Genomic DNA, 72,089 nt, shown 5'->3' with positions numbered 1-72,089 from the left:
AATAGGCAAGATTTTGGAATACACGACACCTAGATTAAACAAGTTTTACTGTACATGTATGTACCTCCTGGTTAGCAGTATAACAAACACCCTGCTACTGCACCACCAACACCACAACCCTCCCCCTCTCCCCCACAACCTCAGGTGTCAACTTTAATTTGGAAGACATTATGAATTACAGCAGAATTTTTCATATCTTTATTTTTTTTTTTTAATATATATATATAAAAAGGAAAATTTACAGACTGGAATTTTTTATCATTTATCTGAGTCTGGAAGAACCCCCCAGATAGCAAGATCTTAAATAAGCGTGACACTGATGAAAGGAGAGGGGAAAATCTGAAAGGAAAAGGGAGGTAAAAATCTTATCTGTATCTCGCTGAATTTCACTGCAGTGCATTTTATCTAAAAATACACACCAAGAACTGATTTATCGTACCAAAAAATTTTAAACTCCTGTTAAAATTGAGAAGAAAAACTTTTCTTGAATAATAAATGCATTTTTTTTTCCACCTTGTCTCCAGATGAACAAATGTTCGTAGCAAAAACTTTAACGATTGAAAAAAAATGAAGATTAAATGGTGCACACAGCTGAACATGCAGGCAAATTTTATCGCTTTTTTCTCCATCCATTACCTATAATTACTTCAATTAATTACACTTAAAAATAAAAAAAAACAACATTAGGTTGACTACATATTTTCTATTTCACCCATTTGTTGTCATCACCCCGAATTGAACAGAAAGCAACCTCTGGAGCATTTGTTGCTATTCTGAGAGTACAAGAAGACAAGACAACCAGATAAATACACTGAATATCTAATTAAAACAAAGGTTGACCTGCAATTAATGACATGCATTAATTAATTACAGATTGCATCTTAATTGCCCTTAAAACTGGCAAACACACCCCAAAACAAGTAGGCCTATATATTTACTACAGTTTACAAATGTGCTTTGTCTCCAGCATTTGTAGTTTAATTTTATTTAAGTCTACAATGCCGTGCCTGCAGGGTTACAAATTTAATCTACATCCATTTTTTACTACCATAGTATAAAGCCAGGAATATCTAGTGCACATTGAACTGCATGAGTGCAGAAATTCATTACAATGCACACCGACACAATAATATACTTTTCACTGGGTTTTTTTTAATTTTTATTTGTTATTGTGTTTTTTAAAGACATCTGTCACAATTTCCGTATGTAATAAGATAATATTCAATTTATCAGTGTTAAATATCACATATATTATCTATCAATATGTGTCAGCGTACAATACAATTAGCAATTATAATCATCAAATGTAAAATTAATCATTACTCTACAATTTACCGCATGCAGACAACATTATTTTCATGTTCAAGATTTTCACAGCTGCATTTGCAGCCTATCTTGAAAAATATATAAGTTCCTTTTCGGCAAAATATTTTCTTCTTCAATATGCAACTTTAAATCATGCAAAATATTCGTTTCTTTTAATTATCACAAAACCAAACCAAGAGAAAACACTTTAGAGATAGTAACGTAACTCAAATCGTTTCCCCTTACCTGCACTTCAAATGTCAACAGCCTTCCAAATGTAACCCGGTGCTCGATTTAAAAACAAAACAAATTCAAAAGCCTGTCTTTTAAACTTCGCAAACAGTCAATGTTTTAATTCCTCAAGCACAAAATCTGTTTTGCAAACACTATACTGTCGTCTTTCAGAAGTGCTGGAAAAAAATCTGTGTCCACTCTCACCAGAAACTTTTTTTAATAAAAAAAAAATTTCCTTTTAATTGTCTCTCTAGTGAAGATTTGAAAATTACGAGGCGTCTCTGACCCAGATTTACCTGTGTGTGTGTAGGTTTCACTGAGTCGCCTGTATACTATCTCACCTAGACAAGAGAGAGAGGGGGGCCATGCAATTAGGGACCTTCTCAAAAGTTTTCCATACACAATACAATGTCATAGAATAATTTCATTTATAGAATCACAAATGAATAGTTAGCATGACATTATACTATTTACTGCTATCACTTAGTACAGTCAAGTGATGCATACTGCCCTCAACTGGGGAATATCTCAGAAACCAAAAAAAGTTAGGGTCTTTCTTTTATCATGGACATACCTGGGTGATCTGAATAATGGACAGAACTTCCTTTATCTGTAGATTTTATTTAATCATTCTTATATACTTTTTATTTAAAGTCTTATCTGTAAGTTTTCTCATTTGTTTTTGAAAACAAAAATTCAAAACTTTCAATAATATTGGAAACCAAATAAGAAGAGAAAAATTTCAATGTAAACTTCCCCTGTCCTGAAATGCTTTATCAATTTTTCCCTTTATGAAAATGGGGAAATATGCACATGATCTTGCCTTTGAAATTATCATGTGGTACATGTATATATTGAAGATATACAATTGGCACCATTAAATATCTCTCTCTCTCTCTCTCTCTCTCTCTCTCTCTCTCTCTCAAATTCATGGCTGCAAATGAAAGCAAAATCATTCTCCAAAAAAAGTTGTTTAAAAAAGCTTTCATACTTTCCTTTGCAAATTTCTGGTAATTCAACTCTCTGTGTAGAAATGGGCAATTTTCAAGAAGACTGACAATTTATGTTTTAACAATTTTTAAAAATTAAAATTCTGATTTCATACAGAAAACATGAAAACCTCAAGCATGCGGAGCTAGCAACTATTTTAGGGCTTTATACAGTGTGAAATTTCAGAGTTCCCAAATGACCTTACACTTTGAATGTAATGCACTTAAAAACATGTCCATGCACACATTCCAAAGCTAAATGCTGCATGGATAAAGCCAATACACAGGGTACAATTTACTTGTTGCCTTAAATTCCAATGACAGAGAGGTAAACACCTTTCTAAACATTTTTTTAACTGATCTAGTTGTAGGGTGCTTGCTTCATGATCAAAAGGCCCAGGTTCAATTCTCTTTCGCCGAACCACGTCAAACCTGATATAGGTAAAGTGACTGTTTCTTCGCCACGCACCTGGAACTAGAAGTGAAAGTCACTGGTCTTTTGAATGAGACCTTAAAAACAGAGGTCCCATATGACACAGTGGGCATTGGTACAATAAAGTACCCTCACTGCTAAATGGCCCTGAGTGCTGAGTACAGGTCTAAATTTGAAGCCCTTCACCGGTATATGGTGACATCGTCTCTATATGAGTGAAAAATTCTTGAATGGGACCTAAAACAACATACAATCAATCAATCAACCTTCTAAACTTTTTATAAAATTAACACTGTCATAGAGCTATCACAAAATTGGCATTGTCTAAGCAACACTATCGCAATGATACATATCAAACCACTTCATCTCAAACATGAAGCGACCAAGAAAAACTTCCAGATATCCAAAGTTTCTAGTTATCAAGGTTCAAATTCATTAAGAAGAAGTGACCAAGACTTCCAAATTACTTCTACATACAGTTACTGTACCTGTGCTTTAAAGCTATATATGGCGTATCTAAACTTAAAAAAAATAAATAAAAATACGAGATTGAGTGTTGATAAACATAATATTTATGTTCAAATTGAAATTTTCACCGATTTTCAATTTGAATAACCTCATGTTACCATAGTTAAATTGATTTTAAACTGTGTCTGTTATTTAAATGCGGAGTCAGTAAATAAATTGGTTATTGTTTTAAATTTCTAATATCTTTGAAACGGGATTGATTTAAATTGTGTAATTTACAGGAAAGTCCTATCTTTATATAAAGTAATAAAACAAATAGAAAGATCTTTTTTAATTTTAGTTAGTCTGAACTAATAAAAAATATGCCATATATGACTTAAAAAACCAGGCTTCATATTTTAGCGGGTTTGGCACAGACAATGATTTGTTTATTTTTGAATACCATTAAGAAGTCATTAATGAATACAAAAGTCGAGTGGATGTGTGTTGCGCTAATTCATGATTACATCAACAACTCCATAAACAGTAATTGCACTAAATTTTGAGTATATGTCAATTTATGTACACATACATGAGTATCAATGTTATTGGAGATATTGGTGTTCGAGATACCAAAGTTCAACTGTATATCATATTACAATATTATACGGACCACAATAAAAAATGCTTTTACTTCCAATAAATATATAATTAATTCACAGAGATCTGCCATAATAAATTGCATGTGATTATACAGAGAAACCATCAGACTGACCCTTCTGCAGTAAAACTCCATCATAATCGATCACCTAGATGCACATCTTTTCTATCATCAAGTGACTAAATGACAAATATAACCCACAGAAAGGATCTACTCTGGTCAACAACTGCTCATTTTATGTGCAGACAAAGACCATTAAGCATCGATCAATCTGGATCAATCAAAGCTTTTGGTCATTTCGTGTCTGCATAGTCACAATAACATTGACTGAACAAAATTTTAGAGAAAACTTAACCATGTTAACAGCTAAAGCTAAAATAATTGGAACTATAAATATCAGGCCATCCTTTGAAAAATTGCTTGGAATTGCCCCCTAGGAGGTTTCAGACCCAAGATGGAGGGAGGGAACTTACTTTTTTTTTCTTTTTCAAAACTGAATTTAAATTGAAACTGTTGATAATAATCTGAATACTTTTTGTAAAAAGTATCTCCCATCAACCAAGAACCCAGTTTTTGCATAGATCTGATGTTAATTGTTTTGAGTGGCATGATAACAGACCAAGGACTGATTAAATTAAAAAAAAAATCTTATTTTTGGTCAATAAAATTTTTTCCAGGAGGGGTCATTTCAATGAGGCAGGAAGTAATTCCAAACAAACAATGACTTTATTTTGGTCTCAGCAATTAAATATATAAGCAGCTAAGTGTTAAAATTAAAAGGAAATAAAAGGAAATATTTCCTAAATGCTAGTGAAAAATCAAAACTAAGAGGTTGAGCTAAAAATTTTGTAGCAAAATTTGGCAAGTGAAAAGAAACAATCTTTTTCTCATTTTGCAGGTTTCTTGACTTCGGTTCTAAATTGTCTTGCGCACTTAAAAGCTTTATGGAATGACCTATAGAGTACATCAGAGTAGTTAAATCTGAATTTAAAACAAGGTGTAGTCTGTGAAGTACATACCACTTTTAATAAATGAATTAATGCTTGTAATTTTCATGTTTCAGATTATGATAATAAATGCAGAAAATAAATGTAGTAAATCAGTCCATGCACATCTCTTATAGCTCTGGCTTTAGTTTCGTGTGTACAGTGTACTTGCCAATCTTTAAAATTGTGTAGAATATAAGGACGTTGAAATCTTCTTTTTCTTCTACTTTAAAAAATAAACTAAGAATTTGCAATCAATTGTACATAAAAAAATTACTGTATAAGGCAATAATTAGATCTGATTTTTCATATATAGGTAATGTTCAATCCAAAAGTTTTACTATAAGTATCAATATTTATACTGCTCTTTATTCATGTTATTTACAGATAGACCAGCTCTTTACTAATCTTTATTTTTTGATAGTCTTATAGACATAAAAGGATTGAATTAAATCTGTAATTTTTTTTATCGCTGTGACAGAAATGATCAAGTAGCGGATCTTCTCCAATTTGTTACACTGCAACTGTATGAGAATTGTATTGTTAAACTGCGGTAAGGGCTTGTCAGTTAGATTACTCTACCTTCCACCGGCAATCGTTGGCATCCAAAGAGGAGTAAAATATTCTCAACAAGGGCATTATGTAAAACAATCAACTAACTTGAAGATTTTTCACATATGGAATTTGTTGCCAATTTTCAGTCATAATTAAAACAACAAGAACACAGAGAATTAAAATAAAAACCATGTCAAAACATAAAAATCAAAACATCAGTTCATAGGACAAAGAACAAACTAAAGCTTCATTCAGCTGGAATGGACATTTTGACAAGCTTGCAGTGTCGCAAGCGTATTAATGCAAGGGAAATAACTCCGATTAGCTGCAATAATGTAGCCCTCTCCGATTTTTTTTAATCTGATATTTTCAGGAGAGGGCTACAATTCCACTGCATCTCCGTAATGGTGCAAATATATTTTTTAGATACGGGCGACTGCAGGCAAAATAAATTGTTTTTGCATTCAACTTACTTCCAATAAGACGGAATTTTTATTCACTATCAACATCATAGCCCTTTATACGCGAAAATCAAGTAAAATAATTCTGCGTGTTTACCAGTCGTTCTCTTCAGCAGCCATGACAGTTCTCGCGTGATGTACTGAGACTTACGCTTGAAATTTAGAATCACTTGATAAAGTAAATGTAGGTGTTGATAAATGTTTGTGTTGTATAATATCACTAAACATCGACAAATAAAAGCATTCCATGGGATATTTTTTCATAAACAGTGATACTTATGCTTAAAATAAGGGAAATCCTGAACGATCCGCTCCCCTAGATCCCGAATTCTCATTGGTTGTCCCAAAATAAAATCGATCAAGGTCAGTAAACATGGCGGATAAATTTAAGTTGGGATGTTGACATACACGAAAAATAACCGATATACGGATTGTTCTGTATATTTTTGGATCTATTCATGTCTTGCATAACTACATTTTATGAGTTCAGGTAAGATATGTCAATAAAATACCCATTTACTGATAATTTGAGCCGAAATCATTGCGGTAGTGAATCACTCCCGCACTTGCACCATTACGGAGATCCTAAGGAGTTGTAGCCCTCTCCCAAGAAAAAAAAAAAATCGGAGAGGGCTACATTATTGCAGCTAAACTCCGATGTATGGAAAAAAGACAATATTTTTTTTTTGAATGCTTTGAAATTCAAACAATTCACACAATTCTTGAAATGATTTCTTGTTATAAAATTATATATCTTTCCCATCGCCAAAATGACAACTTGTTCTCAAATCAGCATAAGTTTGAAAGTTGTATATTGTTATGTTTTTGTACAGACAATACTTGTTTATTCTGTTTGTTCGGTGATCTGTAAACTGAGAATGGTTAAATCATGAACATAAAAAAGTAATTCCTTGTATAGAACTTACCTGGATTGTCTAACAGAAATCCTGTCAATAGATGAGGAGAAACCTTCTCTAAACAAGAGCAGAAGTCGTGAAATGCTCCCAAGCCCCTCTTTCCCAAAATGTCAAGCAGAACTTCTGTACGCTCTCGAGGGTCACTGACTTCGAGCACCTGTCGCTCCTCGGTTGTGGATATAACTTCTTTAGCCACTAAGTGAGGTAAAATCTTATTCGTGTCTAAATCTCGGACGAGAGAAGCTCTATGACGGGTTAGGAGTCTCGATACCCCTTGTTTCCCCGCCATCTTGAAAGTTTTGATTGAAAATCTATTTTTAAGATTGTAAATCTGAAAAATTCCAAAAAACGAAAATCAAAGCAAACTTTTTTTTTTTTGTCTTGTTATACCGCATATAATATCTTGAAATTTTAACCCAACATATCTTTTAATATAAATAAATTAAGATTAATTTTTAAACGTAAGTTTAAAAAATAATAAACGAATTATTGAATTATTTTTTGTTACCCCACAAGCGCCTCTTGAGAAGCTGTGGACGCTCAAAAAAGCGACACATGACAGCGAAAACGATGTTTCTTATGATGACATAGATTTTTGCAATATAATTCTTTAATTGAACCAGAGACATAAACAGTGTTATTCAGGTCCTGAAAATGATGCAAAGATAAAAATCCAAATTCTTAAAGAAATTATCATCTGCTGTCCACCCATCACTCTACAGGACATTATTGAGCTAATTCACCCATTGTCACCTGGCTAAACGTATTCATTTTACTTATATAAACATAATTTATTTTTTCATGCATACTGATTTCTGATTTTTAAAAAAACAAACAAACAAAAATACATTGCAGCACGTAACCTTAGAACTTGTGTTTACTAGATACACCTCCCTTTTTCACCGCAGGGGGGGGGGGGGGGAGAGAGAAAATGATTGAAAAGCAAAAAGTACATTGCGGCATGAAAAAAATTGAAGCAAGAGAGAGAGAGAGAGAAATGTCCAGACCCAAATCTTAGGGGAAAAGGGAAAATAGGGGCCAGTCCCCCTCCCATTCTTGGTCCTCCTGATACCACCTACCCGGTTTAATTAAATGTCTCCTATTTTTATTTTACAAATACAATAATTACGATACACTAAATCAAATACAATGGACACCCCCCCCCCTCCGGTGAAAAAGGGAGGTGAATGTAGATGACGTTGTGGTCACTTGAGAAAAATGATGCCATATCAATAAAGTGATCATGTTATCTTAATTTAATTCATACTGCATTAAAACCTCTTGCATCTGAACACCTTCCTCAAAAATATATTTACAGCAGTGAATTCGAAGGAGAAATTTTAACAGACGAGTACTGTACGACATTTTGGAAAAGTGGTGTTAATCAAAGGTGGATACTAAGATACTACATAGAACTTTCAGAAAATTTGAAATCGCAGATTTTTCCAAAAATTAATCACGTATGGCTTTTCAAAACTATTTACAACCAATCCGCATAATAAATTAAAGACCAGACATTTGAAATTATGACAACTTCATACTAAATTAAAATAGAAACCGGATCATAAGGATTACGAGGATAGAGTCTGATCATATTTACCGGGTGGGAGTAAATACAAAATTTAAGAACATGGCAATTAGTTGTCAGGTTCTAAATTTTGTATTTACTCCCACCCGGTAAATTCAAAATTTAGAACATGACACTATTCATATTCACTCCTATACGTTGATTCGATACATCCAATGACTGAACTCGAAATAAAAGACACAACAGAGTTTGACACATCGATTTACATCATATTTGATGTTTTACCAGAGAACAACATCATGATGAAGGTGATAGTTTTAACTTGTCTGTCGTCAACTTCCCTTACTGATGTAGCAATATAGTGAATATATTAGCATTATCACCTGCATATGGTGTTCAACCTCTCATTTGCAACAGTATGAACTATAAGAAGAAAAAAAATATTTCCACACTGAAGCAGGCTAATGCCAAATAAGTTGATAATACAAAGGTAACAACAGTCTTGTCTAAAGTCAACATTTCGCAAATTCTATGGTCGATACAATCACCTTGTTTGCAAATACAATTCGTCGTTAGGTCAAATGTTTTCTGACGTGTTTCATACAAATTGTTAGGCCATTATTTTCATACAGAATTCTCTACAGATTTTCTCCCTTTACCTGATCATGACAAGGAGTTCATGGCGGGTGTGACCGATCGACAGGGGATGCTTACTCCTCTATGGCTCTTGTTCCCACCTTTGATGTTTTTCAGTGGCCAGTGTTTGCTTTGCTCTCAAGTTTGTAATGTATAGTTTGACTTTTGAGCCTGATCACTTTTAGTTATCCCACGCAACAATTCTTAAATAGCGTCTTCATTCAAAGAACGAGCATCCTTTCTTTTGAAAGATTACTGCTGGTATCTAAATCATATTAGATACAACCGAAAGTGAAGTGTTAAATTTTAAATTTTAGCTTTTTACACAAAACAATTATTGTCTTAAGTTCTGTAGAATTGCTGTCCAGTTCACAATTATAGCGTTAAAAGTTGCTTATAATTGCACCCGAATGAATCATATTCTGTTAAAATAGTTTGACAAAACCATTTATACGAGGCCTGTTCGAAAATTATTGAGACAATGTGTATATTCTTTTTTCTAATGAACGTCTTTCGGTGAAAATTTGCATATACGTTTAACAAATAACAAAAATTAATAAAAGCAAAAAATATTTTACAAATATTTTATTTCTACTTCTCAGTGGTATATTTATGTGTCAATGGTAGGGGTACATGGCGCAGTCACGGAATTAGATGTTGATAATATGCTACACCAATGTTCAAACTCCCGGTGGACTCATAGTAAAAGCGAAAATAATTCAATTTATGTATATAATTTTTCAATCTAATTTTGACTTCATTTTGTGCAAGTTTGTTTGAATTTCGATCAGAAATACGGAGATCATAAATAAATTTAAGCGCGGCATAGAAATCTGAGAACAACGACAAAATGGAATTTGACGTCAAGGCGGCGCAGCGAGCATACATTTAATTTTGTGTAGCGCTATGGAGAACTCTTTTACAGACTAAACGACCTGCTAAAACAATAACAATGCAAAAAAAAATGTGTCTAAGGGTTTTATTTTTTCATTGGTATATATCTTATTCTTACAAAATATTCAACAAGAGTAAAAACAAGAGCTCCAGACGACCATCAATTAATTGACCCGCTGTGCAAAAATCGGTACTGCGTGATGCTAATTCAACCTAGTTGTATATGACACTTCGTGTATTTTTTTACACTGAGGTAGCAACAGCACACATTTTTTTTTTTAATTTTATTTTTTTAAAGAATTGTTTAAGAAAAGAAACAGTTTGATTTTGGGAATGTTATATGTGATAACAGAGAAAGAAGAGTAAACGCTTCCCGATCGTTTCACTTGCAAAAAACATCTCTGGCTGACGTGACGTTAAAATGACGTAGGGATGCTGCTCCAGGTCGATAGACATATGCATGTTTATAATTTCACCGGAACTTGTCTAATTTTCCTATAAATTAGAAATTTTGCACATTTCCTTTATTCGTTATTTTGTAAAATGTTGACGAAGTTTCATGAATGTTTCTCTGGCCTTTATGGAGTAAAAGCACAGGCACTTGTTTCGGTAATAAATTTTTAACCCATAGTATAATAATAACATACAATGGGTTAAAAATTTATTACCGAAACAAGTGCCTGTGACAAACGAGCATTATTTCAAAGAAGATGGGCGAACAAACCGAGAAAATGCCTATGGAACAACAAATTAATAAGAAAGTGAAAATTTAAAACTAAATAATAACACAATTTCAGTTAATACTAATATACATACTTTCTGTAAATTCGCTACAATTTGCAACAATCTTACAAGCGTTAAGTCATATATGGCGTATTTTTTATAAGTTCAGACTAACTAAAGAAAAAAAATCTTTTTATTTGTTTTACTACTTTATAAAAAGATAGGACTTTCCTGTAAATTACACAATTCAAATCAATCACGTTTCAAAGATATTAGAAGTTTAAAACAATAACCGATCTATTTACCGACACACAGTTTAAAGTCAATTTAACTATGGAAACATGAGGTTATTCAAGTTCAGAATCTGTGAAAAGTTTAATTTGAACGTAAATAATATATATAATGTTTATTTACACTCAATCTCGTATTTTTATTTTTTAGCTCAGATACGCCATGTATAGCTTTAAAATTATTCGTCTCAAAGAGGACATAGGGGATAAATTCTTCTTACTAGTATAATTTTTCTATATAAGTGGGTCTTCTGAGCTACCTTGCAATTATATCACACACTTTTTTCACTATGTATTCAATAACAATTGAAGTTCATAGAAGACCTAAAATACTGTATATCTTGGAAAATGTATCTAGAAACATTTTTTTCCCCCAAAATGCCTGGATACCTATAGTTTTATTATCCTAAAATATACTTGTTGATCAATTCTTCTATTCAAAAATGCATAAGACCTGGTGTCCAAAAACCACATAGATATTAGTCAATCAGAAACTCAAGCATCTTTTTAATATCAACTTCAGAATACGTGTATTTACAATCAGACTGTCTTTTTAACAAAACAAGCTTATCTTTTAAAAAAGATAGGTGAGCTAGCGCTGTAGCTATCATAAACCATAGAATTAGATATCTGAATTACTGGATTAATTTGCTGAATCGATTAAGGGGGCGACCATTTGATTCTCGGGGGGGGGGGGGTCTGGCAAAAATTTTCGAGTCAGATTATTTATTTTCATGCCAGTCAAGGACAGATTATTTATTTTCTTCTTCACTGAAAAAAGTTTGACAAAAAAAAAGTTCAAACGGGGACGGAAGGGGGGGGGGGGATAGTAATAGTCAAGAACAGATTATTTATTTCCTTGCCGGTCGTGGAAAGACAATTATTTATTTTCAACTTTTTTGAGCACAGATTATATATTTCCAAAATCTGCCAGCCCCCCCCCCCCCTTCAGAATCAAATGGTCGTCCCTAATTATTAATAGGAAGACACAGTGGTACACTGGAGGTGGTGTTGGGGGATGTGTCTTAATTCAGAATGGTGAATCTAGAGTGGGTTTTCACATTGGCAATGGCATGCATCATTAACTGTGCTTTAAGCATTCTGTAGTTTACTGTAATTTCAATTTTGAAGTGAAAAATAAGAGATAAGTAGAACCAATGAACACCTAGTTTAAAAATATTCCAGTGTGGTACTGTTTTTACTGTTTTGTAGCAATCACATCCTTTCGGACCTTTCCGGCAAGCTCAGAAAACATATCCGAGGTTGTTTTTCCGAGCTTACCGGAAAGATCCAGGATGATAGTTAAAAATAGCTAGTTTTTTAATTTTAATTTTAGAAATTATAACAGATCTGTACAGTTTTGGCATTTACTATTACCTTTTGTACTTTTATTTAAGATTAGACAACAAAACACGAAACTTTAGATCATATGTATTTTCAGATTAAAAAACGAAATTGACATTGTACAGTTTATCTATAGTAGTATTCCCAACCCTACCGTGAAGTCAAGCATACGTATTCCAGTAAAAAAGACTAACGTAATCGGATCATTACTCGGGCTTTTCCGTCAAAAAAGGAAAAATTAAAGAATTATAATTATATCAGTGCTACTGCATTGTATCAATCGCTCCTCGTGTCTTTCCGACATACTCTGAAAGATTTCCTGGGTTTGTTTCTGAGCTTGCCGGAGGTACATGTAGTATACATGGTTAGCTGTATAGAAAGCTAGGTTTTACCAGTTGATCTCTTCAATCTTGGCATTATATGACCCAAATTTTTCTTGTACTTTTAATCGTAGGTTAGACAATTAATTAAGAAATGCAGAATTCGGATCATATCTATTTTTTATGATAAAACGAAATTATCATCGTACAGTCTATCTTCAGTAGTTTTCCCAGAATGCCCGACCGTGAAGTCGAGCATGCGTATTCCAGAAATTTAGACTAACGTAGTTGCTAGCGCTCGAGAGCGCTAGCAATAATTTTGTAAATGACCAATGACAAGGTAAATAAATTTAAAAGTTCCATTTTAATTGAAAAGGCAGTTGTCAAAAAGCCTGGACTTAAATTTCTCGTGTGGAATTGTTGTATATAGAATTGAAAAGTCGTACGTTTTTATGTTAATGATTTTGGTAAGATTTTGTGAATTTAATTTTGCCAAAAGTGCCTTGGAATTTTTAAGTATCAACATCTGATTTACACCACTTTTTGAATATATTGTTGCACAATACTCCTGGGGTTTCTCCTTCACTGCTGTTAATATTTAGGAGGAGTAAAGAAAGAGGCTTAGGAGGACTTTTACTGGAACCCGCTAATCGTTAAATATCTTTAAATAAAATCACATGAAGAAAATGGTATAAAACTTGAAAATTTAAATCTAAAAGTTAGAATTAAAATAAGAAATAAAAATAATATTATTGAAACAAATTTGGAAAAAACAAGAAATTAGAGGGAAAAAAAACATATAAAAAGTTGTAGCACGGTTATCTTTCCATAATTTCTCATTATCAAAATTCAACAAACTTGTAGAATTTACTCTTGTAAACTTGTGAATTGTGCGGCTTTATATATAGATATTGGAAAACATGTAGAGATCTGATTGATAAGTTGCAACACAATGAACACATTCAAGTTAATTTGCAACACATTCAAGTTAAATATCTTGTTTTATACAAGAAGAAGAAATATACAAGTATGATATCAAGCGGGTCACAATAAGAGTAAATTTTGAAGTACCCACACCAGAAAAGCAAAATTTACAACATAAAAAAAAGTCAGCTCAGTTGTGCTCTTGTGGTGTCCTACCATAAACCAGTATGTCATCAACGATGGCAGCAACTCCTGGCATTCCTTCGAAGCATTCGTCTATCTTCTGCTGGAAGATGTCTTGCCAGTTCTTCAAGCCAAATGGTTAACGCAGGTAGCGGTATCTAGATCTCCCAAATGGAGTATTGAATGTATAGTGAGCAGAGATGATTCACGTGGAAATCTAACAGTCCAGTAACCAGAGCTGGCATCTAGCTTAGAAAAGTATTTGGCTCCTGAGATTTGAGGAAGGATATCGTTTAAGGTCCTCATACAATCATTTGTACAATAATTACTATTGTTTGGGGGGGGGGGGCACGATTATATTTTATTTTATTTAAATCTAGATTCTAAATTCATATTTTCCTAATTCTTGGAATATTTTTCCTTGTTTAAATTCCATAAATAAAAAAAAAATCTTAATCCTACAAAATAATAAATAATTTCATGAAATAATGAAAAATGTGTATTCCTACAGTAAAAATTCAAATTATGGAAAACTTAACCTGTTAATCTAATTTTTCGTGGTTGACATTTTATTAAGTTCCTAGCAGAAATACGTGTAACAATAATATCGATCTTTTCCCTAAGATAGATGATAGAGGCAAGTTTGTTTATATTGGATACGGCAAGAGTTACTGTTCTTGCGCATTGAATAACGCCTATCACAGAGTTATACCCCCGTTTGAGGATTCGACCAGACTGGTTAATCTGTAAAGCTGTTTCATCCCCATTAAAGGAAAGCCTAACAAGGCTATTATGATGTTCTATAACTATTAGAGCAAGAATACATGTACTTTCATTCTTTGATTTGTTTAATCACATTTAATAAAATAAGTTTTCACAGTTGTATTTATTTAAAAAAAATCAAGATCATTTTCTTAGCTTGTGTAAGAAAGAGAAATATATAAACAAAACAATATAGCTTCCATAATTGTAATCCTCTTTGATTTTACTCTGAGAAAATAATGTGCAACAAATAAAAATATAGTCTTTCTTTTTTCCTTAGAAGTGTTAGATAGTTTCACGAATTGGAACCTATCCAAATAAATGTGCTTGAAAAAAAAAATGGAAGATTGATAAGAAAATTCGATCTAGTAAATACATTTATTTTTGATTTTCTAGGAATAAAGTCTCAAACTTCTTCTCATAAAAATATAGGGGAGATTGCATTTGTGAAAAAATAACACAGAACTAAATCAACATGCCTCTGACCTTCGATATCAGGAGCTCAAAATCTTTACCAATGTCTTTTGTCGTTTGTTAGTGTCAACAAAGTCTTTAACAAAATGAGGCTTTTTACATAAAAAATATTGATTGCTTAAAAAAGGGGTGTTTGGTATACCAAGAATTGACACAATTTTATACACAATAGTATCGACTTTCCCCTTTCTAGTAACGTGCAAAAAATTTTACCAATAGAAAAAAAAAAAAAAAACAGAATGTTACATTATGAAGAAAAAAAAAAAACTCAGTCTAATTTACATCATTTTTTCCTGAGTATGATTGGCAATATTAGCACATTTGAAGTTGCGTGTGCAAAAAATATGGAACTGTACAAAAAAGTATTATAACACATTGTGTTAGAATCAAGTACCATGCGAGATTCGTATAAGCGTATCTATAGTGGCGAATTTCGAGGGGAGGGGGTTACGGGGTTGTAACCCACTCTTTAAATTTACTAAAACCCTGTAGGAAAATATTCCCTTCTAGACATGTACGTCTTTCCTATAAACCAATTAAGCGTTCTTAATTGCTGTCTGATACGAGTTTTAAAAATATAAAAGGGTTTTTAGAATAAAGTGAAAAGAAATCATCTTTTCCTTTCACCGAAAACCCTCTTATAAGGATTTTATTTACATAATGCATATGTGCATTGTAATGCAGGTTGTTTTAAATTCATTACGATTTACAAATTTTATCTCTATAATGTTACATGGCTTGAGAAGGGCGGTATGCGCGACAGAGGCAAGCTTGTAACAATTTTTTAGCACACATTTTGCATGGCTCTCTTTTTTATTGAATGGCTCGACTGCTTAATTGAATGATTGTAATTTTCCCTGAAGCATGGCTTAGGCCTGTTATAAGGTGAACAATTACTCAAATTACACTGATGGCCCAACGGTAAATAATTTAACACTATCCATTCAAAAGCGTTAATTGTAAATCTATGGTTAGTAAAGCAGAACCATGCAACAAGTAAAGGTTATATGTAGGTTTTATTAACAATATGCATTTGAATAAAGCACCAAACGAAAAATCATATGCAATGAGAAAATATGACATACCGGGTAAAGTGTAGCACAACGAGGGAGTCATGATGCAAATGCATTTTGGTTAACATTCAACGCAACGACACGATATCTGAACGGGACAAAAAATTATAAAAATATAAAATTGAAGTAAACTAAATGCATACAAGGGAAAGGGATAGTGAATGTCAAACCCTTATTACATACTTGGTCAAATAAAGAATATTTTATAGACCTCCTCCCAGCATGTGGATAATTTAGTACTTTTCATAACGGTACAACAAATAATATCCAACTGGGATTTCAAGCTGACATATCATCTTCCTTGCATGTTGATAAACATATAAGTATTGTTCTTCAAACATATAAAATTCTTCTTCATTAAATACGCAAATAAACAACGCAATGATCTAATTGAACTGGGAAGTAGTATTTTCTGTTGTGTGGAGTTATCGTCCGTATAATTTTAAATTGCATTCATTTTTTGCGAAAATAAACATTTCTGCTATATCCATTTTAAAGTAAAAAGATCAAGAATAAACATTTCATTATTTATTTTACAATAACGATAAAGAATATGTATTTATTGTAGATTAAGTATTTTACCCATTATTTTTATTGTAAAAAACTATGAAACATCTAAGTATTAGGCATATATATAATTTATTTTACGAGGTCAAAGTGTAATTGAGTCAGACGAACAAAAAATAAATAAAGAGAGGTTGTGAGAGTGGGGAAGGAGGCAGAGAGAGAGAGAGAGAGAGTGGGGAGAGAGGGGGAGAGGGGGGAGAGAGAGGGGGAGTGAGAGAGAAAGTGGGGGAGAGAGAGGGGGGGAGTAAGGGGGGGTGAGAGAGAAGGGGAGTGAGAGAGGGGGCGTGAGAGAGGGGGCGTGAGAGTGTGGAGAGGGGGAGTGAGAGAGAGTGGGGGGAGAGGGTAAGGGAGAGAGGGGGGGGGTGGGGGAGGGGGAGTGAGAGTAGAGAGGGGGGAGTGGGGAGAGAGAGAGGGTGGAGTGAGAGAGATTGGGCAGGGAGAGTGGGGAGAGAGTGAAAGAATGTGAAAGAATGGAGAGAGAGAGTGGGGGAGAGAGTGCTGAAAACTGTTTGATATTTTTTCATACAGAATTGTATGAGGCATATATCATACTTAAAACAATGCCCTTTAAATTCCACTTTTTGAATTAGATATTTTAACAAAGATAATAGTGTTAATGACCATTGAAGCAATTCCTTCAAGACTGCATGCTTGAATAAGAATGCATGCTTAAATAAAAACTACTCAGTATTTTCTTAATCAGCAACGGAGATGTGGTATTTGAAGTAATATAATTGTTTGGAATGGAGAGAAGTACGAAAGCCCAGAAGGCTCATTCGAGATTCGAGTTTCGAAATACGAGATTCGAAATTCGACTTTCGAGATTCAAGATCCAAACTAACCAATCAAAAGGCGGTTTAAGATTCAATTACTCCCCTTTGCTGAGTTTTGACCTTCAAGAAATCGTTGAATATATTCAAACCGAAGAGGTCATTTGATTATATTACAATGCAAGAAAGAGTTTTATATATCTCAGAATGAAATTAGAAAAAAATATTGGGTTTTTGGTCTGCAAAATATGCTTAAATTTATATTATAATTCTTAAATATTATAATAGATTTATATCAAGAATATCTATTTCGTATTATCTACTTTGTTTACAGGTTTGATGTCATAATAATAAATATTGTTAATCGGATTCAAAGAGCAAAGGGGGGGGGGGGGGAGGGGGGGGGATTGAAGTCGATGAGAATTATTAGTGTGCAATTAAACAATTGACTAGCGATTAATAATAAATAGTAATACGGGTTTCAAAGTGAATATAGTTTGTGACAAGGTATTAGAAAGTGACCAGTGACCAATATGGGTTTCAAAGTGTATATAGTTTGTGACAAGGTATTAGAAAGTGGCTAGTGACCAAGTTTGTGAAGCCAAGAGACAGCCCCTTAAGTATGAATGGCTGAAATATACATGCTTAATAAAGATAATGGTTTCTCTTTATTCAGGCCCGTAGGAAATAATTTTAAAAAAAAACACTGTAAAGCCCCCCCCCCCCAAAAAAAAAAGGGTTATCACGGTTATTAGACGTTATTTTTGAAAGGACACAAGCATTAACTTGCTATGTTTTCTATTGTATATTATATCGGTAAAAAATATAAGGGGAATGTGTGTGTATGTGGGGGGGGGGGGGGCACGTACTTTATTACAACGGTAGACAAATGTTCGGTTATCAACATTCACTGTCAATCTTGCGATGCATGGGCAAAATAATTATATATTCGATAATTATTTATAAGGAAACAGCTTGGATCTCGCAAGATGCATTACCAATCAATACACAAGTTTCAATACATGATGTAATGGCCATAGAGAAAAAAGATATAAAAGTATTTAAAAATGATAAAAAAATTAATTATTTTAACAAAACAATGGACCCTCTATACACCATTAGGACTTTGAAAAAATCGTATAGCCTAAAGGAGTACGTATTAAAATTACTTAAAGTTCATGTATGCCTTTTTAGTGTACACAGGAAATCTTAAAAGACATCGTAGTAGTGATAAAAACAAATCGCGTTCGCTTTCCCAATGGTGTATATTCCATATAGGCAAAAATGCTGTAGCCTACACATCATTATCTTTATGTAAAAAAAATAATATTTATAGATGTATTTGGTTGTAAAATGGGGGGAAGTTGATCATAAATCTTATTTATTTACCAGTTACTAGAAATATTTTTTTCATCAAATGCAATAAAAGTATTTTTAGCAATCCACACTTTTATGCCTATCCAATTTTTACAGTATACAAAACTTTTGATTTTTATAGCTGGTTAAATCTAAAATTGAAATGTTACCTTGAAGTCGATATCAGACTATTAAAAAATGACAGCAACAGGAGTCTACGATTAGGACAGGGAATAGAAGTAAGGAAGTATGTTTGGGTTAGAGGAAGTCAAACATAAAACATTTTAAAAATTATATTTAGATTATTCAGTAAAGAAGTTTCCATAATTTCCAAGCACTTTGTAAGGATTTTAAAATTTCTCAATTTTATTAAGAGTGGTCATGAAGATTTAAATTTCTGTATCATAAAGATATGTTTAAATGATTTATAATTATATTCACTGGAAAAAAAAATGATAGATGTCTCCAAGATCGCAGAAAGTGGTCCTCCGACCCCCCCCCCCTCCCCCCTCTATTGAGAGGGGGCGACTCCCTCCTTGCCTATCCGCAATTCGGCAATGATGCGCTTTAGGTGAAATTTGTGACTTCACATTAGCCTACACATTAGCAGAAGGGAATATACACCACTGTTTCCCAATAGGAGAAATACATAAAAATTCCGTTTTTAATTACTTATCTTGGTCTAAGGCTTTGAATACTTGAATTAATTATATGTTATATATATACAATGCAGACTGGAATTTATTTTATTCCATATCAAATAGTAGATCAGACTCACTGCACAAATGCACCCTTAAATGTAATGAAATGTATCCTTAAATATTTACATTTGCTGTGTTTTTCTACTAAGCTGACTGTGAAATTGATTTGAAAGTGTACTCACGCGTAGAAATATACACGGTGAAACTCGCGCTAAAGTGACTTCACAATGAGGCTACAGAGACGTTAATAAAAATGTAACAATATAGGGCAGCAAGAAATTCAAATATTGAGTATTTTATTGGTGCTTTTAAACTTGTAAAATGTAAATATAAGGAATGTTTTTAAGTTTAGTTTTCATGAAATATTCCTACGTGACAAGTCTGTGTGATTTACACACCAATAACACACCAATAACACACCAATATCTCACACAAAACTTAAAAACATTCCTTAATTAAATAACTGTGTAGTGTAAAGACGATCCTTAGTATTTCATATCAATAATAATTTTCACCCTCATCAATGTTCTTATTAAATAATTATCGACCTACTTATTTCGCAATTCAACGATAAGACCATATAATATTCTATATATGTATATATGTATCCATTGTTTTGTTTAATGAGGAAAATAAGATTTTATAACTATTTTTTCAAAACGTTACCCAAAATTCACTTTTATTTTGTTTTGATACATATAACATTTTTTCTTGCATTATAATTTAAGTAAATGACCCATTTGTTATAAATATATTCAATGATTTCTTGAAAGTAAAAACTTAATAAAGGGGAGTAATCAAATATTGAATCCGCCTTTTGATTGGTTAGTTTGGATCTTGAATCTCGAAACTCGAATTTCGAATCTCGTATTTCGAAACTCGAATGAGCCTTCTGGGCTTTCGTAGAGAAGGGCTGAAATATCCTTACTTACATGTGACTAGAGCTTAAAGCAATGCATTGGATTATGATGCAGCCAGACAATCTAGCTAGTGAATGATATTTTTGGGAATGGAAAGGAAAATGCAGATTGGAACTTTGATTTCAATTGAACAATCACAGAAAATAAAGCAGATGCTGAAAATATACTAATTTCTAACTTCATAAAGTAGTGCATGTGATATGGATAATTTTGTAATGTAATCATGTCGAAGTACAACGCTTGACAGATTTACCAGTCAACTCTAGAGCTTTATCATGCTTCAATGGTTTCAACCCAGAATAAGAGAATTTCTAAAAAAAAAAATTAAAACACTAAATGAAAACAATGCTTAAGTTTGATAACCGAACAAGTTTAGCCAAGAAAAATAAATAGTGTGTTTCCTACTCCAACCCGAGAAAAAATAGGGTAGGTAGGTAAGGAAAACATTTTATTTTATTTTAACATTTTATTAGTTAAAATTCAACTTTGCCAATAAACAAAATGAGAAAAACAAAGAGATCATTTCTTTTTCCCCAAAGGGCAGCTTACTAATGGCATTTCTGTTTAATGTGAATAGGATATGCATTTTCTCAAACGCGGAAGTGATCGAGATTAGGAGATTAGGAGGGTCGGCTCACATATTTTAGGGTCGGTCGGGGAACCGGAAACACACAATTTATTTATCTAGGCCTTATTCAAACAGAGAACCCAGCAATGCATTGATAATACTGACCAATCGCATCGAATGATTGTTTACGGCATTTGTAATAAGCAGCAACACGTGGTCAGTCAAAGCCCATTACTGGCTTCTCTGTTTATATGCAAAGTAGTATTCATCTAATTTCATTGAAATCAAACATCCAATCGATGAGAAATATGGTGATCAACATTTGAAACTTTACCACACTCCATTAAACAAAGTGACACTCTGTTATAGGAATGACAGTATTTCTTGTGACAAGACCTGCCCTTGGGTACCAACAATTTTGACCCTTTGACCTTGACCTTGGAGTTTGACCTATTTTTGAAAAACTTTAAAATTGTCCATAACTTTTGAACAGTTGGTGCTAGGGCTTTCATGTTTCACATGTGTATTTCTTGTGATAAGTCCTTTCCTTGGGTACCAACAATTTTGACTTTTGACCTTGGACTTTTACCTACTTTTGAAAAACTTTAACCTTGGCCATAACTTCTGAACGGTTGGTGCTAGGGCTTTCATAATTAATTCCTTGAGAATATTCATTGAGACAAGACCTTTCTTTGAGTACCAACATTTTTATCTCTTGACCTGGAGTTTGACTTGCATTTAGAAACTTTAACCTTCACCATAAGCTGCCATACGGGGGCATCAGTGTTTCACAAACACATCTGGTTTTTATTTTTCAATTCTGTATGATCAATATATAATATTCTATTTTAAAATAATCATTATGATTGTACACTTAAGATCTAACATTGCTGTTTGCTAAATAATCACATTCTAATTTCTTTTGTTCAGCAACAGTCCAATATTTAAATAAATAGTTTGAAGCAAATTCAACTTCACTTCAGTTAAAAACCATATCTCTGGGACACAAATTCCGTGCCTCCACCCGGGTTTCTGTGTGCGAGGATCCCCCACTTTCAGAATCAGATTCCGTGTCCGTGTCTTGGGCATGCAGAACCCGTACGACTTTTTAAAAACCTGTGCGGGTTCAGCGCTTTAGCCATGCCCAAACCGTGCCTATTCTGCATTAAAATTTTGTACCGGTTGTGTCATTACATATACATGTAGCTCACCTGATCCAAAGGCTCACTATAGTGAGCTTTTTTAAAGAAAAATTGTTATATGTTTTTGAATGTTGTAACCTTTTCACATTTTTATCTTCTTCTTCAGAACCACTCAGCCAGTTTCAACCAAATTTGCCACAAACATTCTTGGATTAGAGGAATTCAAGTTTATTCAAATGAAGAACGACACCAACTTTCAAGGGAAGATAATTAAGAAAATAGTGAAAATTAGGTTAGGTCATTTAAAAATCTTCTGCTCTAAAACCACTGGGTCAGAAAAAAAATTAACTTAGGTAAAATCTTCATTACATAGTGGACACTCAGTTTGATCAAATGACCCCTTGGGGAAGGGCGAGGCCATAATGGGTGATCAAAATTTCACATAGGAATATATAGGAAAATTCTTCCTCTCAAAAACAGCAAAGCCCTAATAAATTATATGTTTGTGGACACATCTTTCAGGTAGAAGATTTTAAGTTTGTTCAACAAATCAGGACCCTTTTGGGTAGGGTGGGGCCACACTTTTTTTACATAGCATAAATTAATCCAATAGGGAAAAATACATTGTATTTAAATTTAAGCATATATATTCAAAGGCGGATCCAGCGCCGGTGCGCCCCCCCCCCCCCCTTCCGTGTTTGTATTATCCTAAAATCAAGGGAAAAACACCTCTTATTTGTTAGAATTCGTCAATTTCCGAGAGCTTCGGACCCCCACCAGGGCTTTACCCTGGACTCGCTGGGAGCTTCGATGCAGCCCCCAGACCCCCCTGCCTTTACTGCCCCCCTCTGTTATGAAATTCTCTGATATTTGATACTTGATTTCAGTCTGTATGAACAGATAAAAACAAGATTATTTTGTACGAACAAAATATTAAGTATTTCATTTTCCTCTAATTAGCTTATTGCCAGTATGAGAGTTCCAGTCTATGCAGACGTTTGGGAACAGGAGCCTAATTTTTCTGTGAATAGTGATTTTCACGATTTGATCGATAATAATAGTGGATATTCCTGACTTATAGGGATGGAAACCAAATGACAAACATTTTTGTGAGAAACAGAGATGAAAAAAAAATTATGTTAAACAATTATGGATGAATAACCTTAAAACTTGGAAACTTAAGAGAATTATAATATGTGTGTGAATAACAGTAACAGACATCTAACAAGGGAGATTACTTCAGCAGGCCAGCGTTTGTGATATATATCTATTACTTGTGCAGTTTGCAAAGCTCAAAGTCCCCAAAATATTAGTCTGCAAAATATAGCACTTCTATGAAGTTATAGAACTGAATGCACTATTTTTTAAAAATATTTTATTCATAACTTCTAATACAGATTTTCAATAATGCATATAATGATATTTTCTGTATATTTTTGAGAGAGAGTGAGAGTTAATTTACCTAAAACAGGTTCTTAGAGATGAGTGCTCCCCGGTTTTATCGATTATAATAAATGTACTATTTCAATGTCATTCATATTTTTGATGGAAGATATCAACACATATTCAGAGAAATTTTTTTGTCACTAATCTCACACTATAGATAAAATATTTAATTTCTAGAGCAATAAAATAAGTTCATTGTATAGTTTTAAAGAAAAACACATGTACATATTGTCGCTGGCGACATTATGTGCCTCACCTTCACTGTATATATTGTCACCCCACAGATTTTGTTGCTTAAAGATTTCTTTTGTTGTTTTTGGTACTTTTGTGAATGTAATTGGTGTGTGAAATCAAACTGACGTGTCGCGTATGCTTTTTCTTGCAGCGTGATGTGACGGTACATTTTGTCGTCCTGTTCCAATCTCCCTTGCAGAGTTGTCGTTCGTTTCTCTCTCAGACACCTCTGCAATGGGCTCACGTCAAGATTTTTGACAAAACGTAAAAACATGACATTCCAAGGGTTATTTCAAATTAAAAAAATAGTTCTAGATATACTTAGTAAATATCTACCTTAAAAGAGAAACATTTGTGCAGGCATTTAATTAAAATGAATTTAAACAAACACACTATTTCTCGTGCTTATCACTGTGATATACGCGAGCCAACGACAGAGGTGAATGTATGAGCCGATAGTAGAGAGTGGTCCTGTTCATTTTGTCGCCGGCGACAATGTGTACCTACCCTCTCTGCGCATATTGTCGTCCATCAGAACATGTTGCATGACAATGCAATGCAATGATCCATATAAATATGGTCAGAGAAACCAAAAACTTCTACAATGGTCATATACACTTAATTGATCACCGAAATATGGCCGAAATATTGCCGACTCGGCGTTACACAATAATAGTCAATCAATTAATCCAAATAAATGTGACTTTAATTATCATTGCTTTGATGTTTTTAAGAAGATGATTTTTAAAGAACATTCCCATATATTCCTTTGTAAAACTTTGATCGCCTATTGTGGACCCGCCCTAGACCCGGTTTGATTTGAAGATACTTGAATCTGCGCTACCTAAGGATGTTAAACATATAAACATCACTTACCACGGGCCTACTGCTGTTCTCATTGGTGGATCAAGAAATTTCAGAACGGAAAGGGAGGGGGGGGGGGATGCGGGCGGTTCAAAAAATTTAAAAAGTCATTTATATGTAAAGTTGTTTTACTGTATATGTTAAGTAAATCATTTAATTATAAAATACCTTTGGACTAAATTAAGAGTATATACAAGTTAAACAAAGAGAATTTACCAAAGTAGAAAAAAATCAAAACACTAGGCGGGGGAGTGGGGGGGGGGGGTGCGCCGGTGCTACATCTGTTTGGTTTTTGAGAAGATTTTTAAATATTTTCTTTATATATTTCTATGTAAAACTTTTATCACCCATTGTGGTCCAACCCTACCCCTGGAGTCATGATTTGAATAAAATTGATTTTGTTTTTATTTGTTGTTATAATGTCCATCTCGAGAATTTATCATTCGTATGTAGACTTCACCACTTGCCATTTGAAGACTGCAAAATTAGATCTATACTTGGCATTCAGGGTCACTGAGTAGGGAGCATATAGGTATTGTCCATCTGTCTGTAAGTATATCTGAATGTATATGCATAAATATCTCAAACATTTTCCAAAACAGAAAACATTTCCAATTATCTTTTTACAAACATGCTTTCGTTTGAAAGGAAGACACATGTACAATTTTGATTTATATCTCTAATGTTTTATGCACATGTTTGTCTTAATATATATCCATTGATATTTTCGTTGTGAAACAATGTCATAAAGATTTTTCTTCGAAATGATTCCAAATTTTGTACAAATAAGATTCCTTTGAGAGGAAGACACCTGGCCCCAGGATCATGAAACAGACTTAGACTTAAGTCAAATTTTCAATCACCTGTAAAATGTTTACTAATTATTGAATTTATCGCTAAATTTGCAGACAACAACACTTTTGTAAAGCGATATTGAAAAACATTTTAATTTTGTTCTGATTGACTTTTACAAAAACTAAATAGAACATAAAGATTTTGACTTAAGCTTAAGATGTTTCATGATCCCGGGGTCTGGCCCCAAGACCATAAACTAAGAATAGACTTAAGTCAACTTAAGTCAGACTTATTTCAAACCAATATAACTTTTGAAATAATTTTGATATTGAAACAAAATTTTCATAATATATATTTGAATTAAAATGTTATATAAAATTGCAAATTTTTAAGCAAATACATTAAAGAAAACTCAAGATATTAAAAATCAAACTATTCTCAGTTTATGGTCTTGGGGTCTAGTATACAATTTTTATCATATAGGCTTTGTCTGTCTGTCTCTATATATGTGCGAACGTATATTCATAAATACTTTCATTGAGAAATGATATCTAAAACACTTTAAAAAGCATTACCATTTGTACAAATATACCTTCCTATGAAAAGAAGACACATGTACATTTTGGAGTCATATCTCTTTGTTTCTATGTACATGTATGTCAAAAATTTAATATATACCCATTGATAGTTTCGTTTTGACACAATGTCACAAAGACTTTCCTATGAAATGATTCCAAATTTTCTTTGAGAGGAAGACACCTATTATACAAATTGGATCATATAGACTTTGTCTGTCTGTCTCTATGTATGTCCCAATGTATATCCACAAATAAATGTACTTTCATGGTGAATTACACTTAAAAACGTTTTTAAAAAATTCCAAATTCTGTACAAATACATTTTCCTATGAGAGAAAGACACCTGTAAATTTTGGGGTCATATTGCCCGTCTCTATGTTCATATTTTCGTTGTGACTCAATGTCACAAAGACTTTTCTATGAAAAGTTTCCAAATATAGTACAAATAAAAATTCCTATGAGAGGAAGACACCAAGTACTAGTATACATTTTGGATCATACTGGCTTTGTCCATCTGTCTCTATGTATATGTCAGAATAGATATCCATGATTACTCACATTTTGAAACGATATCTTAAAGACTTTCATTAAAACTTATCCAAATCTCGCACAGAAGTACTTTTTATGAAAGGAGGACATGTAGATTTTGGGGTTATATCACTTTGTCTCTCTGTACATGTTGTTTCAATACCGGTATGTATTCATGAGTACTTTCGTTGTGACACAGTGTCACAAAGACTTTTCTACGAAACATTTTCGAATTTTGTACAAATAAGAAATGAGAGGAAGACACCTAAAATACGCTTTGGATCATATGGATTTTTCCGTCTGTCTCCATGTATGTCCAAATATATATATCCATATATACTTTCATTGTGATTGATTAATTATTGCTTAATGCTGAGTCAACAATATTTTAGCCATATTTTGGCGGCTTTCATTGTGAGATGATATCTAAAACATTTTTTTCAAAAATAGTACAAATATACTTTCCTATGAAAGGAAGATACAGGTAGATTTAGGGATCATATTCGTTTGATTGTCTCTATATACATGTACATGTATGTACGAATATATATCCATGAGTAATTTCGTTTTGACACAATATCACTAAGACTTTTTTACAAAACATTTTCAAATTTTGTACAAATAAATTTCCTGGGAGAGGAAGACACCGGTATGAATTTTGTATCATATTAGCTTTGTCAGACTTTCTCTATGTATATTTGAATGTATAATATTCCATGAATACTTTTGTTGTGAAATGATATCTCAAACACTTTCCAAAAAAATTTTCCAAATTTTGTACAAGACAGTATTCTTTCCTGCCAGTGGAAGAAACCTATACATTTTTGGGGTTATATGGTTTAGTTTATTACCAGATATATTTTATATATACAAAAGTACGTCACTTTGAAAGAAATACCTCAATATTTTTGTCATCTGGACATTGATCACTTAAACAGTCTTCATCACAAATTTACTATTTCAACTTTTACACTGAATGTGTTGATAAAGAGAAAATCGCATATCCTCCGATTGCTTGTATGTTTGTCTGTCTATGCATTTTATATTGATGTGAAAACTCAAATAATAATTGAAGACATAAATAAGATTTTTTAATGTCACCTTCTTTGTGTGTATTGATTCTTAAATCAGTTTTTGAAGAACAGTTTACCCTTACCTATGACAGACTTAAGAGGGCGCTCTTTGAGCCAGTTTTGAAATGAATTTATCATATGTTCAAAGAATACAGGCTATTGTTTATAATGTGCTATTAAAAGCGGCCGTAGCTATTGGTCAATATTTAAAGGTTGAATACCTGAGGAACAGGTATTCATGCATTCAATTCAAATACACTTTTCACTCACTCAAAGGCTTTAATTTTCTTCGTCGCATTCACATCCACCCTCCCACACATACTTTGTTAAATAAAAGAAAATTGAAATATTGTTTCAAAAATTGAAAAAAAAACTGGTCGCATCTAGCAGTGATTGAATACTGTAATTAAAAGTTCATGCATTACGAAGTATAACTAGAAATATTTGTCCTTGTGACTTGTAAACAAATAAAGTACTTTAAATTTTATAAATGTTTTAGTAATTTGTTTCAAAGGAAATTATCATTTTTAAAGTTAAGGTTCATCATTACTCAGAGATACTTTTTAGATTGAAAGTTTTTGCTGCAAAATCATTTATAAAAAAGTAAAATAGAGGTCAAATTTGTTACATAAAAATTCAAGTTATAATAGTTATTGATGTCAGATTGAATTTAATGATTTTTACATTCATTATATACACACTGTAATAAAGTAGATTCTGGCATGTCTTCTAATCTATGCCAATAGGAAAATAAACTAAAGATGATTGAACAATACATTGGTTATCTACCAAGTTCAGACAGGATAGTAATATTTGTACTATTTTTACCAGCACCAAGAATAAATTGTCAATTTTTCTACATCTCAGCCTAAATACATACATCATATATGTCAGTATTTTATTCAAGGCTGCATTAATATACCATGCCCCCAAACTTCACAACTGTAAAGGGATACTGTTTGATTAAGTGGTCAAATAGGTGTAGCTGAGTTTTAATCGATAGATCTGCTGATTTCATATCTTTGTGGAGGTTGATGGAGGTTTTAAACGCTTTTTTAAATTTTTTTTTTTTAAATTAAGTTATTTTTTTTAAATAATATTTCTTTATCTTCCTTTATGTAGCCAAATGAACATAGTACTATTCTTAGATATTTATATGATTTCTGTGTTTCCAAGAATAAAAAAGATTCTTGAATTAGACGACCACTTTTGTTGAAAAATAATTATTTTTGCTTTGTTTTAATTTACTTCTAGACGCCACTTATCACAGAATTCATTCAATAAATTTAATTTGTTTTGCAGTTCAGTTAGGTTGTCAGATATCAAAGCAGGGTCATCTGTATATAGAAGAGCTGTATTTTCTTTTCCGATAAAGAGATACTATTAGTTCATGTGTTGTCTTGTACAAGTAGGGTTGAGAGATCATTAAGGAATATTTTAATTATTTTTGAACTTAACACACCCTCTTTGCGTACGCAAAGTTCTGGTGAATAAGGGCTTGTAAGTTTGTTTTCGATCTTATATTTCGAATGTTACAGCTATACATGTTACATACTATACTGTAGTGAAATATGGAGATAACGAACAGTAATCAAACTCAAAAGTCCATTGAAGCAATACAAGTTTAGAGCAGAACAAACACGGACCTCTAAAACATCAGAAGTGGGATCAGGTGCCACGAAGGAGTATGCATCCCCTGTCGACCTGTCACATCCGCCGTGTGTTCATTGTTATGATCGGGCAAGAAGATATTGAACTGAAGAAGGTTTAACTTTATATTTTCGCGGATAACTCTATCGAAAGCTTTGTGAAGTCCACAAAACAGACATTTAAGTGTTTGCTCTTGTAATTGATATATTTATCTAATGAGGCACTTTAAACAAATAAACGGTCTAAGGTTCTTGATGATTTTGAAAAACCAATTTTGCTTTCATGTATGATATTGTTTTCAGTCAAAAATGCATAAAGCCTATAAGTTAAGATAGTGTAAAAAAGTTTTCAATTGCTATTTGTAATTATTATCCCTCTATAATATTGTGGGACCCATGGATTTTCAGATTTAGATATGGATGTTGTGTATCCTTCTACATATTTATTTGGATATATGCCAGTATTAAATATTGTGTAAAATAATTCAAGAAAGTGTCTAAGTATGTAAGTGATCCTCTCAACATTTCGTTAGTGAAATTTTCTAATTCCGGGTTTTTTGCAGACTTTAAGGATATCATAACGTTTTGAATTTCTACAGAGGATATTTCAAAATCTAATTCGGTGAAAGAAGTATGCAGTTAATAATTTTTTTTTATTTTCAAGATGTTGTTTTCATTGTTTATAAAACTATCTTCAATTTTTTCTGGTACTTTCGTCAAGGAATTGGAATAATCTAGCCAAGTGTTATCATCAATGAATTTTTCATGTCTGTCGATCTTTCTCGTCCTTAAGTTCTCGAAAAGAATTTACTACCTTCAAATACTCTCTAGCGTTATTTTCATAAAGTTGGTCTAACCTGTCAAGTTTGATTTGGCTGAATTCTCTTTTTTGTATTTTCTTAATTTAGCATATTCTTTAATGAATTTATCGTAGCAACTGCTTGTGGTGGATTTTTTGGGAAATCTTGAAAGGATTTATATATACTTTTTCACTTAATACTTTTCTTCTCTAATTTAGATCTTGGTCGAACCATTCGTTATTTACTGCTTTGTTATTTTTACTTTTATATATGCTCAGAATTTATCGCCCAGGGTTGTCAAAATTGTGAAATCCATTTTCCGTCGGGGAGCTTCGCACCCTGAACCCGGCCCTACCAGGGCGCTGCCCTTGACCAGCTGGGTCGGCCTTAGGCTGCCCCTAGACCCCTGGCCGTAATTTTTGTCTATACTTAATCAAAGTCCTAGCCATAGTGTGACACATCTTCTAAATATATTTTGGGAAAAAATAAAAAAAATCCTAGTCTAAATGAAATAAAGCATGGAAGAAATACAAAAAAATATATATATATTTAGAAAAAGTTTTATAGCTTTTTAGACATCAACGTCCGAGGAAGTTTATATTGATTAGCCGTCAGTAAAAAAAAAAAAAAATTAAAGCCATGCACATCAAACCGGATTTACTTTTCTGACCTTGAACTTTTATCAGAGTAAAAAAAGATTGTACATGATCGTCAAGTAAAATAAGCAGTGCAATGGAAGACGTGAAGGCGTTCGTGGTTGTTCATCTTAAGGAGATATGTGTGGCTACTGTTATCGGAATTACTGTCATAGCTGTGTATAGGAGGTGCAAGAAGAAAATTAAGTAGGTTATATATAAACTACATAAACTACGTCGTTCAATGTATGGAAAGCCAAGGGGGTCAAAGTTTTTACTGCATTATTCAATAACTTTGTTTGTAATGAGTAATTATTTTTTTTTTTTAATTTGCAACCTATAGTTAACCTTAACTACTTAATGAGTGTGAAAAGTAAATGCATTTCTAGTATTATGTTGATGGGCAACTTGAAATAATGTCATGTTCTAAATTTGAATTTACTGAAAGGTTCTAAATTTTATACATATATACCTTCATCCGTAAATGCAGAAGTTAGAACAATAAGGAGGGTGCAATTTGTTGATCAGTGAATGTGCATAATAATAATAATATACATGTACGTTTGTGTTGTTGTACTGCATGATAAGACCAAACCTGCTTGGGCGACAGCACGGGAGAGCAGAGGTGACAACGTTAGGGGGCCAAAAAAATTTATGAATAAATTTCTCTTTTGGGAATAAATGATGCATTCTGTGTCTCAATCCTTTTATACAGATTTTTATCGATAATACAGCTCTTTATTTCAAGGTGATAGAATGGCACGTAAGGTTGCAATATTTTATTTTTTCAAATTGTAATGTATTTTTTTAATTGTATTTTTTAATTTGTATTCTATATTTTCCCATTAGTTTTTTTTTATATTTTCCATTTGTATTTTATTTGTTCTCCATTAGTATTGTATATTTTTACATTTGTATAGTAAAATTTCATTTGTATTGTATATTTTTTATTTATATTCCATATTTTCTATTTGTATTGTAATTTTGCTTTTATTTTTTTTTAATTTGATTTTATGTTTTTATTTTTATTCTATATTTTCTATTTGCATTGTAATTTTTTAAATTTATATTGTATTTTTTAAATGTCTTTTATGATATTTTTTATTTGTATGCAATAAATTTTCATTTGTATTGTATCCGAGGGAATGCTTATTGTTTCGTTACAAAGAATTACATTAGTCAAGTTTTAGTCTGCATTGTGTTGAAAATGAACGAGATGTCCCTGGTGCTCAACACAAACTGTGCTATTTGCGTACATGCATGTTAGGGGACGTTCTGGGACTGGGATATATTGTCCAGTCAGATTATTTATTTTCACCCCCTATCAGAACAGAATATTTATTTCCAAGATGGCCAGGGACAGGTAATTTATTTTCTTCCCTGGAAAAATTACAAGCACAATTAGGGACGAAAAAAAGAAAAGAAATCTGCGAAAACCCGAAAACACTATTTCGTGGGGGAGGAAGGGATAAGTGCCACCAGTCAATGTCAGATTATTATTCTCTTCCACATGGAGGACGGATTAGTTCTTTATTTATTTTCAACATTTCCAAAATCTGCCAGCCATCCCCACCCCTTCTCAGAGTCAAATGGTCGTCCCCTTACATGCAAATAGGGGCCCAATTTGCTTTAAGAATCCAAAACATCTTGATTGTTTTTAACACGATACAGGCTAAAATTTGACAATGAAATTCTTCATAGCGAAACAAACAATCCCTCGGACACAATACAAATGAAAAATTATTGCATACTGTAACAATACAAATAAAATATTTTACAAGACAAATAAAAAATATAGAATACAAATGAAAAATTGCAAAATATAAATGAAAAATTATAAAATACAAATGAAAATATATAATACAAATTAAAATTTTTACAACACAAATGAAAAATATAGACTTCTAATGGAAAATTATCAAATACAAATGAAAAGTATAAAATACAAATAAAAAATATACAATGCAAATAAGAATTTTTTCAATACAAATGATAAAAAGTTTAAATATTCAATGTTTGACATGCCATACTGATAGCCTTGCATTAGCCTTACATTAGTTAAGTTTACCTCGGGTATTATCTTTTTTTTTATTTCGCGCTCTATGCATGCATGAGTCACAAATCTTTATCAATATTTTATATGTACATGAACAATATATATGAAAGGACTCGAATGGAGTGAAAATCATATCAACAGCATATTATGACTGTATCTTTGTGTGTTTTTAGGCCATAAAAATTAATTAATAGTTTCTCAGTCGTTCAACAAAATGCTGATATCAACTGATTCTTACTTTTTTGTTCTCTCATTAATTATAATATGTATTCAACTTTAATAATATTATTCCAAACAAAGTTAATTCATAAAATAAAAATACTGTATTAACAAGAATTAATATAAACGTTCTATCTATTAGCACTATGAAAAGGGGAATAGCTCAATTTTCTTTTTCAACTTGAGAAATAGAAAATTGAGTTATCTCCTTTTTCAATATACTAATAAAATTGATCAATGCGGCAGTGATTGACCTGAGGCGGCGGTGCCTGAGAAACTATTAATTAATTTTTTTTTTTTTTGGCGTTATTAGGAAAACTTATCCAAAAGACACAGTAATTCACCACACAATACCAAGAGGTCCATTTGCTCCTAGTCTAACTCCGTTTGCTGTAAAACTGGAGACGTATTTGAGGATGGCAAAAATTCCATATCAGGTTTGATGTTGAGTATGAAAATAAGTTGAAGTTAATTTTTTGTAAGGTCAGAATCAAGACTAATGATATATGATTATGTTTATCTGAAACAAAAACGTCAATGTGTCTATTTAGTCTTGATAAAAACTGTTGTCAATTAATTGAATCATTAAATACATATTTTTATGTTAAATAAAATGTTTAATATTGAATTTAAACCAGAATGAATTCGACAGTGCTTTCAACAGAAGTTCCAAGGGAAAGTTGACGTGGATTGAATACAATGGAGAGAAGGTGGCAGATTCAGAATTTTGTATCAAGTTCATTAATAAAACACTCAACATAGATCTGGACAAAGAACTCACAGATGAAGAAAAGGCCATAGCTTATTCTTTTCAAAAAGTGGCTGAGGAGTATTTCTTCTGGTAATTGTAGAGACGAGAATCTATATCATCTCTCAGTTCTAACCTTGCTTAATTTTTTTTTTAATTTTAGTAATCTAAGATTTCAGCAACTTGTTTTCAGTATTTTTTCAAACACATTTACATCTTATCCATTTTCCAAGCCTTTGGAAGGTGCCAAAAAGTGGGGAATTGAGGGGGGAGGTGTTGGGGTTTGTGGAAATGACGAACTATAATAATACATACATATACATGTATATTAAATTTTGAAACTCACTTTGATTATTCGAGAAAGTGCAATAATTTTTTCCTATTGTAATGTATTTATTTTTGTACAGTGAATGTGATTGATACTTGACTATTCTCTTTTAACGTAACAAAGAAATATAGAGTATACATTTAGAATTTTTGATACGGAAGAAAACTGTGTTTAATGGATATAATTCTGGTATATGTGTTGACTATAATTATATTCCAGAGGATAATTTTTATGTGACTAATACGTTAGTGACATTGGAAGAATCTATATTATTCAATAGTCGTCCGCGTGGGTCAGTGGTTAGAGCGTTTGCTGTAGAGTCGCAGATCCTTACGTCGCGGGTTCGAATCCCACTGTGGGACGTAGAGACCGGTCCTTTAGATGAGACCGTATAAACCGAGGTCCCATGTCGCAGTATCGCAGTAGGTGCTGGCACGAAAAAGATCCTTCACTGATCAATGGCCCTGAGTGCTGAGTATAGGTCAAAATTTGCAGCTCTCCACCGGCAAGATATGGCGTCTCCATATGAGTGAAAAATTCTCGAGAGGGACGGTAAACAACAAACAAACAAATATATCATTCAAAAAAGTTTTCATTTTTAACCCAGGGCACTATTTCTACAACGTTATGTGCACGACGAAGGAGAAGAATTTTTTAAATATGTCAAAGTTCCTTGGATAATCAGAATAATTGGGAAACGTCGCGCAAAAGAACAAACCCATGCGCAAGGAATAGGTCGCCATTCTCAAGAGGAGGTCCAGACACTCATTATTGAATGCCTTCAGCACTTCTCTTCTTTCTTAGGTATGTGAAATTAAATCATTGTGTTTTATTTACGTGTTAATAAATAATTTCAAAATTGTCAAATTTGCTTGAATAAGGTGCTTTATTTGGTATTATACACGTTTTAATTTAGGAAAGAAAAAGTTTTTGCTCGGAGAGAAGGCTTGTCAGGCGGACTGTGCTGTATTTGGAATTCTATCCCAGGGTTATTGGCATGGATTTGGTCCATTTGTAGAAGAGGAATTCAAAAGTAAGGGAAGAAAATTCCATATTAAGGCTACTTTGATATACATGTATTAGTATATTTTAAATAAATAGTTTTAATAATTTTATTTTATTTTTCGTTATTATCTTTATTATTTTTTTTGTAATTTATACTTTTTTGTCTTTAATTTCAGAGTTCGAAAATCTCTGTAATTACTGTAAGAGGATGAAGGCAGAATTCTGGCCAGATTGGGATGACTGTATTACACACGGTGGGATAAAGAAGGCCACTAAATGAAGGCGAAAGATAGAGATTGAGAGAAATTTGTTTACATAATTTTTCTAACCATGACACAAAATTCACATATGAGTCATTCATCGTCCACACGGAATAATGCACAGTTCCAACAAAGGAGCAAGATTCTGAACCATAGTCCTAAGTGTCCTAAATTTCATATTTAAAGTAGATAGGGAAGATCTGAAGAATTTTAAAGAATGCAGATTTTTTCCCCTACGTTACAAGTAGATGATTTATATCATTTTTTTTTTAAATATATGTCCAGTGTTTCAAAAAAAATTGGTAAAAATGTGAAAGTTTACGAAATTTTTAAAAGTTTTCTAAATTTATTCAATATTTTCACAATGTTGTTTTTCATTGTTTGCCTGTCCATCTTTCCATAGACAACGAATAGAATACTGGAATATAGGAAACTAGACCTGCTATTCCATATTTCCGTATGGTTGCAATGACAATATAGACAGTGTTAGAAATCTTAAATTTCAAGTCCACAGTGTAACAACATGAATGTGATGGGACGTTTTAACAAAACGCAGAGACGTACTAAGTCATGGACATCGGTCTTACAATAATCCTTCAGATTTTTTTTGATGTATCTTTTGAATCACTTCTTCCTTAGTAGGTCTGCATCATATATGTACCAAACTTTGAAAGCTTTATATGGTCTATTTGAAAAGGCTACAGAAAGTCTGTACTTAGATTCTTCAACATGCACCAGAATAAAGGCTGGTTTTCGTGATTGTGGATGATTCCAATCATAGGCATCTTTAAGCCTCCAAATTAAGTCTAAGTCAAGACATCTGTCTGTTCCTTAAAGTTTTTTGAACTTATATGTCCCATCCTCTACAGCTATAGTCCTACTGGACACGTCATTACGATGATGTGAATATAGTTAAAGGCCTTGGAACTTTTCCGGGATAATTTACACACCGGATAATCATCTTCAACTCGAGACACACCCAGTCACGAGCCTACAACTTACAGGCGCCCTAGGGGACAAGGAACATTTCGTGGAATGAGGCACCGAAATTATAAGCCTTATTTAAATAATTAAAGTTATCAAACCAAGTATAGCTCCAGGCACGTAGCATCGGGGGGGGGGGGGACAGTTTTTTTTCCAAACATAGCATTTTACTATTGAAAATGTTCGTGAAAGGCCTGACCACCCCCCCCCCCTCACTTTTCATTGCAGCAGGGGTCTAATTGGCGACTTATTTAGTCGCCATGGCGCCTAAAAATTATGTTTGGCGCCTAAAATTTTTCTATTAGTCGCCAAATTGGCGACCATTTTAAATTGACTTGATGATCGTCAAATTACTGAGCTATAAATATTTTCAATTTTTTATTATGAGAAAAAAGAAGTTTAAAAGTTAGCAATAGACTTAACTCTATATATTCACTAATATCAGTTTTTAAATTAAAGCTTCAGGGAAAATTTACCTGGAGACTAAAAATTTGCATTGGCGACTAATAATTTTTGATTAGAAGCCAGTTGGCGCCTAGATTTTAAAGGTCACATAAAGGCCTGCGCAGTATAGTCAAAAAAGGGTAGTTTAGTAGTGTATATATAAAATTTGGTACTGAAAGAAGTTGGAACCTGTCGCATTATGCAATTCATCTCATTAAGGAAAAATACGATTTTTGTATTGTTTTTATGGACTCTTAATTGAACTTATTTAATGTCATTGTTCTATCATATTAGCCTGTTTACACTGTTTTTCAACATGATTAAATCTGTGTATTTGCTCCAATCATACTGGTTTGAAACATTGTAGGGTTGTCCAAGTTTGCACATGCGCTACATACAGACTGGCATTGATGTTTATTTTTTCTTCCTCTTACACGCTCTATCCATTTGACAAGCAAAATGGGTAGACGTTTTAAAAGAGAAAAGAAATCCAAAAAGGCTCTTTTACGAGTACGATCTATCTCTGCTCGTAACTTGCAGCTGACGAATTTTAAGAAAACCGAGTTGCAAGTTTTAAACTTGTCAAAACATTGTTTGACGCGTGCTGAACATTCTTTTCTAAGTAAAGGACCAAAATAGATACCAAGTCCTAAGTCTTATAATGCTAAAAACATTGTACTTAGAGATTTTGACGAATTTGCACGAAAATTAAGATGCAAATATTTGTTTAGCAATTCAGATGACAACTTAATGCATCCTTTTAGAAAACGCTCAGGTTACATACCAGAACACACATGTGATGCATTAGAAAAGTATATTGATAAGACCAAATTCGAATTAACATCAATGCCAATTAAACGTTTTGAAGATATGAGAGGGAAGCATTTGTTTCATTGAAAAGTAATCTTGGGACTGTATTTAAAAAGGCAGACAAAAGCAACACAGTTTTTGTAATGGACAGAGATCAATATATCTCAGAAGGTATGAGACAACTCGATTCTACCCATTATGTCGATAGAAAAACCTGATTTAGAAGCTCTACATCAGAGCATCCAGTCTAAAGTTTATGAGATGTATCAAAACAAAACCTTTAGACAAGGAAACCTATCGGTTTTTAAGCACAAACAAAAATGTCAATTTGAAAAGTGGGAGTCTGTATTTGCTCCCTAAAATACATCAAATAGATAAACAAGTGCTTGATGCACTTTTAAAAGGCAGCCTCCGAAAAATTTCACCTGGTCGGCCAATTATCTTTCAATGCGGCACACCAACGGTAAATATAGGTTACTTCTGTGATCATTTCCTTGTGCCCATTCTTCAGAAAGAAAATTCATACATCAAAGACAAGTCGGATTTTATACAAAAAATCGAATCTCTGATTGTACCTGATAATGCCATCATGGTTATTTATGATGTGACCAGCATGTACACCAATATGGAATTTGATGAATTACGACATTTTATGGAGATAGCATACATAGCAGAGAATTCTGAACTAGAAATACCTCGACCTTGCAGCTCTGATCTTATTTTCTTTCTCAGATGTATACTTGAAAATATTTTTTTCGAGTTCAACGGACGATACTACAAACAAATTATAGGCGCGGCGATGGGAGCATGCCCGTCACCAGAAATTACAGATATACCTATGAAAGACATCACTGATGATGTAATATTTAAATTTCAACATGCCGACAAACTTATTTATCACGGCAGATTTAGAGATGACGGCTTTATTGTATTTAATGGAAGCCCGTATGAAATTAAAGAATTCTTTGACATAGGGAACTCTTGTCATAAATATTTGAAATTAACTTATGAAATATCTCACACCAGTGCCAATTATTTAGACGATGCCATTAACAAAGGAACAAGATTCTCAGATAGCCAGCGTTTAGACATTCGCTAATATATCAAACATACTAACAGCTTCCAATACCTGCACAGGCAAAGTGCTCATAGCCCATCAGTTTTCAAGGGCCTAATTAAAGGAGAATGTACCAGACATCTGAAAAATACTACAAAATATTTTTTAAAGATATCAAAACTCATCTTGAAAAAAGAGGTTATAAACAATCAGAAATAGGACTTATTATGCAAGAAACACTTTCTGAAAATAGAATGGACCATTTCAAAAAACCAAAGAAGAAAAATAACAAAAGGACTGTACCCATGTACCCAATGTTTTGGTCACCAGGTTTAACCCATGTATAAAAGGGTTTAAGAAACGACTTATGAAATATTGGGATTACATACAAGATGATGACGTTTGGAAAGACTTATTCACAACAGCTCCTACTGTTGCGTACAGTAAACACAAGAAAATATAGGTGATCTGATCATTAGATCCAATTAAAATCAAATGAAGTTCCAAAGAATTGATTGATTTATGGATAAGTTGAACTCCTGACGAGGTGGACCTTATTACAAATATTAAATGACATTTGCTTTTGATACCGCCGAAACACACTTAATTAGATATGACATACAAGCAATTGACCAAATGCTTCATTAAGAGTGTCGGGTTCTAATAAGTTTAAGACATGTCTAATTGTTAGGATGCCGTCGAGTTTTTTTTTTTTTTTTTGCACATGAGGATCGACCTTCCTATAGTATTTTAAAAGGGCCAAATTTTTAGAAACCCCGATCATTCAACTGGCGACCAAATTTTATAAACAATATGAATTCTGACAAAAATTACTGCAGGCGATGCGCCAAATATGAAAAAGAAGACCTAGACACTTCATCAAAATCGATGAAAATTAAAGTATTAGGTAGATGTTGAAGTATCTATCGTGTTAAATGACTGAAGGGCAATTAATATAAAAAAAACATCTACCCTTCTGTCTTCAGTGATTCAGATTTCATTGAAACCAAGAGACATACATCTCAAAGGTATAAATGTATTATACATATAGTGCAGAATAGAACATTTCATATGAGCAAGATATGAAGTATAATATTAAGTATAAATAAATAAAGCATTTATAAACCCAATAGCTCATTTCTTCATCTGTTTTGCAAAATATATATATTTTCCAAGGTTACGCATTTCCTTTGTATTTGAGCTGATCAATAATTGTATTATTTTTTTGGCGGTTTATGTATTTCATTGCTGATATTTGATTTTCTTTACATGTTTGCTTGCATATTCGGCAACAAGCAGATGATCTTTTGTATCAGTACACAGTCCCCAGGGTTCATGAAGTCCACAGTCTAAGAAATTTAGGAATGTCCATTCTGATCAATGATGTGGACACAGTTATTGACGGAATCCGCTGTCAGGATGTGACTTTTACTCCCTAGAGCAGATTTATGCCCATTGTACCTAAATCTCAGTTTCCCGGCCAGATTGACGACTACTACTGCTTCTGCATTATTATCAGCCACACAGATATCCAGGTTCTTATTCTCACTGATGTATTTAGTATAACCATATGAGAAGAGAGGTTTACCCTCATCATCAAACTGAATGGTTTGTTTTTCTATGAAGCCAGAGTAGCGGACAATCTTTCTTTCGTTGTTATCATTACTGACTACCAGGAGTTCACCAGAGTGGGTGGTATAGACATGGCCACGCAGCACAGTTAAGGTGTCAAATGGAAATATCGGCGAATTTTTTAGATAGAAAATACATTCTTTACAAGGATGGGCATTTCTTCTGAGGACTTTACTATTATCGGACAAATGCAATGTGGTTGAAAACTAAATGTTGAGGACGATTAGATTTCTTATTAAAACTTGTCACGTGATCTGGCAGTCATGTGATTTTAGCAAATATACCTGAAGTATTGAGGTCATCTATAAATTCTAATATTGCAAAGGCATAACCAAGTTAAAAATCTAAGTTTAACATATAATTATTTTCAGCATTCTTTGTAGTTTGTGAAAAGTGCTGCGAACCTATATAGATTCTACTATCTAATTGCTAAAGTTACATTTATTAGACCGTAAGTTGAATATTTTGCTGGTCAAGCACATTAAATATAGATATAATTAATTCATTTGCAAGATTTCAACAGGTTCGCAGCACTTTTCAAATATCTTCGTACTTCTTGAGTTAATGTGTAAAAGCTTGTCATAATTCATTGAGGGTATGCCCTTGCAATATATCGATTTATTACGACCCTTCTATTACCCTTCAATGAATCTGCATACAAATATACGGCAGTATCGCTTGTCTAGGGAATGTACGGGAAGTATATGAATAAAATCATAAAACAGACATCGCATCCAAGTTAATGGCTTCTTATATATCTACAATTTATATTTTTTTAATTATAGAATACATTTTTCATTGTATAAATATAACTTGATCCGCCTCTCACTGCATACAAACTGCGTCAAATTTTACAATATGACGTCACATTGACAAGTGCATTGGATCAGTGAATTGTTTATATATTGCTGTGTGGGATTTAACCAACGACAATAATGCATGCACTAGTTAGAATTGATGTAGTTTAAAGCTATTCATAAATTTATAATAGCAAATCATTTCATTTTGTGGTAATTTGAAGAACTTATATTTTTGTGTGATGTCATAGTAAGCATTTCCCGTATAAATTAGGCCCCGCCTCCTTACTGCAGCCTTAACTGTGCTGCGCAGGTACCCAGTCTTTATCTTTCTATTCTTCACAATGTTAACAGTTCTGTCTCTGGGATCAGTATAAACAAGATGACCATGTTTTGTAACTGCTATGTCTTCTGGGATACACCCTGACTTGGTCGTGATTGACTTGAGTAGTGAGCCCTGACTGATACTGAATACTTTCATGGTTCTCTCATTTCCTTTTGTCTAGATTTCTTTATCATTTAGACAGGCCACAGCATTTAGGTATGATCCATAATCAGTAATTATGGTAGAAATGATTTCTGGATCATCAAATAACCCTTCATCTGAAGGAGAGGATCCAGCTTCTGGTGATATCTGTTTTACCATGATACTGTAACCATGTTCAGTTAAAGTAAAAACACCTGATTACAGGGTTCCAAACAGCTTAAATATTCCTTCCCCTTGGTCTGTTCCTGTAGTGAATTTTGGTAAAGATGGCACAAGTTTTCTATATTTATCAACATTAAGTGTGATACTTAACAGTTGTGAAATGTCATTAGAATCTATATCAATAGCTGTTGACTTAATTTCATTGCTTATTTCAGAAACTTTCTCTTGTATTTCATCCAGATGTTTCTGTAGAGTTAATATCTGTTTGGTTTTCAGTTCTTTATTATTTGTGAGACTGTATGTTGAATATTTTGCTGGTCAAGTACATTAAATGTAGATGAAATATATGGAGATAACGAACAGTATTCAAGCTCAAAAGTCCATTAAACAATACAAAATAGGAGCAGAGCAAACACGGACCTCTAAACATCAGAGGTGGGATCAGGTGCCATGGAGGAGTGAGCATCCCCTGCCGACCGGTCACACCCGCCGTGTGCTCCTTGTCATGATCGGGAAATAACGGAAAAATCCGTCGACAATTCAGTGTGTAAATAATGGCCTAACAATTAGTATGAAAAACGTCAGTCAGCATTTGACTCAATGATAAATTGTATTTGCTGACAAGGTCATTGTATCGACCATAGAACTTACGAAATGATGACTTTAAACGAGACAGCTGATATTCTTGTTTCATCATTTTGTTTGTCAATAATTTACCTCGTTTTAGAAATTTTTCGTACGTAGAGCATGCTCTTGCGTATCGAATCAACTGAGAGATATATACCCCGTATGCAGGTGATGAAGGTATATTGCTGCATAAGTAAGGGAAGTTGACGATTGAAAAGTTAAAGTCATCACGTTTATCATAAAACTTGTTTGTTAGATTACCATTAACGTCTTTTTCAAGTAAAATATCCAAATATGAAACAGATGTGTCAGACTCTGTGGTATCTTTTATCTCAAGCTCACCAGGATATATCGTATCGACATAAGAATGAAAATAGCCATTGTTAATTGACAATACATCGTCGATATATCTAAATGTCGAGTTGAGGGCCACAGCAAGTGTTTTCTTCTCAAAGATATAATTAATTCATTTGCAAGATTTCATCAGGTTAGCAGCACTTTTCAAATATCTTCATACCTCTTGAGATTATGTGTAAAAGCTTGTCGTAATTCATTGAGGGTATGCCCTTGCAATATATCGATTTATTACGACCCTTCTATTACCCTTCAATGAATCTGCATACATATATACGGCAGTATCACTTGTCTAGGGAATGTACGGGAAGTATATGAATAAAATCATAAAATAGACATCGCATCCAAGTTAATGGCCTCTTATATATCTGCAAATAATATTTTATTTAATTACAAAACACATTTGTCATAGTATAAAATATAACTTGATCCGCCTCTCACTACATGCAACCTGCGTCAAATTTTACGATATGACGTCACATTGACAAGTGCATTGCGATTAGTGAATTGTTTATATATTGCTGTGTGGGATTTAACCAACGACAAAAATACATGCAATAGTAAGTATTGATGTAGTCTAAAGCTATCCAACAGTTTAGAATAGCGTATCATTTTATTTTGTGGTATTTTGAAGAACATGTATTTTTGTGTGATGTCATAGGAAGCAGTAAAAATTAGGCCCCGCCTCCTTATTGCAGCCTTAACTGTGCTGCCTGCTTGTGGGTGGGTTTTTTGGGAAATCTTGAAAGGAGTTATATATACTTTTTCACTTAATACTTTTCTTCTCTATTTTAGATCTTGGTCGAACCATTCGTTATTTACTGCTTTGTTATTTTTACTTTTATATATGTTCAGATTTTGTCGCCCAGGGCTCTCAAATTTTGAAATCCATTTTCCGTCGGGGAGCTTCGCACCCTGAACCCGGCCCTACCAGGGCGCTGCCCTTGACCAGCTAGGTCGGCCTTAGGTGGCCCCTCGACCCCTCGCCGTAATTTTTGTCTATACTTAATCAAAGTCCTAGTCATAGTTTGACAAATCTTCTAAATATATTTTCGGAAAAAATGAAAAAAATTCTAGTCTAAATGAAATAAAGCATGGAAGAAATACAAAAAGATACTTAGAAAAAGTTTTATAGCTTTTTAGACATAAATGTCCGAGAAAGTTTATATTGATTAAGCGTCAGTAAAAAAAAAAGGGACCAGGCAAAATTTATCACAAGGGTGGGAGACCGGTACAAAAATATTCTCATTAAAAGAAAATACACTTCCCATGGCTTTCGTATTGAAAAAAAATATTTGTCCCATGCCATTAGACTTACAAAAAAGTTACTGTCCCATGGTTACATCTTGATGTTCGTGAGATTATTGAAAAAATAAATAAATAAAAGTACAATGTTACCAATTACTTTTATAATGTTAACAGAAGGAGTCTTTCAGATTACAGATATTTCAAACATTTATGAAAATTTTAGTTTAAAATATATTTTATTCATTGTAAATGAATTGGATTGAACAGCAGGCATAAATGTCTATAATCGTTTTCTGAGTGGATGAAACTTAAGAGACCATTCATTTTTAAAAGACATGATTGATTCTGGTTGTTTTAGAAGTGTTACTCTAGAATTTGTTGGCGGTATATTTTGAATGATTTATTGAATTTATTTGTTTGTTAATATTCATAACTCTTATTTACGTCGTTTGTTTGTTAATTTTTGCACGTGGTATTAATTTGGAGATTTATGTTGCACTTTGTTGACTTTAAAAGATATAATGACTTTTCTAAAGAATTTATTTTTTAGAAAAAGATAAAATATGTTTAAAAATTATAAATGTGTCTCTTGAGTTAAGTACTGTAACTCATTTAAAAATGTGTTTCTCCCATGGGCACTCAATCCTAAAGATGTTTTTGTCCCATGGCTTTCTTCGATAAAAAAAAAAATCATTGCCCCATGTCTGTTTGTACTGGTTCAATCATTGTGATAAATTTTACCTGGTCCCTAAAGCCATGCACATCAAACCGGATTTACTATTCTGACCTTGAACTTTTATCAGTGTAAAAAAAAAAGGTTGTACATGATCATCAAGTAAAATAAGCAGTGTAATGAAAGACGTGAAGGCATTCGTGGTTATTCATCTTAAGAAGATATGTGTGGCTACTGTTATCGGAATTACTGTCATAGCTGTGTATAGGAGGTGCAAGAAGAAAATTAAGTAGGTTTAAATATATAAAGTACATAGACCAATGTATCGAAAGCCAAGGGGGTCAAAGTTTCTACTGCATTCTTTAATGTAAAATATAACTTTGTTTGTAAAGAGTAATTATTTTTTTTTAAATTTGCAACCTATATTTAACCTTAACTACTTAATGAGTGTGAAAAGTAAATGCATTACTAGTAATATGTTGATGGGCAACTTGAAATAATGTCATGTTCTGAATTTTGAATTTACTGAAAGGTTCTAGATTTTATACATACATACCTTCATCCGTAAGCGCAGAATTTAGAACAATAAGGAGGGTACGATTTTTGATCAGTAAATGTGCATAATAATAATATACATGTACGTTTGTGTTGTTGTACTGCATGATAAGACCAAACCTGCTTGGGCGACAGCACGGGAGAGCAGAGGCGACAACGTTAGGGGGCAAAAAAAAATTTAATGAATAAATTTCTCTTTTGGGAATAAATGATGCATTCTGTGTCTCAAATTTTTTATACAGATTTTTATCGATAATATAGCTCTTTATATCAAGGTGATAGAATGGCACGTAAGGTTGCAATATTTAATTTTTTTCACATTGTAATGTATTTTTTTAATTGTATTTTTTAATTTGTAATCTATATTTTCCCATTAGTATTTTATATTTTTCATTTGTATTCTATTTGTTCTCCATTAGTATTGTATATTTTTACATTTGTATAGTAAAATTTCATTTGTATTGTATATTTTTTATTTATATTCCATATTTTCTATTTGTTTTGTAATTTTCCTTTTATTATTTTTTTATTTGATTTTGTTTTTATTTTTATTCTATATTTTCTATTTGCATTGTAATTTTTTAAATTTATATTGTATTTTTTCAAATGTAATTTATGATACTTTTTATTTGTATGCATTAATTTTTCATTTGTATTGCATCCGAGGGAATGCTTATTGTTTCGTTACAAAGAATTACATTAATCAAGTTTTAGTCTGCATTGTGTTGAAAATGAACGAGATGTCCCTAGTGCTCAACACAAACTGTGCTATTTGCGTGCATGTTAGGGGACAATTATTTGATTCGAAAAGTGGGTGGAGGGAGGACTGGGATATTTTGTCCAGTCAGATTATTTATTTTCATCCCCTATCAGAACAGAATATTTATTTCCAAGATGACCAGATACCGGTAATTTATTTCCTTCCCTGGAAAAAATTACAGGCACTATTAAAGAGGAAAAAAAGAAAAGAAATCTGCCAAAACCCGAAAACTCAATTTCGTGGGGGAGGAAGGGATAGGTGCCACCAGTTAAAGTCAGATTATTATTCTCTTCCACGTGGAGGACGGATTAGTTCTTCATTTATTTTCAATATTTCTGAGGACAGATTATTTCCAAAATCTGCCAGCCACCCCCACCCCGTTTCAGAATCAAATGGTCGTCCCCTTACATGCAAATAGGGGCTCAATTTGCTATAAGCACCCAAAACATCTCGCCTGTTTTCAACACGATACAGGCTAAAATTTGACAAATGAAATCCTTCATAAGAAAACAAACAATCCAAGGACACAATACAAATGAAAAATTATTGCCTACTGTAACAATACAAATAAAATATTTTACAAGACAAATAAAAAATATAGAATACAAATGTAAAATTGTAAAATACAAATGAAAAATTATAAAATACAAATGAAAATATACAATACATATGAAAATTTTTACAATGCAAATGAAAAATTTAGACTTCTAATGGAAAATTATAAAATACAAATGAAAAGTATAGAATACAAATAAGAAATATACAATGCAAATAATAATTTTTTCAATACAAATGATAAAAAGTTTAAATATTCAATGTTTGACATGCCATACTGATAGCCTTGCATTAGTTAAGTTTACCTCGGGTATTATCTCTTTTTTTATTTCGCGCTCTATGCATGCATGAGACACGAATCTTTATCAATATTTTATATGTACATGAACAATATATATGAAAGGACTCGAATGGAGTGAAAATCGTATCAACAGCATATTAAGAATGTTTCTTTGTGTGTTTTTAGGTCATAAAAATTAATTAATAGTTTCTCGGGCCAAAAATCTCAAAATTTAATGCGGCAGGCAGATTCTTTGTGTGTGTGTGTGTGGGGGGGGGGGGGGGGAGGTGTTACTTTTTACTTTTTCAGTCGTTCAACAAAATACTGATATCAACTGATTCTTACTTTTTGTTCTCTCATTAATTATAATATGTATTCAACTTTAACTAATATTATTCCAAACAAAGTTAATTCATAAAATAAAAATACTGTATTAACAAGAATTAATATAAACGTTCTATCTATTAGCACTATGAAAAGGGGAATAGCTCAATTTTCTTTTTCAACTTGAGAAATAGAAAATTGAGATATTTCCTTTTTCAATATGTCAATAAAATTGATCAATGCGGCAGTGATTGACCTGAGGCGGCGGTGCCTGAGAAACTATTAATTAATTTTTTTTTTTTTTTTTTTTTTTTTTTTTTTTGGCGTTATTAGGAAAACTTATCCAAAAGACACAGTAATTCACCACACAATTCCAAGAGGTCCATTTGCCCCTAGTCTAACTCCGTTTGCTGTAAAACTGGAGACCTATTTGAGGATGGCAAAAATTCCATATCAGGTTTGATGCTGAGTATGAAAATAAGTTGAAGTTAATTTTTTGTAAGGTCAGAATCAAGACTAATGATATATGATTATGTTTATCTGAAGCAAAAACGTGAATGTGTCTATGTAGTCGTGATAAAAACTGTTGTCAATCAATTGAATCATTAAATACATATTTTTATGTTAAATAAAATGTTTAATATTGAATTTAAACCAGAATGAATTCGACAGTGCTTTCAACAAAAGTTCCAAGGGAAAGTTGACCTGGATTGAATACAATGGAGAGAAGGTGGCAGATTCAGAATTTTGTATCAAGTTCATTAATAAAACACTCAACATAGATCTGGACAAAGAACTCACAGATGAAGAAAAGGCCATAGCTTATTCTTTTCAAAAAGTGGCTGAGGAGTATTTCTTCTGGTAATTGTAGAGACGAGAATTTATGTCATCTATCAGGTCTAATCTTGCTTAATTTTTTTTTAATTTTAGTAATCTAAGATTTCAACAACTTGTTTTCAGTATTGTTTCAAATATATTTACATCTTATCCATTTTCCAAGGCTTTGGAGCGTGCCAAAGAAGTGGGGAATTGAGAGGGGAGGGGGTTGGGGTTTGTGGAAATGACGAACTATAATAATACATACATATACATGTATATTAAATTTTGAAACTCACTTTGATTATTCGAGAAAGTGCAATAATTTTTCCTATTGTAATGTATTTATTTTTGTACAGTGAATGTGATTGATACTTGACTATTCTCTTTTAACGTAACAAAGAAATATAGAGTATACATTTAGAATTTTTGTTACGGAAGAAAACTGTGTTTAATGGATATAATTCTGGTATATGTGTTGACTATAATTATATTCCAGAGGAAAATTTTTATGTGACTAATACGTTAGTGATATTGGAAGAATCTGTATTATTTAATAGTAGCCCGTTTGGGTCAGTGGTTAGAGCGTTTGCTCTGGAGTCGCAGATCCTTACGTCGCGAGTTCGAATCCCACTGTGGGACGTAGAGACCGGTCCTTTAGATGAGACCGTATAAACCGAGGTCCCATGTCGCAGTATCGCAGTAGGTGCTGGCACGAAAAAGATCCTTCACTGATCAATGGCCCTGAGTGCTGAGTATAGGTCAAAATTTGCAGCTCTCCACCGGCAAGATATGGCGTCTCCATATGAGTGAAAAATTCTCGAGAGGGACGGTAAACAAGAAACAAATATATCATTCAATAAAGTTTTCATTTTTAACCCAGGGTACTATTTGTACAACGTTATGTGCACGACGAAGGAGAAGAATTTTTTAAATATGTCAAGGTTCCTTGGATAATCAGAATAATTGGGAAACGTCGCGCAATAGAACAAGCCCATGCGCAAGGAATAGGTCGCCATTCTCAAGAGGAGGTCCGGACACTCATTATTGAATGTCTTCAGCACTTCTCTTCTTTCTTAGGTATGTGAAATTAAATCATTGCGCAGTACAGTTAAGGCAACATTTTCTATAAAAAGGCAACAAAAACGAGACACTTTAAGTTCAACCGTCTGATTTTTTAGCATGAAACTCTATCTGAAATATCTTAATGGTTTTATGAAGAGTTTGTCCATCGCTTTTAACATCGGTATTTTTTGTCATCATGTGACCCTCTACAGTCACGTGAACTCCGATTTTAGGTCAAAATATGAAATGTCAAATTTAACCAAAAAGTGCAAGGGCAAGGCAAACAATATTTGAACTGCACAATGTTTCATTGTGTCCCTTAGTATCTACCCTATCGTAAAACTGATGCTCATTCAGTCAGATTTTTGAGATATTTAAGTTATTCATTGAAAACAAACACCAGTATTCAAAAATAGGGTATTTTTCATCATTTAATCGGAAATTTTAAATTGCCTAATGAATTACAAAGAAATGAGCATCACTTTTTAAAAACTATACAGTAAAGTAAAGAATTTAAAATAAAAACCTACCTCTTGGGTTGTCGCCTTGCCCTTGCACTTTTTGATTAAAAATTGAAATCTTAACACATTCATTCTAAATATAGTTTTCAAACGCATCACTGACCCAGCATGGGAGATAACTCTGTGGTACTTAATAGACCTCGCACATTTTGAACAAATAATACCTACTGACTGTGCTGGGCTTTATTTCATTAAATCAAATCGGTATGCATAAAAAAAATCCTTGACTTTACTTTGTTTTGTATATCTTCGTTCTTTTATACGCTACACAAGACGTATTTGACACCTACCGCATTTCCTCTGTTCGTGAACAATAGGCATAAAATTTGCTGCAACATCTATCAATGCCCATAGTTAAAAATATTGAAAGATTCAATCACTTGTAATAAAAAATAGACAGCCACTATCAGTGAGAAAATATTTATTCTCCTCCAGCAGGCACACAGAAAAAATATCTCCAACAGAACTTAGTTGTTTTTTTTATGTTTTTTTTTTTTTTTTGGGGGGGGGGGGGTTACATATGTGATTATTTTAGTTTTCAAACCTTCAGCTGTTTAGAAATTCTAGACTACGTTAAAAGTTTTAAGAACAGGAGGAAGGGATTGGGGAGCTTACTCCTGTATTTAATTACATGTTTTCCTTTCTACAGATCTAACCCCCCCCTCCCATCACCAGTTTGCCTCTGGTTCCTTTGATACCATATACCTTACTTGCATGTAAAAAATAAATTATTAAACAGTGTTTACATCAGGTTTTACTTATTTGGGTATTGTAGCACAAATCACATTGGGGGAGGGGGGGGGGGGCTTTAGTCTCTTTTTTTTTTTGAGTTATTATCAATCCATGCGCAAACAAGATAATCATAGTAAAACTTTGTAATCAAGAAACATATACTCTGTTAATGAACAGGTGAACACAATTTATATACACGCTGAAATTTAGATCATGTTGGTACCCAAAAACACAGACAGCCGCGTAGCCAGAATGGAAGTGAAACATACGCAGAGAATGGCTGGGGTCCGCTTTGAGAACCCCAGTTGGTCCAGGGCGAAGCCCTGATGAGGATCCATGGGCGAAATCCCTGGAAGCTCATGGGTTTCTTTAGAAAATACAAGACATAGTACTTAATATTTCTTTTAACACAAAGTTAAATACTTCCGTTCAAATTTATTGTACATGTAGAGGCTGAATATTTTTTAAAATGATATATTGGTATCATCTACTCTTTTTTAACTTTCAGCAACAAATATAATTATTTTCAATTATTAACAAAAATGTTATATTTCAAATCATATTCTAGTGGATCACAGTATTCAACGGTTGATACTTTCTCAAAGATCTTTAAAAAAAAATTATCAATGTGTTGTAGAAGAATTACAAATTAATAAATATTTTATTTGGTTGTGGCAATGATTTAATAAAACATTACAGTTTTTTTTTTTATAAAGACATGGTTATATAAAATTTGAATTTGAATTGAAACAGTATGAGATAAAATAATTTGAAACACAAATATTTGCTGGATGGTATTGATATTTTTTTCTCTTCTCACAAATCTCTTCCTTCACTCCCCCCCCCCACCCCCACCCCCATTCCATTTTTTTAAAAATTTGAAAACGATGTGTGCACATCTGCGTATTTGCGTATAGGCAGCTACGCGCCTGTCAGAATATATTCAAGTAAAGATATTCAAATCTTAACAGCCTTCAAATTTTCAAACCATTGTACTATTAAAAAAACAAAGTATTATTTATCTAGAAATTTTATTTAATTAAAAACAGCTTTTCAAATTCAAAGGCAGGCTGTGAAGGGATTTCTGAGCAGGTGCAAAATATTTCAAACAGTCCACAGTTCAAACAGTTCTTCTGGATGAAATCAATTCTAAAAACAAAATGAAATACCATTATGGAAAGTTCATTGGGGTTTTAAGAAAGTGATACTCAAAACAATGCATGGGCTTTGAGTAACATGGAAAGCATATACATGACTCTACTGTTTTTATTATCAAAACATTTCAATAATCTTGCTAGGAATATGTATGGTTTATAGCTTATATGGAGCATACCTTTTTATTTTATTGGTGGAAACATTTGCTGCCTGAATGAATTGTTCAAATTGTTTGGGAGTAGCTACAACACAATATATATGTAATGAGTGAATAACTTAATGATAACTATTGTAGAATGAAATGACATTGCATTGTACAAAACAAACCATGCTATACTATATTTTCTGAAATTTATAAAATAAATGGAAACAAAACTTTTTTTGGGAAATTGAAACCTATGACATTTGCAAAAGTAGAATTGGTAGCTATACTTAATTTACGTAAAAAAAAATAAAAATCAATATACTAGAGATAACATTTAATTCTTTCACCTATACAACATTTAAAAAAATATTTAACACTGGCATACTATAAAATTAATGTGAAATGCTTTAGTGTGATCATACCCAGTGGAGAAAATGATGCATCTATTTGGATAGTTCTAGCTGATGTAAATGCCAGTTTTACCAGTTCTGTGACAGCTACAATGAGAAAAGAATTATACATATAAACAGTACATAAATACATGTTTATACATATAAGACTGACTTAATGTACATGTAGTCAGACAAATGAAAATTCAAACATTTTATCTTCATTAATGTAGAAATTCTACAAATTTAGAGCCTAGTGATACAGATAAAGTTCTACGATGAATTTAAAATATGAAGCACTGGTAAGAACTGAAATCATAAAATTCACATATTTTTGATTGCCAGAGGTATAAATTAAAATTTATAGGGTCTAATACTCTTGAATGTACAGTGCACATGCATTGTACACTGTGCAGTTTGACATCACAAATACATGTACATTGTAAGTGTGACTGCATCTAAATTATACTATTTGATATCATGACGTGCTGTGCTTATATTATGTTACATGTTTGTACATGTATGCCAGAGGACAACATCATTGCATGTTTAAAAGTGTGCAACTTTCATAATGTGTGTGTTTTTTTTTTTTTTGGGGGGGGGGGGGGGAGGGGGCATACACACAAAGCACTGCATTGCAGTTTGTGACGGACTGTAATAATACATCTTATTGTACATGTTCACGGTTATTTTACATCGATGTAAAGAATAGTATGTCTACATGTTAATACCTATGCACATACACACCATAATGAACAGAAAGGGACCAAGTGAGGTAGTGCGGATCGTCTCAGTTTTCCATGATTTTCCGAAATAACGTCATCATCTTCTCATCAAAAAGATAAACAAGGCCCAGATCTCTTATTTTATCCCTATTTTCTTTAAAGATTGCCCGATTGTTGCATTTATCCACTGCATATCTCAGCTGCTGTCGCCAGGTTTTTAGATGTAAACAACATTCCATGTCACCGAGTGCAAGCGCTTGGCTGAAGCCGAATGCAGCCAAACGACACAATAAAAAGAGAATTATTTCGAAGACGTGTTGTTACTATATAAGAGAAAATCACTAATGTTTATTTATTTAAACCTGAAAATACAGACATTCATTACAAATTCTCGCAATCCTCATTAAATAGCTTTTTTGAGCTCTATTTCCTTATATGGATCTATCAAGGCGGAGCAACTGTCATGACGTCAAACCTCATTATGACCTCATTACCATATTATCTTCATGTGTAGCCTTAACTGTACTGCGTGTGTTTTATTTACGTGTTAATAAATAGTTTCAAAATTGTCAAATTTCCTTGAATAAGGTGCTTTATTTGGTATTATACACGTTTTAATTTAGGAAAGAAAAAGTTTTTGCTCGGAGAGAAGGCTTGTCAGGCGGACTGTGCTGTTTTCGGAATTCTATCCCAGGGTTACTGGCATGGATTTGAACCATTTGTAGAAGAGGAATTCAAAAGTAAGGGAAGAAAATTCCATATTAAGGCTACTTTGATATACATGTATTAGTATATTTTAAATAAATAGTTTTAATAATTTTATTTTATTTTATTTTTCGTTATTATCTTTATTATTTTTTTGTAATTTATACTTTTTATCTTTAATTTCAGAGTTTGAAAATCTCTGTAATTACTGTGAGAGGATGAAGGCAGAATTCTGGCCAGATTGGGATGACTGTATTACACACGGTGGGACAACGAAGCCCACTAAATGAAGGCGAAAGATAGAGAATGAGAGAAATTTGTTTACATAATTTTTCTAACCATGACACAAAATTTACATGTGAGTCATTCATCGTGCACACGGAATAATGCACAGTTCCAACAAAGGAGCAAGAATCTAAACTATAGTCCTAAGTGTCCTAAATTTCATATTTAAAGTAGATAGGGAAGATCTGAAGAATTTTAAAGAATGCAGATTTTTTCCCTTACGTTACAAGTAGATGATTTATATCATTTTTTTTTAAAAATATATGTCCAGTGTTTCAAAAAATTGGTAAAAATGTGAAAGTTTACGAAATTTTTAAAAGTTTTCTAAATTTATTCAATATTTTCCCAATGTTGTTTTTCATTGTTTGCCTGTCCATCTTTCCATAGACAACGAATAGAATACTGGAATATAGGAAACTAGACCTGCTATTCCATATTTCCATATGGTTGCAATGACAATATAGACAGTGTTAGAAATCTTAAATTTCAATCCACAGTGTAACAACATGAATGTGATGGGACGTTTTAACAAAACGCAGAGACGTACTAAGTCATGGACATCGGTCTTACAATAATCCTTCAGATTTTTTTTTTGATGTATCTTTTGAATCACTTCTTCCTTAGTAGGTCTGCATCATATATGTACCAAACTTTGAAAGCTTTATATGGTCTATTTGAAAAGGCTACAGAAAGTCTGTACTTAGATTCTTCAACATGCACCAGAATAAAGGCTGGTTTTCGTGATTGTGGATGATTCCAATCATAGGCATCTTTAAACCTCCAAATTAAGTCTAAGTCAAGACATCTGTCTATTCCTTAAAGTTTTTTGAACTTATATGTCCCAACCTCTACAGCTATAGTCCTACTGGACACGACATTACGATGATGTGAATATAGTTAAAGGCCTTGGAACTTTTCCGGGATAATTTACACACCAGATAATCATCTTCAACTCAAGACACACCCAGTCGCGAGCCTACAACTTACAGGCGCCCTAGGGGACAAGGAACATTTCGTGGAATGAGGCAGCGAAATTATAAGCCTCAATTAAATAATTAAAGTTATCAAACCAAGTATAGCTCCAGGCACGTAGCATCGGGGGGGGGGGGGGGGGAGGGGTTAAACAGTTTTTTTCCAAACATAGCATTTTACTATTGAAAATGTTCGTGAAAGGCCTGACCCCCCCCCCCCCACTTTTCATTGCAGCAGGGGTTTAATTGGCGACAAATTTAGCCATGGCGCCTAAAAATTATGATTGGCGCCTAAAATTTTCCTATTAGTCGCCAAATTGGCGACCATTTTAAATTGACTTGATGATCGTCAAATTACTGAGCTATAAACATTTTCATTTTTTTCTTAAGAGAAAAAAGAAGTTTAAAAGTTAGCAATAGACTTAACTCTATATATTCACTAATAGTGTATATATAAAATTTGGTACTGAAAGAAGTTGGAACCTGTCGCAATTATGCAATTCATCTCATTAAGGAAAAATACGATTTTTGTTTTGTTTTTATGGACTCTTAATTGAACTTATTTATGTCATTGTTCTATCATATTAGCCTGTTTACACTGTTTTTCAACATGATTAAAATTGTGTATTTGCTCCAATCATATTGGTTTGAAACATTGTAGGCGTGTCCAAGTTTGCACATGCGCTACATACAGACTGGCATTGATGTTTATTTTTTCTTCCTCTTACACGATCTATCCATTTGACAAGCAAAATGGGTAGACGTTTTAAAAGAGAAAAAAAATCCAAAAAGTCTCTTTTACGAGTACGATCTATCTCTGCTCGTAACTTGCAGCTGAAGAATTTTAAGAAAACCGAGTTGCAAGTTTTAAACTTGTCAAAACATTGTTTGACGCGTGCTGAACATTCTTTTCTAAGTAAAGGACCAAAATAGATACCAAGTCCTAAGTCTTATAATGCTAAAAACATTGTACTTAGAGATTTTGACGAATTTGTACGAAAATTAAGGTGCAAATATTTGTTCAGCAATTCAGATGACAACTTAATGCATCCTTTTAGAAAACGCTCAGGTTACATACCAGAGCACACATGTGATGCATTAGAAAAGTATATTGATAAGACCAAATTCAAATTAACATCAATGCCAATTAAACGTTTTGAAGATATGAGAGGGAAGCATTTGTTTCATTGAAAAGTAATCTTGGGATTGTAATTAAAAAGACAGACAAAAGCAACACAGTTTTTGTAATGGACAGAGATCAATATATCTCAGAAGGTATGAGACAACTCGATTCTACCCATTATGTCGATAGAAAAACCTGATTTAGAAGCTCTACTTCAGAGCATCCAGTCTAAAGTTTTTGAGATGTATCAAAACAAAACCTTTAGACAAGGAAACATATCGGTTTTTAAGCACAAACAAAAATGTCAATTTGAAAAGTGGGAGTCTGTATTTGCTCCCTAAAATACATCAAATAGATTAACAAGTGCTTGATGCACTTTTAAAAGGCAGCCTCCGAAAAATTTCACCTGGTCGGCCAATTATCTCTCAATGCGGCACACCAACGGTAAATATAGGTTACTTCTGTGATCATTTCCTTGTGCTCATTCTTCAGAAAGAAAATTCATACATCAAAGACACGTCGGATTTTATACAAAAAATCGAATCTCTGATTGTACCTGATAATGCCATCATGGTTATTTATGATGTGACCAGCATGTACACCAATATGGAATTTGATGAATTACGACATTCTATCGAGAAAGCATACATAGCAGAGAATTCTAATCTAGAATCAGCTCGACCTTGCAGTTCTGGTGTTATCTTCTTTCTCAGATGTAACTTCAAATTTTTTTTTTCGATTTCAACGGACGATATTGCAAACAAATTATTGGCGCGGCGATGGGAGCACGCCCGTCACCAGAAATTACAGATATACCTATGAAAGACATCACTGATGATGTAATATTTAAATTTCAACATGCCGACAAACTTATTTATCACGGCAGATTTAGAGATGATGGCTTTATTGTACTTAATGGAAGCCCGTATGAAATTAAAGAATTCTTTGACATAGGGAACTCTTGTCATAAATATTTGAAATTTACTTATGAAATATCTCACATCAGTGTCAATTATTTAGACACTGCCATTAACAAAGGAACAAGATTCTCAGATAGCCAGCGTTTAGACATTCGCTCATATATCAAACATACTAACAGCTTCCAATACCTGCACAGGCAAAGTGCTCATAGCCCATCAGTTTTCAAGGGCCTAATCAAAGGAGAATGTACCAGATATCTGAGAAATACTAGTGATCAAGCAGTACTACAAAATATTTTTTAAAGATGTCAAAACTCATCTAGAAAAAAGAGGTTATAAACAATCAGAAATTGGACTTATCATGCGAGAAACACTTTCTGCAAATAGAATGGATTTTTTCATAAAGCCAAAGAAGAAAAATAACAAAAAGGCTGTACCCAACGTTTTAGTCACCAGGTTTAACCCAATTATAAAAGGGTTAAAGAAACGACTTATGAAATATTGGGATTACATACAAGATGATGACATTTGCAAAGACTTATTCGCAACAGCTCCTACTGTTGTATACAGTAAACACAAGAATATAGGTGATCTGATCATTAGATCCAATTAAAATCAAATGAAGTTCCAAAGGATTGATTGATTTATGCGTAAGTTGAACTCCTGACGAGGTGGACCTTATTACAAATATTAAATGACATGTGCCATTGATACCGCCAAAACACTCTTAATTAGATATGACATATAAGCAATTGACCAAATGCTTCATTAAGAGTGTCGGGTTCTAATAAGTTTAAGACATGTCTAGTTGTTAGGATGCCGTCGTTTTTTTTTTTTTTTGGCACATAAGGATCGACCTTCCTATAGTATTTTAAAAGGGCCAAATTTTAAGAAACCCCGATCATTCAACTGGCGACCAAATTTCATAAACAATATGAATTCTGACAAAAATTACTGCAGGCGATGCGCCAAATATGAAAATGAAGACTTAGACACTTCATCAAAATCGATGAAAATTAAGGTAGTAGGTACATGTTGAAGTATCTATCGTGTTAAATGACTGAAGGGCAATTAATATAAAAACCATCTACCCTTCTGTCTTCAGTTATTCAGATTTCAGATTTTATTAAAACCAAGAGACATACATCTGATAGATATAAATATATTATACATATAGTGCAGAATAGAAGATTTCATATGAGCAAGATATAAAGTATAATATTTAGTATAAATAAATAAAGCATTTATGAACCCAATAGCTCATTTCTTAATCTGTTTTGCAAAACATATATATTATCCAAGGTAACACATTTCCTTTGTATTTGAGCTGATCAATAATTGTATTATTTTTTTTTTTTTTTGGGGGGGGGGTATGTATTTCATTGCTGATATTTGATTTTCTTTACATGTTTGCTTGCACATTCGACAACAAGCAGGTGATCATTTGTATCAGTACAGGGTTTATGCAGTCCACAGTTTAAGAAACAGAGGAATTGTCCATTCTGATCAATGATGTGGACACAGTTTTTGACGGAATCAGTTGTTAGGATGTGACTTTTACTGTCTGTGGTGATTCCCACTGGTTTGAAAGCATTACTCCCTAGAGCAGATTTATGCCCATTGTACCTAAACCTCAGTTTCCTGGCCTGATTGACCACTACAACTGCTTTTGCATTATTGTCAGCCACACAGATATCCAGGATCTTATTCTCACTGATGTATTTAGTATAACCATATGAAAAGAGAGGTTTACTCTCATCGTCAAACTTAATGGTTTGTTTTTCTGCGAAGCCTGAGTAGCGGACAATCTTTCTTTCTTTGTTATCATTACTGACTACCAGAAGTTCACCATAGTGGGTGGTACAGATATGGCCAGGTACCCAGTCCTTAAGACTGAACACACTCAGCACAGTCTTTATCTTTTTATTCCTCACAATGATAACTGTTCTCCCTCCGGAATCAGTATGTTTTGTAACTGCTATGTCCTCTGGGATACACCCTGACTTGGTTGTGATTGATTTGAGTAGTGAGCCCTGACTGATTCTGAATATATTCATGGTTCTCTCATTTCCTTCTGTCCAGATTTCTTCATCATTTAGACAGGCCACAGCATTCAGGTATGATCCATAATCAGTATTTATGGTAGAAATGATTTCTGGATCATCAAATAACCCTTCATCTGAAGGAGAGGATCCAGCTTCTGGTGATATCTGTTTTACCATGATACTGTAACCATGTTCAGTTAAAGTAAAAACACCTGATTACAGGGTTCCAAACAGCTTAAATATTCCTTTCCCTTGGACTGTTCCTGAAGTGAATTTTGGTAAAGATGGTACAAGTTTTCTTTATTTATCAACATTAAGTGTGATACTTAACAGTTCTGAAATGTCATTAGAGTCTATATCAATATCTGTTGACTTAATTTCATTGCTTATTTCAGAAACTTTCTCTTGTATTTCATCCAGATGTTTCTGTAGAGTTAATATCTGTTTGGTTTTCAGTTCTTTAACATTTGTTAGACCGGATGTTGAATATTTTGCTGGTCAAGTACATTAAATGTAGATATAATTAATTCATTTGCAAGATTTCATCAGCTTCGCAGCACTTTTCAAATATCTGCATACCTCTTGAGTTTATGTGTAAAAGCTTGTGGTAATTCATTGAGGGTATGCCCTTGCAATATATCGATTTATTACGACCCTTCTATTACCCTTCAATGAATCTGCAGACATATATACGGCCGTATCACTTGTCTAGGGAATGTATGGGAAGTATATGAATAAAATCATAAAATAGACATCGCATCAAAGTTAATATCCTCTTATATATCTGCAAACAATATTTTATTTAATTCCAAAACACATTTTTCACAGTATAAAATATAACTTGATCCGCCTCTCACTACATACAACCTGCGTCAAATTTTATTATATGACGTCACATTGACAAGTGCATTGCGATCAGTGAATTGTTTATATATTGCTGTGTGGGATTTAACCAACGACAAAAATACATGGATAAGTAAGTATTGATGTAGTTTATAGCTATCCAACAGTTTCATTTCATTTTGTGGTATTTTGAAGAACATGTATTTTTGTGTGATGTCATAGGAAGCAGTAAAAATTAGGCCCCGCCTCCTTATTGCAGCCTTAATTGTGCTGCCTGCTTGTGGGTAGGTTTTTTGGGAAATCTTGAAAGGAGTTATATATACTTTTTCACTTAATACTTTTCTTCTCTATTTTAGATCTTGGTCGAACCATTCGTTATTTACTGCTTTGTTATTTTTACTTTTATATATGTTCAGAATTTGTCGCCCAGGGGTCTCAAAATTGTGAAATCCATTTTCCGTCGGGGAGCTTTGCACCCTGAACACGGCCTTACCAGGGCGCTGCCCTTGACCAGCTGGGTCGGCCTTAGGTGGCCCCTAGACCCCTCGCCGTAATTTTTGTCTATACTTAATCAAAGTCCTAGCCATAGTTTGACACATCTTCTAAATATATTTTCGGAAAAAATGAAAAAAATTCTAGTCTAAATGAAATAAAACATTGAAGAAATACAAAAAGATATTTAGAAAAATAGTCACAAGTTTTATAGCTTTTTAGACATAAACGTCCGAGAAAGTTTATATTGATTAGCCGTCATTAAAAAAAAAGGAACCAGGCAAAATTTATCACAAGAGTGGGACCGGTACAAAAAAATTCTCATTAAAAAAATACACGTCCCATGGCTTTCGTATTGAAAAAATATTTGTCCCATGCCATTAGACTTACAAAAAAGTTATTGTCCCATGGTTACATCTTGATGTTCGTGAGATTATTGAAAAAAAAAAATAAATAAAAGTACAATGTTACCAATTACTTTTATAATATTAACAGAAGGAGTCTTTCAGATTACAGATATTTCAAACATTTATGAAAATTTTAGTTTAAAATATATTTTATTCATTGTAAATGAATTGGATTGAACAGCAGGCATAAATGTCTATAATCGTTTTATGAAAGTTTTCTGAGTGGATGAAACTTAAGAGACCATTTATTTTTAAAATACATGATTGATTCTGGTTGTTTTAGAGGTGTTACTCTAGAATTTGTTGGCGGTATATTTTGAATGATTTATTGAATTTATTTCATTGTTAATATTCATAACTCTTATTTACGTCGTTTGTTTGTTAATTTTTGCATGTGGTATTAATTTGGAGATTTATGTTGCACTTTGTTGACTTTAAAAGATATAATGACTTTTCTAAAGAATTTATTTTTTAGAAAAGATAAAATATGTCTAAAAATTATAAATGTGTCTCTTGAGTTAAGTACTGTAACTCATTTAAAAATGTGTTTCTCCCATGGGCACTTAATGCTAAAAATGTTTTTGTCCCATGGCTTTCTTCGATCATTGTCCCATGCCTGTTTGTACCGGTCCCATCATTGTGATAAATTTTGCCTGGTCCATAAAGCCATGCAACTCGAACCGGATTATTTACTATTCTGACCTTGAATTTTTAACAGTGTAAAAAAAGATTGTACATGATCATCAAATAAAATAAGCAGTGCAATGGAAGACGTAAAGGCATTCATGGTTGTTCATCTTAAGGAGATATGTGTGGCTACTGTTATCGGAATTACTGTCATAGCTGTGTATAGGAGGTGCAAGAAGAAAATTAAGTAGGTTATATATAAACTACATAGACCAATGTATAGAAAGCCAAGGGGGTCAAAGTTTTTACTGCATTATTCCTTAATGTAAAAAATTACTTTGTTTGTTAAGAGTTTTTTTTTTAATTTACAACCTATATTTAATCTTAATGGGTGGGAAAAGTGAATGCATTACTAGTATTATGTTGATGGGCAACTTGAAATAATGTCATGTTCTAAATTTTGAATTTATTGAAAGTAAGTAAATATAATGTTCTAAATTTTATACATATATGCTCTCACCTAGTAAATGCAAAAGTTAGAAAAATAAGGAGGGTGAGATTTGTTGATCAGTGAATGTGCATAATAATATACATGTACGTTTGTGTTGTTGTACTGCATGATTAGACCAAACCTGCTTGGGTGACAACACGGGAGAGCGAAGGCGACAACGTTAGGGGCCAAAAGAAATTAATAAATTCTCTTTTGATAATAAATTATATATTCTGTGTCTGAGTCGTAGTTGACAATTCAATCTTTTTATGTGAAATATATGGAGATAACGAACAGTATTCAAGCTGAAAAGTCCATTTAACAATACAAAATAGGAGCAGAGCAAACGCATACCTCCAAAACATCAGAGGTGGGATCAGGTGCCATGGAGGAGTGAGCATCTCCTGCCGACCGGTCACATCCACCGTGTGCTCCTTGTCATGATCGGGAAATAACGGAAACATCCGTCGACAATTCAGTGTGTAATTAACGGCCTAACAATTAGTATGAAAGACGTCAGTCAGCATTTGACTCAATGATAAATTGTATTTTCTGACAAGGTCATTGTATCGACCATAGAACTTACGAAATGATGACTTTATACGAAACTGCTGAAATTCTTTTCATCAACTTGTTTGTCAGTAATTTACCTCGTTTTAGAAATTGTACATACATACATACATTGTAGAGCATGCTCTTGAGTATAGATACAAGATGCTTATACAAATTTTTAACGATAATATAGCTATTTATTTCAAGGTGATAGAATGCCACGTAAGGTTGCAATATTTTATTTTTTTCAACTTGTAATTTATTTTTTTTTTTTTATTATTTGTATTTTCTAAAATTTGTATTCTATATTTTCCCATTAGTTTTTTTTTTATATATATATTTTTCATTTGTATTCTATTTTTTCTCCATTTGTATTGTATAATTTTACGTATGTAAAGTAAAATTTCATTTGTATTATGTTTTTTTTTTTTTTATTTCATATTTTCTGTTTGTATTGTAATTCTGCTTTCCTTTCTTTTTTTATGATTTTATGTTTTATTTTTATTCCATATTTCCTATTTGCATTATATATATTTTTTTTTAAATTCATATTGTATTTTTTAATGTATTTTATAATAATTTTTATTTGTATGCGATAAATTTTCATTTGTATTGTATCCGAGGGAATGCTTATTGTTTCGTTACAAAGGATTTCATTAGTCAATTTTTAGTCTGTATTGTGTTGAAAATGAACAAAATGTTTCTGGTACTCTACACAAACTGCGTGCATGTTAGGGGACGACCATTTGATTCCAAAAGGGGGGTGGGGTGGAATATTTTGTCCAGTCAGATTATTTATTTTCATCCCCTATCAGGACAGAATATTTATTTCCAAGATGACCAGGGACAGGTAATTTATTTTCTTTCCTGGAAAAAATTACAAGCACAATTAACGAAGGAAAAAAGAAAAGAAATCTGCCAAAACCCCAACACCCGAAAACTCAATTTTGTTGGGGATTAAGGGTTAGGTGCCACCAGTCAATGTCAGATTACTATTCTCTTCCACATTGAGGACGGATTAGTTCTTTATTTTTTTTCAACATTTCTGAGGACAGATTATTTCCAAAATCTGCCAGCCACCCCCACCTCTTTTCAGAATCAAGTGGTCGTCCCCTTACATGCAAATAGGGGCTCAATTTGCTTTAAGCACCAAAAACATCTCGCCTGTTTTCAACACGATACGGGCTAAAATTTGACAAATTAAATCCTTAATATATAAGGAAACAAACAATCCAAGGACACAATAAAAATGAAAAATTATTGCCTACTGTAACAATACAAATAAAATATTTTACAAGACAAACAAAAAATATAAAATACAAGTGAAAAATAGTAAAATACAAATGAGAATTTATAAAATACAAATGAAAAATATACAATACAAATGAAAAGTTTTACAATACAAATAGAAAATATAGACTACGAAAGGAAAATTATAAAATACAAATGAAAAGTATAGAATACAAATAAAAAATATATAATGCTAATAAGAATTTTTACAATACAATACAAATGGTAAAAGTTTAAATATTCAATGTTTGACATGCCATACTGATAGCCTAGCATTTGCCTTGCATTAGTTGAGTTTACCTCAGGTATTATCTTTTTTTTATTTCGCTCTCTATGCCTGTATGAGACTCAAATCTTTATCAATATTTTATATGTACATGGACAAAATATATTAAAGGATTCGAATGGAGTTTAAGTCGTATCAACAGCATATTAAAACTGTATCTTTGTGTGTTTTTATTAGGGAATCTTATCCAAGGGACGCCGTAATTCACCACACGGTACCAAGAGGCCCATTTGCCCCTAGTCTAACTCCGTTTGCTGTAAAACTGGAGACCTATTTGAGGATGGCAAAAATTCCATATCAGGTTTGATGTTGAGTATAAATATAAGATGAAGCTAATTTTTTGTAAGGTCAGAATTAGGAAAAACTGTTGTCAATTAATTGAATCATTAAATGTAAATTTTTCTGTTAAATAAAATGTTCAATATTGAATTCAAACCAGAATGAATTCGACAGTGCTGTCAACAGAAGTTCCAAAGGAAAGTTGACGTGGATTGAATACAATGGAGAGAAGGTGGCAGATTCAGAGTTTTGTATCAAGTTCATTAATAAAACACTCAACATAGATCTGGACAAAGAATTCACAGACGAAGAAAAGTCCATAGCTTATTCTTTTCAAAAAGTGGCTGAGGAGTATTTCTTCTGGTAATTGTAGAGACGAGAATCTATGTCATCTCTCAGTTCTAACCTTGCTTAATTTTTTTTATTTTAGTAATCTAAGATTTCAGCAACTTGTTTTCAGTATTGTTTCAAATATAGTTACATCTTATCCATTTTCCAAGGCTTTGGAACGCGTCCAAGAAGTGGGGAATTAAGGGGGGTTAGGGGAAAAGACGAACTATAATAACATGTACATATACATGTATATTAAATTTTGAAATTCACTTTGATTATTCGAGTAAGTGCAATAATTTTTCCTATTAGGATGTATTTGTTTTTGCACAGTAAATGTGATTGATACTTGATTATTCTCTTTTAACGTAACAAAGAAATATGAAGTATACATTTAGAATTTTTGATACAGAAGAAAATTGTGTTCAATGGATATAATTCTGATATATGAATTGACTATAATTATATTCCAGAGGAAAATTATAATGTGACTAATACGTTAGTGACTTTGGAAGAATCTATATTATTCAACAGAGGCCCGCGGGGGGCAGTGGTTAGAGCGTTTGCTCTAGAGTCGAATCCCACTGTGGGACGTAGAGACCGGTCCTTTGGATGAGACCGAGGTCCCGTGTCGCAGTACCGCAGTAGGTGCTGGCACGAAAAAGATCCCTCGCTGATCAATGGCTCTGAGTGCTGAGTATAGGTCAAAATCTGCAGCTCCCCAAAGGCAAGATATGGCGTCTCCATATGAGTGAAAAATTCTCGAGGGGGACGGTAAACAATAAACAAACAAACAAACAAACAAATATATCATTCAATAAAGTTTTCATTTTTAACCCAGGGCACTATTTCTACAACGTTTTGTGCACGACGAAGGAGGAGAATTTTTTAAATATGTCAAAATTCCTTGGATATTCAGAATAATTGGGAAACGTCGCGCAATAAAACAAACGCATGCGCAAGGAATAGGTCGCCATTCTCAGGAGGAGGTCCGGACACTCATTATTGAATGTCTTCAGAACTTCTCTTCTTTCTTAGGTATGTGAAATTAAATCATTGTGTTTTATTTACGTGTTAATAAATAATTTCAAAATTGTCAAATTTGCTTGAATAAGGTGCTTTATTTGGTATTATACACGTTTTAATTTAGGAAAGAAAAAGTTTTTGCTCGGAGAGAAGGCTTGTCAGGCGGACTGTGCTGCATTCGGAATTCTATCCCAGTGTTACTGGCATGGATATGGACCATTTATAGAACAGGAGTTCAAAAGTAAGGAAAGAAAATTCCACATGAAGGCTGCTTTGATATGCATGTATATTTTAAATCAATAGTTTAATAATTTCATTTTATTTTATTTTTCTTATTTTTTATTATTATGTTTTTTGTGAATTATACTTTTTATCTTTAATTTCAGAGTTCGAAAATCTCTGTAATTACTGTGAGAGGATGAAGGCAGAATTCTGGCCAGATTGGGATGACTGTATTACACACGGTGGGACAAAGAAGGCCATTAAGTGAAGGCGAAAGATAGAGATTGAGAGAAATAGTTTACATAATTTTTCTAACCATGACACAAAATACACATATGAGTCATTTATCGTGCACACGGAATAATGCACAATTCCAATACAGGAGCAAGAGTCTGAACTGTGGTCCTAAGAGTCTTATATTTCAAAGGGTCCAAGGATAGAGAAGATCTAAAGAATTCTAAAGAATGCAGATTTTTTTCCCCTACGTTACGAGTAGATGATTTATATCATTTTTTAAAAAAATATAAGTCCAGTGTTTCAAAAAAAAAAAATGGTAAAAATTTGCAAAAGTTTACGAAATTTTTAAAAATTTTCTAAATTTATTCAATATTTTCACAATGTTGTTTTTCATTGTTTGCCTGTCCACCTTTCCATAGACAACGAATAGAGTACTGGAGTAGGAAACTAGGCCTGCTTTTCCATATTTCCATATGGTTGCATTGACAATATAGACAATGTGAGAAATCTTAAATTTCAAGTTCACAGTGTAACAATATGAATGTGATGGGACGTTTTAACAAAACGCAGAGACGTACTAAGTCATGGACATCGGTCTTACAATAAGCCTATTTTTTTCGTGATATCTCTTTTGAATCACTTCTTCCTTAGTAGGTCTGCATCACATCTGTCTGTTCCTTAAAGGTTTTTGAACTTAAATCTCCCAACCTGTACACCTATAGTCCTAGTGGACACGTCATTACGATGTGAATATAGTTAACAATGAGTATCGACCTTCCTATAGTGTTTTTAAAAGGGCCAAATTTTAAGAAACCCCGATCATTCAACTGGCGACCAAATTTCATAAACAATATGAATTCTGACAAAAATTATTACAGGCGATGCGCTAAACATGAAAAAAAAGACCTTGACACTTCAACAAAATCGAGGAAAATTAAAGTATTAGGTAAATGTTGAAGTATCTATCGTGTTAAATGACTGAAGGGCAATTAATATAAAAACCATCCATCTTTCTATCTTCAGTGATTCAGATTTCAGATTTTATTAAAACCAAGAGACATACATCTATATATTAAATATATTATACATATAGTACAGAATAGAAGATTTCATATGAGCAATATATAAAGTATTATATTAAGTATAAATGAATAAAGCATTTATAAATCCAACACTTCATTTCTTAATCTGTTTGCAAAACATATATATTTTCCAGGGTTACACATTTCCTTTGTATTTGAGCTGATCAATAATTGTATTAGTTTTTTTTTTGGCGGTTTATATATTTCATTGCTGATATTTGATTTTCTTTACATGTTTGCTTGCAAATTCGGCAACAAGCAGATGCTCATTTGTATCAGTACACAGTACCCAGGGTTCATGCAGTCCACAGTCTAAGAAATGGAGGAACTGTCCATTCTGATCAATGATGTGAATCAGCTGTCAGGATGTGACTTTTACTATCTGTAGTGATTCCCACTTGTTTGAAAGCATTACTCCCTAGAGCAGATTTATGCCCATTGTACCTAAATCTCAGTTTCCCGGCCAGATTGACGACTATTACTGCTTTAGCATTATTATCAGCCACACAGATATTCAGATTCTTATTCTCACAGATGTATTTAGCATAACCATATGAGTAGAGAGGTTTACCCTCATCATCAAACTGAATGGTTTGTTTTTCTGAGAAGCCAAAGTAGCGGACAATCTTTGTTTGTTTGTTATCATTACTGTTGAGGAGTACCAGGAGGCCACCAGAGTGGGTGGTACAAACATGGCCTGGTACCCAGTCCTTTAGACTGAGCACACTCAATACAGTCTTTATCTTTCTATTCTTCACAATGTTAACAGTTCTGTCTCTGGGATCAGTATAAACAAGGTGACCATGTTTTGTAACTGCTATGTCCTCTGGGATACACCCTGACTTGGTTGTGATTGACTTGAGTAGTGAGCCCTGACTGATACTAAATAGTTTCATGGTGTTATCATTTCCTCTTGTCCAGAATTGGTCATCATCCAGGCATGCCACAGCATTTAGGTATGATCCATAATCAGTATTTATGGTAGAAATGATCTCTGGATCATCCAACAACCCTTCATCTGAAGGAGATGATCCAGCTTCTGGTGATATCTGTGTTGCCATGATACTGTAACCATGTTCAGTTAAAGTAAATTCACCTGATGACAGGGTTCCAAACATCATGAATACTTCTTCCCCTTGGACTGTCCCTGAAGTGAATTTTGGTAACGATGGCACAGCTTTTGGTGGAAGTTTTCTATATTTATCTACATTAAGTGTGATACTTAACAGTTGTGAAATGTCATTAGAATCTATATCAACATCTGTTAACTTGATTTCATTGCTTATTTCAGAAACTTTCTCTTGTATTTCATCCAGATGATGCCAGGTAGAGTTAATATCTGTTTGGTTTTCAGCTCTTTAAGTTCAACTTGATGTTTTTCAAAAGTTTGTTCAACTTTTCTGTGCCATTCCTTCTCTTGGTTTCTTAGGGATGATGAGAGATCTCCATATTCCTTTTCTAACTGCTCTATAGACTTCTCCACATCAGATTCAATGTCCAGATAGGTTGGAAGTATTGTGTCAGCTAATTCCTTTTGTTCTTTGATGATTTTTTCTTTTCTTTCATCCAAAATTTGCAAAATTTTCAATATTTTATGACCTGAATGTTCTTCAGTTGCAATACAAGTGATACAGATAGGAATATCACATTGATTACAGTACATTTCACATTGTTCTTTGATTGAAAGGAACATTTTGGGTAAAGTGGAAATTACTTTCGAAATTTGAATTTTATAATTTCGTGTTTTTTCTTGGATTCATCAGATGCCATGTGTTTTCCAATACAGGCATTGCATAGTGCTACGTAACATGTATTGCAGTGAACCTCTACTGATTCAGTCTTACACAGGTCACATTGTATCAACTCCTGGGCCCGGATGTGTGGGTCCATTATTAGAAGTTTTGGCTCTGAAGTAAAGAAAAAGTTCAGTATTTTATTTATTATTAAAGAATAACAAAGTAATTTATTATTTGATCGAATAATTCTAAGCTTTCAGATTGGCTGAGAAAAATAAATTCTTACATTGCAGGTCAATATAGGGATTTATTTATTTTTTTTACACAAAATATTTCACCTGCACCCGACTTCCACCATGCAGGTGAACATAATATTTAGGCCCGTAGTTATTGGGGGGGGGGGGCTGTTCTCCCGCGCCCACTATTTTTTTTTTTATAAAAATATAAATTTTTACTATATTGAAAATGTTCATTGAAAAGCTGGTCCCCCACATCTTTTTTATCCAGTTTAGTCAAATCCCTCCTATGTTCATGGATCTTAACTACCCACCCCACCCGTCACCACCTCTATCCCCTCAAAATAAGATTTTGGAGTTTAGGGAATTGGCTTGTCTAAGATTTTCCCCAAGTTAGGTGCCATTTTTCCTTCCTGCAACCCCAAACCCTACCCCCCCCTCCCCCCCCCCCCAAAACTATTTTAACCATGCTTTTCTAACTACGTTTGGCTAGGACTTTTAGAAATATAGATAATCAAGAAAAATATCATATTTGCTTAACGAGTTTGTATCATTTTATCATTAAATAATATTGAAAAAAACAATTACTACTGTTTTCAGTCAATACGATGATTTACCCATCCCTGTAGTACAATATTCACCTCACCCTTCGGTCTCGGTGAATATTGTACTGCTCAGGTGGCTAAATGACCGTATTGACCTCAAAAACAGCAAAACTTGTACATGTACAAGGCAATACATTTGATTTACTGGTCAATATTACACGAAGAACTTTTTAAAAAAAAAATCATAAAAGCTATCCACATGCAAATCTAATATGATACTCTGTAAGACTGTGTGTTTTAAACACTTTTAAGATATTTTCCACTTCAGTAACTATACCTTGATTTATTCATTAAGCCCTAAATATTTTATATATATTATAAAAGAGATGAAATCCAGATACTGGTCCTGCTATACCGTATTACACACTTTCTAAGATCTTCTCCATCCAGATTTCTCACTAGAATATTTTGTGTACCTCTGTTAGTTAAATGGCTAGAGTAAGAGATGAAGGAGATGGACGAAATGCCTATAGCTTCAAATGTATAAAAGTCATATGCAAATTTTGTGTATCGTGAATTTAAAATTTAGTTTAAAGTTCTTATTATACAAAGGTATGAAAATATCACAATCAAGACCTTTCTGCGGTAAATTCTCTCGCCAAAAATCCCTCTATGATTTTAAAAAAGTCTCAGTTTTTTTTCCTTGTGTTATGAAAGTGTATGTTTAAATAGAATAAGTCTTTGCTCCATGTTTTTGTCAGGCACAAAGTATTGTTTTTGAAAGGAGGGCAGAAAAAGATTGACAACTTACCTGAAAAAACCTCTGAAATCTTATTTCTTTTAGGGGTGGGGGTGGGGGGTTAAAACCTTTTCCACAACCAATTTTATTAATACATGACCACATTACCATATGATTTTGAATTACCGCAAAGCCTTTCAATGAACATTTTCAACTTTCAACAGAATAAGTTATGATTGGGAAAAAAAAGTTGGAAGGGGTGCAGCCCCCCTGCCCTATACAACATGCCTGTTTGTTAACCGAAATATTCGAATAGTATCACGAAGCAAAAATTGATATTTTTGACATTCATAACTATCTAGATTTTATTGCATTTACAAGAAAATTTTGTCATAATTGAGATTTTATTTTTCACTTTCTAATTTGTCACACCATAGACATTTCGCTTGCCTTGTTCGCCCATCTTTTTTTTCGCATTTAGGAACAATTTTGTATTAACTCCCACCCGGCAAATTCAAAGTTTAGAACATGACAGCACAATAGTCATTTTGCTCGCATTGTTTGCCCATCTTTTTAGCTAAGAATTGTCAAAACTGATAAAAGTTTCGTATGCGAGATCGTATTATTATATTATATCGTATATTGTAACTTACCCGGACTCTTAACAGCTGTAATGATTGGTATATTAGCAACCAGAAACGAAGTGTATGCACACTGGTGACGTGGTGCAGTAACCTAGCTGTTTAATTTATCCATAAGGTGTCTCATTCTTCTTGGTCTAAAAAGGAATTGAAATATTGCGCCGTCTATTGTGTGTTCTGCATTCATTTTCATATTGATTTTTAGTCCCTCAGCTTTCTATACAACTAATTTGTATTGCAGAGACACATGTTTTGTGTAAACAAACTTTTATAAGATGAATTTAATAAAGTGCCCAGCCACAGTATGATACGCCCGTCAAATATTCATAAACAGTTTAGAGTGCAAGAAAATCACGTCAACCTTGATACAAGGAATTGTTATGATTTTTCCATTCCTTATAATATTTGTTTATACATCTCCTGTAGGCATTAATTATAAAAGGTATTACATTATAGATCCTCAACTGATTGAGTATGCCCATCTGCAGCCCCCCCCCCCCTCCCTCCTTCATATTTGAGACACGAGGCTCTGAAATTTGCTAGTTGATGTTTTCAAAAAATTAAATAAAAATATGTTATTAAACTATATCAATTTATTCTTAATAATTTAATCTATACCAAATTAATTTTTTCTATTAATTTGCTCATACAGAAATGATTGAGACAGCTAGCCTTCCTACATTGAACTTATGAAGTAATCTTTAACTGAATGCATGTCCACTCATTACTCCCAAGGGATGAATGGATCTGCACTATCAGCTTTGTAGTGCAATAAAAATGCATATTTATGTCATTTTGAAATTAAATTTGAAAACAAAGATTTTTTTTTTAATTTGTTACAAAGATTTATACGTATAAAGAAAAAAATTGTGTAATCTTGATGCAACATTTTAAATAAGGTTCCTGCATGACTCTTAGATTTTTAGGGACTATCTACCATACTTAAAACATTTTTTTTTAAAGCTGGATGATTTTTTTTTTAAATTAAATGTCAGACTGGTTTTAAGCTGCAATTCATACGGACAAAGGGCATGCTGATCCCAAGATTGCTGTAAAGTATATAATGAAAAAAAATAAGTATTTTCTTGATTTAACAGTTTTAATAAGGATACTGCAACACTCTTACATTTTTGGGATTGTGTAATTTAATAGTAAAAAGACATTTGTTTTAATTTCACTAAAATTAAAGGTCACAGTGACCTTGAAATAGGTCGCGACACACCTACCTAAGATGCATAAATTGGCCAAGTTTGATGATTCTAAGTCTAATAGTTTTCTAGTTGTGAGCCGGACAGGAGTTTT

The 72,089-nt window shown here is 32.9% G+C and overlaps 6 protein-coding genes across 12 annotated transcripts in view; 3 read left to right on the top strand and 3 right to left on the bottom strand.

Annotated features, from left to right (window-relative positions):
• The window catches only part of LOC133198023 (tight junction protein ZO-1-like), a 70,626-nt gene extending 63,349 nt beyond the window's left edge, over positions 1 to 7,277 (bottom strand). For 4 of the 7 annotated variants that reach the window (XM_061334173.1, XM_061334174.1, XM_061334175.1 and 1 more), the window contains exon 1: positions 6,998 to 7,277. In XM_061334173.1, coding sequence (XP_061190157.1) covers positions 6,998 to 7,277 — 280 coding nt within the window. Of the gene's footprint in view, positions 1 to 1,551; positions 1,665 to 6,997 lie in introns of those variants that run through there. The other 3 variants (XM_061334177.1, XM_061334178.1, XM_061334176.1) reach the window with 2 other exon arrangements.
• A 23,556-nt stretch (positions 7,278 to 30,833) lies between these two features.
• Positions 30,834 to 37,152, top strand: LOC133198021 (failed axon connections homolog). The gene is made up of 6 exons (XM_061334169.1): positions 30,834 to 30,972; positions 33,354 to 33,477; positions 33,679 to 33,881; positions 34,724 to 34,920; positions 35,033 to 35,149; positions 35,298 to 37,152. Exons 1-6 carry the CDS (start codon positions 30,863 to 30,865, stop codon positions 35,399 to 35,401), a joined length of 855 nt encoding a protein of 284 aa, XP_061190153.1. The 5' UTR covers positions 30,834 to 30,862; the 3' UTR covers positions 35,402 to 37,152.
• A 2,882-nt stretch (positions 37,153 to 40,034) lies between these two features.
• On the bottom strand, positions 40,035 to 41,586 carry LOC133197918 (uncharacterized). Its single transcript, XM_061334093.1, has 2 exons — positions 41,395 to 41,586; positions 40,035 to 40,277 (listed from the first exon to the last, which is right to left on the bottom strand). Exons 1-2 carry the CDS (start codon positions 41,584 to 41,586, stop codon positions 40,035 to 40,037), a joined length of 435 nt encoding a protein of 144 aa, XP_061190077.1.
• A 3,249-nt stretch (positions 41,587 to 44,835) lies between these two features.
• On the top strand, positions 44,836 to 53,959 carry LOC133198022 (failed axon connections homolog). Its single transcript, XM_061334170.1, has 6 exons — positions 44,836 to 44,945; positions 47,464 to 47,587; positions 47,789 to 47,991; positions 48,830 to 49,026; positions 53,302 to 53,418; positions 53,570 to 53,959. The coding sequence occupies exons 1-6, from the start codon at positions 44,836 to 44,838 to the stop codon at positions 53,671 to 53,673; spliced, it is 855 nt and encodes a 284-aa protein (XP_061190154.1). The 3' UTR covers positions 53,674 to 53,959.
• A 4,102-nt stretch (positions 53,960 to 58,061) lies between these two features.
• On the bottom strand, positions 58,062 to 58,904 carry LOC133197917 (uncharacterized). The gene has a single exon (XM_061334092.1). The coding sequence runs from the start codon at positions 58,902 to 58,904 to the stop codon at positions 58,062 to 58,064; it is 843 nt and encodes a 280-aa protein (XP_061190076.1).
• A 2,301-nt stretch (positions 58,905 to 61,205) lies between these two features.
• LOC133197985 (failed axon connections homolog) lies at positions 61,206 to 66,921 on the top strand. Its single transcript, XM_061334138.1, has 6 exons — positions 61,206 to 61,343; positions 63,892 to 64,015; positions 64,154 to 64,356; positions 65,165 to 65,361; positions 65,474 to 65,590; positions 65,736 to 66,921. The coding sequence occupies exons 1-6, from the start codon at positions 61,234 to 61,236 to the stop codon at positions 65,837 to 65,839; spliced, it is 855 nt and encodes a 284-aa protein (XP_061190122.1). The 5' UTR covers positions 61,206 to 61,233; the 3' UTR covers positions 65,840 to 66,921.
• The last annotated feature ends 5,168 nt before the right edge of the window (positions 66,922 to 72,089 follow it).

This window comes from Saccostrea echinata, unplaced genomic scaffold, assembly GCF_033153115.1.
Source record: "Saccostrea echinata isolate AGI-Se365-2 ecotype Australia unplaced genomic scaffold, CSIRO_AGI_Sech_v1 ptg000032l, whole genome shotgun sequence".
Classification (NCBI taxonomy): Eukaryota; Metazoa; Mollusca; class Bivalvia; order Ostreida; family Ostreidae; genus Saccostrea; species Saccostrea echinata.
The sequence above is the reverse complement of the archived record's forward strand: the minus strand, read 5'-3'. Positions and strand labels throughout refer to the sequence as shown.

What these genes read in the sequence shown, in the direction of transcription:
- LOC133197918 (XM_061334093.1), bottom strand. Translation starts at nt 41,586, where the DNA reads ATGAAAGTATTCAGTATCAGTCAGGGCTCACTACTCAAGTCAATCACG. An exon ending in GCAGCACAGTTAAGGCTGCA is followed by an intron (nt 40,278 to 41,394) that starts GTAAGGAGGCGG and finishes CAAACCATTCAG; the next exon opens with TTTGATGATGAGGGTAAACC.
- LOC133197985 (XM_061334138.1), top strand. Translation starts at nt 61,234, where the DNA reads ATGGAAGACGTAAAGGCATTCATGGTTGTTCATCTTAAGGAGATATGT. An exon ending in GCTGAGGAGTATTTCTTCTG is followed by an intron (nt 64,357 to 65,164) that starts GTAATTGTAGAG and finishes TTTTTAACCCAG; the next exon opens with GGCACTATTTCTACAACGTT. An exon ending in TATAGAACAGGAGTTCAAAA is followed by an intron (nt 65,591 to 65,735) that starts GTAAGGAAAGAA and finishes CTTTAATTTCAG; the next exon opens with AGTTCGAAAATCTCTGTAAT.
- LOC133197917 (XM_061334092.1), bottom strand. Translation starts at nt 58,904, where the DNA reads ATGGTAAAACAGATATCACCAGAAGCTGGATCCTCTCCTTCAGATGAA.
- LOC133198021 (XM_061334169.1), top strand. Translation starts at nt 30,863, where the DNA reads ATGGAAGACGTGAAGGCGTTCGTGGTTGTTCATCTTAAGGAGATATGT. An exon ending in TGGCAAAAATTCCATATCAG is followed by an intron (nt 33,478 to 33,678) that starts GTTTGATGTTGA and finishes AATTTAAACCAG; the next exon opens with AATGAATTCGACAGTGCTTT. An exon ending in GCTGAGGAGTATTTCTTCTG is followed by an intron (nt 33,882 to 34,723) that starts GTAATTGTAGAG and finishes TTTTTAACCCAG; the next exon opens with GGCACTATTTCTACAACGTT.
- LOC133198022 (XM_061334170.1), top strand. Translation starts at nt 44,836, where the DNA reads ATGAAAGACGTGAAGGCATTCGTGGTTATTCATCTTAAGAAGATATGT. An exon ending in AGGTGCAAGAAGAAAATTAA is followed by an intron (nt 44,946 to 47,463) that starts GTAGGTTTAAAT and finishes TGGCGTTATTAG; the next exon opens with GAAAACTTATCCAAAAGACA. An exon ending in GCTGAGGAGTATTTCTTCTG is followed by an intron (nt 47,992 to 48,829) that starts GTAATTGTAGAG and finishes TTTTTAACCCAG; the next exon opens with GGTACTATTTGTACAACGTT.